At 46.0% G+C, this 72,089-nt stretch overlaps 2 protein-coding genes across 2 annotated transcripts; one reads left to right on the top strand and one right to left on the bottom strand.

The window, feature by feature from the left end:
* Positions 1 to 30,426: 30,426 nt before the first annotated feature.
* Positions 30,427 to 32,082, top strand: LOC123165331 (serine proteinase stubble). Its single transcript, XM_044582962.1, has 4 exons — positions 30,427 to 30,862; positions 31,082 to 31,157; positions 31,260 to 31,383; positions 31,462 to 32,082. Exons 1-4 carry the CDS (start codon positions 30,688 to 30,690, stop codon positions 32,080 to 32,082), a joined length of 996 nt encoding a protein of 331 aa, XP_044438897.1. The 5' UTR covers positions 30,427 to 30,687.
* A 62-nt stretch (positions 32,083 to 32,144) lies between these two features.
* LOC123165330 (la-related protein 6B) lies at positions 32,145 to 36,488 on the bottom strand. Its single transcript, XM_044582961.1, has 10 exons — positions 36,093 to 36,488; positions 34,867 to 34,948; positions 34,262 to 34,353; positions 33,846 to 33,917; positions 33,694 to 33,773; positions 33,538 to 33,625; positions 33,347 to 33,394; positions 33,197 to 33,265; positions 32,737 to 32,829; positions 32,145 to 32,654 (listed from the first exon to the last, which is right to left on the bottom strand). Exons 1-10 carry the CDS (start codon positions 36,384 to 36,386, stop codon positions 32,391 to 32,393), a joined length of 1,182 nt encoding a protein of 393 aa, XP_044438896.1. The 5' UTR covers positions 36,387 to 36,488; the 3' UTR covers positions 32,145 to 32,390.
* Between the last annotated feature and the right edge of the window lie 35,601 nt (positions 36,489 to 72,089).

The following is a 72,089-nucleotide window of genomic DNA, read 5'->3' as shown; positions in this document are numbered from 1 at the left end:
TAAGCAGCTTGTCTCAAATTGAAGAAAAAACTTACGAAGTAATATTTGTGCCATATCACGTGACCATGCTTAGTTTCAAGAATTTATGCTCACTTTTGGATTTTCTGAAATTTAAGATCCAGGATTCGAAACAATATCATAACCTGCATCATGCAATAAATTTTCAAGTCGTACATCTGTCCTGTTGTATTTCTTAAGAAAGGATTTGGTCAAACATTTTGCTTAGTTAGACTTCAGACAAGTTATATATGCAGAGTAAAAGGATAATCCCTCCGTACCAGTGCATTGCATGATATATTAACTCAAGTACTAGGCATGAACAAACAGGCTCAATTCTGTGCTCATCCTCGTGTAGTAGTAGTAGTAGTAGTAGTAGTAGTAGTAGTAGTAGTAGTAGTAGTAGTAGTAGTAGTAGTAGTAGTAGTAGTACTAGGCAATGCAGTTGACGGGTGACCTTGACGAGCGGCGACCGAGGGAATTGAACCGTGCTCGGCACGGTAGGTAACGTTGTCTAGTTACTAAAGCATCCCTCCGTTGTTCATCGGTAGTCATTATGGACCGGGGACATGAGGGGAATTTCCTAGGGCTGGAATTCTGGCCGCCAGATATTTCGACTTGAAACGTTGAGGCTCGACTGGTTGGGGTTGCCTAATGTGTGTACCACGCACGCCACGGAAGGACACGAGCCCGGTTTTTTTAGGATCAACACGAGCCAAGGTCTGGCTGGTACGCCGTTGGGTCCTACCATTCGAGAATACGAAAGGAACCTTTTAAATTGCCGAACGAATCTATGTGTATTACAATACCCGTATTTTCCTTGCAAATACTAATCTCAACGTGGTAATTGATTTATGACGAGTTGTTGAATTAGAGTGAGTTTGTGATATAGTGATCTCAACATGGATTTCACATTTCATGGTATCCCTAGTAAGTTTTCCAATGCAAATTCAAATTTAAAAGATGAACAATATGGAGGTGAGAAAACTTTGTATGTATCAAGCATATGACCACACACACACACACAGAGACACACACGCACGAACACAACAACAATCCAATAAGTATAGTGCATCTATTTTTCCAAACCATGCATGTATGACACGAATTCAAAAATACTCCTTCTATTCCTAAATATTAGTCTTTTAGAGAGTTCAACAAGTGACTACATACGGAGCAAAATGAGTGAATCTAGACTCTAAAATATGTCTATATACATCCGTATGTGCCAGTCCATTTGAAGCCTCTAAAAAGACTAATATTTAGGAACGAAGGGAGTAAAATGTAAGACATCCATGGTCCTCAGTTCAATATTTAAAATGAACATGAAACTGAAACATGAATATTAAGTCTAGTACTACAGTACATGCAAATGTTGTGTTTAGGCGGAGCTATGATTGTCGGGGGTCAACCCCTCGACCTTAGATAAAATTGTGGAGCTCTGTTTAGGGTTGTTTAGATTATATTTGTCCCCACCCTCCCAACCACCGATTGGTTGTGCACCCCCACCCCTCCTCCCCGGGAGAATATCATGTGCCCCCATACCTTAGATGCTATATGCCGATACGAGTTGCTTGGAGCTTGTAGATCTGAGATATAGCAGCTCACATGATGTGTCTTAATATTTTTGCAGGAAACCTTGATGAGTTTGAGAATTGCACACAATTTGTACAAAAACTACTTAGATGCCCTTTGATCCCATATCCAACGACCTCGAAGCTCGTATCACCGTAGCATCTAAGATGAAGGAGGACATCATATTCTCCTGTATGTAAGAATATCATGTGCTACCACACCTTAGATGCTTTGGTGATACAAGCTCTTCGGAGGCGTTGGATTTGTGACCCAACACCTCCTCGGTGGTTCGAATGGTTTTTTGCAGAAAAGCCCCAAAAGAGTTCGGCCACTGCTTACAAGCACAAAGACTGCTCAGATGCCATTGGATCTCAGATCAAACGACCTCCAAGCTCGTATCACCGTAGCATCCAAGCTGCGATAGCACCTTATGTTTTCTCGCACGGGAGAGTATGAGGTGCTCCCGCACCGTAGATTCTATGGTGATACGAGTTCACTGAGATCTAACGGCCCACAGTAGGAGGTTTGAATGTTTTTGCAATATACGACTGATAGAGTTTGGGAAATGCGCAAGGAACCAAAGTACAAGTACTACGCATGTGCCATCTGATCACTGATCATACGACCTAGATGCTCATATCACCGTAGCGGGTAATTAAGCTACGGGGAGCACCTAATATGAGCACCGGGGAGCCGTTGGATCGAAGATGCAGCGGCACACACGAGGCCTGAATGTTTTATTTGCAAAAAAACCTTTGGAGAGTTTGGAAATTGCGCATAATTACAAAGACTACTCCCAAGCCATTGGATCTCACTTCCAACGGTGTAAAAACTCGTATCACCATAGTATCTAAGCTGCGGGGTGGATGTGATATTCTATGCCGCTGTCATTTTTGTTCGTAAACTTGCAAAATACGTGTAACTCGTGTCGTTACTTGTCTAACCGCGCAAAGTGTTTGTTCAAAAAAACCATCCTACACTGAAATATCGGAACAACACACGGGGTCCCACTTGTCATTAATCAAATTTGGACCTAAAACTAACAAATCTGAAAGACGAGATTTGAACTAGCAACCTGGACTACAAAGGGTAAGTCGATAGCCTGAAAAAACGAACGGTTGTTGGCTTTGTCCCATAACTTGATTTTGTACAATACTTGCGTTGAGTAGAGTAGAGGGAGTGCCTCGTCAACACGTGCATGACCGTTGTCTCACTTACTGGTGGGTCCCAGGTCTGCGATCTCAATCTCTCTTCTCTCCATCGTCTAACCTTTGCACGGGCACACACGAATAGCGGCGCTAGCTTGCCATGGTGTTATTACAACTAAAAAAAGATTGGAAAATAGAAGAATCGCCTAGAACAAGAGACGTTGTGGCTGGTCGAGACGGAGCTAACCACATCTATCCTCCGTGCCACGTTTGCATGATGAAGCTGTGTGGCCAGTAGGGTGTTTTCGACCGACTGGCTGGGTCCCAAGGTCGAACCATAGGTACTACGTCTGATACAGTATATTTTTACACGCACATTTTTCCTCCGTGCCGAGACGTGGCACACCCTACCGCGCGGTTTCGGGGTCCTCCCGGGTGGTGCACGCATATATTCTTCCTGACGTGGGACGCCCTACCGCGCGTTTTCTGGGTCCTCCTCGGTCGTAGCGCCGAAGCAAGTAAATGAGTCGTCAAATCACAAAAGACCACCTTTGCCGCCGAGTACATCAGTGAAGCACGGTGGCTAGCTAGTTGGGCTAGTTCGACCGATTAGCTAGGCCGCCGCCACATTTGTTTTTTCACCCCTTTTTTATCTACTTGCCGGCAGGTAAATTTAAATATCCACCGCGGCGTTGCTCTGGTGTTTGGGTGTGGCAGGATTTTTAATTTTTTGATTGACGGGAGCAGGCGCGGCAGGATTTTTAATTTTTTGATTGACAGGAGCAGGCGCGGCAGCAATTAGTCACGATGACTCCGCCTGTAAAAACCCACTGCTCCCTGATGTGAGAAGTCGTCGACTGGTGTTTTACCGTGGTGAAAACCAAAAGATTCCCCGCTCCCTCCGCCTTCCCGTAGATTGCATTGCCTTTCAGCCGTTTCGCCCCTTTGCTTCCTCTCCCCATTGCTTCTACCTGGTGCCATGGCGGCGCAGCAGATCACGGAGTCCGAGGTGAGGCGCCTGACACAGGAGCTCCATGCCAAGGATGCGGAGCTCAGGGCCAAGGACGTGGAGCTCCGTGAGCTCAAGGAGGAGAGGAGTGCCATGCTCCTCCGTTATGTGCGGGAGTTCACGGAGCTTCAAAAGCGGCAGGCGTCCACCACAAAGATGCTCGAGGCGTCGGCGGCGTTGCTGCAGAAAGCGGGAGATACGATAGGCCGTCAGGGGAGCCGGCTGGAGCGCGAGCGGGCCGATCGTGACGAGGTCCAGGATCGCCTCAGCCACTTGGTGAACCAAGTTGCCACGCACGTGTTGCGGCTGCGCGATGCCTACCGTCGTGCCAGCGCGACGATGCCGGCCGTCGGGCTAAACCCGTTCGACCACCCGGTCGACTTCAACGAGCTGCGGCTTCCTGACCTGGTCTCCTTCTTCACCTATATCTCCGAGGAGCTGAGCCGTCTCCGCGCGATGGTGGGGGCTGAGCTGGACAAGGAGGGGTTGCGGGCTGCCGTCGCCGTTGCCGGGCGAATCCTTTCAGGGCTCCGTCACCGGAATCCATTCGTGCCATTGGACGCCGTCTTTGACGAGCTGGCTCCCGTCGACCGGGAGCGGGCTCTGCGGGCGGTTGCACCCTGCATCACCAACGTCGTGCGCCTCGAGAAGCAGAGGGACTTCGGTGGTGTTTAGGCGCCCTCTGCATGGGCATGTCCATGTCTCGGCGCAACATGACCGTTGGATCAAACTCAGACGGTGCAGATCAGTCACTGTAGCACAAAGCGTGTGGGTGTGTTTGGTTGCATTCTCATCTCAATATAGTTGTTTCCTCTTCGTGTATTTTTGTCAACCTACTAGTGTGGACTCATGCACCCTTCATGCACTCTGCCAAACACCCAAAAGTGGGTCGAGAAGGGAACTTTTGCTCCCATCCCGTGCACCCTTCATACACCCTGCCTAACACTATTCGTGCTTCATATGGTTCATGTTTCGTGGAGTACTGTAGCACCGTACTCTCCGTGCGCTGTGGACCTAGTTCTGTTAACATTGATCTCACCGTTCATTCTCGACCGGACAGTCGAAAAAGCGGTACTATGTTACATATAGGAGTAGTTGACATGCGCACAACATCATTTGTTATCGTCATATCTTACTACACTAGCAACAAGATTGTGTAGTACTGACGTATGAACCACTGCACATGCCTAGTAGTAGGAGCACTGTGTATGTTCAAGTGGCTGCCGTGTTTCGCACTCCTCCGTCGTAAGAGTGGAAACGCTTGCTGTAATCATTTTTTTCTTCAGAAAAACAGTGGACACGCTCTACCGTGCGGATCCTCCTCCAGCCATGCACTAAATTACTCACTTTCGCCGACGTGTGGGACAGCCAGCACCTGGGTCCACCAGCCATGCACTAAATTACTCCGTAGTAGAGTGACGGTAGACTACCCCGATCGAACCGCCGCAGTAATGCCCAATGAGCCGTCAAATCACAAAACCCCCTCCTTTCCAGCAGTAAGTTGGACGGACGAAGCAACCATCATTTCACTCTTCTCTCTCAGCTTCCTCTCTTGAAGAAAACCCCCACTCGCTTCGCTTCTCCCTCATCTCGTTCCTCCTTTCACTCTTCTCTCTCAGCTTCCTCTCTTGGATGGACGCCGGAGCACCGGCCGACGTGATGTCTATGGCTCTGGCCAAAACCGTCGAGGCTCATGGTACGAAGAAGCGCAAGCACCCCGCCGAGACTACCGCAGACAAGCTCAAAGCCATCGCCCTGTCCAAGCCCCCCTCTCCGGGATCCCTCATTAAGCAAGTCCAGGTAATGTCTCTTGTTGACGATCTTTTTCTCGATCTTGATCGTGTTTTTTCATCTAACACGCAGTACTAGTACTGGTAGTACAACTTTCTGGGTGATCTTGCATGTGATTTTAGTGTGCCAAATGACGGTTCTAAATTCCTCTTTTGACCAAAACATGCGAGAGGTTGACACTGATTTCTTATAGATTACTTTCAACTACTCCCTCTGTCCCAAATTTCTTGTCTTAGATTTGTCTAGATACGGATGTATCTAATACTAAAATGTGACTTGATACATCCGTATCTAGACAAATCTAAGACAAGAATTTTGGGACGGAGGGAGTACTTTATGAACATCAATGCTACCTTTTAAGAGGGTATATTTGCCTCAGTAACTTGTGTTATGGATATTGCATGTAATCCCTCTGCTCTCATGCCTTTGAAGACATGTTCTAGTGTCTTTGTTCACTCATTTCTGTGCGTATATGTAGTCATATATGGAGTATAATATCGAAAATCATCTTATATTTCTGAACGGAGGTAGTAATAAAATATGGTTTCTGTTTGAATTAGAACCAGGTCCGCGGTGGAGATGAAGTTCTCAAAGTCATGCCGTGTGAACTGGAAGACCTGATGATGAGTTCTACTGCTGAACTATCCAGCTGCTGTGTCCTTGTCGCCACGTGTCCTGAACTAGTGTTTTCCTGTAGCATTGTTGTCAGGCGTGTTCTCGAGGCTGTACTTGACCACAACAATTTCCTGGTTGTGCCTTCGATTACGAAGGGTGTGGTTCTTGTAAAGCTTCCCAACAAATCTGATGCGGCCTGTCTTCATCATCATGTTTATGAGTGGAAAGACCACTCTGTTAGGTTCTCCAAGGTTGACAAGATGGTGATGGTGCATGTAGACATCTCACACGAAGTCCATGGCCTAGTCAGTTATGCGGGGTTCATCCCGTAGGTCGGTGGCAAGAAATAGTCTGCAGAGTTTAGTTAGTGCAACTTTGCTTGTCTGTAGTAAGTACTATTGTTCAGTACTTGATTTGTGTTTGTGAACCCTGTATTGTTTATTAGTACTGCCGCTTTTGGTGTGTGAACGGTCTATGTTAATGTCTGTCCACTCAATTCAGTCTGTATATTTTGAAGTATCCAGATCATATTTTTTGTGAGGACGGTTTATCAATTATGGTTACACTCCAATATCTGTATGCATTGCAGGGTTTATCGCACCCACCAGGATTTCCAGTCCCATGGATGTTCGGTCCATACGATTTGTCACGACCTTTGGACTGTCCTGCTTGTGGGAGTAGGCGGGGCCCCTGCATGCCACGCGTAGTTGGACGATCAATCTTCTGTTTAGTACTTCAACATAGTGATTTCCTGGTAAGGATTCACTCGTGTCACATCAAGTAAATCTTATTGATTTACTGTCTAAATCTTATTGATTTAATGTCATGTTTTCTTTCTTTTCCTGCAATTTTACGATGCAGGTTTTGCCATGTGACATTCATCACAGAATAAACCGTTTGGTTTGCTCTACGATGGCTATTTTTGCAGGTTTCACTTCTTATGTCGTGTCAGTAACGAAGGCACTGTCCATCACTTATATTACTGGAAAAAATTGGATCAGTCTGTTGTCTGAGTACAAGCTGAATCCCTATGATGAACTGCAGTTTGGTTTAACAAAAACGCCACAATTAGTCCTTCTCGCGTTTAAAAGAAATGAAGAAAAAAACTGGATCACGGTCACGGATCCTAGTCAAGTTAGAAAGCTGATCATAGCAGACCAGACACGATCGCCGCTGTCTCGCACAGATCGAGCACCGGCAGTTGCTCTAGCACTGACAGCGGCAGCAGCTCAGTCTGATCCAGCTGAGGATTGGGCACCGACCGCGTCAGCGGATCAGTCTGATCTACCGGAGGATCGGGCATCGACACCGGCACCAGCTCTACAAGGAGCACCATCTCCGGCAGCAGCAGCGGCTTCGGCACCTGCACCAACACTTGCACTTGCATCTGCTCCGGCCCGTGCAGTTGCACCGGCAACAGACTGGGCTGCAGTTCGCACTTCATATACCAAAGTCCTTACAAAAACCGACATGTCCACCTTCTTGGTAAGCATTGGCCGCCCAAGTGCTTCGTTCTTTTTTCTTTCCATGTTGTTTCACATGATTCACTGTGTTGATCTAACTGTTTGGGTATGTCTTCTTGTTTGCAAACAGAGAATTCCTAGAGCAACGAGGGAGTCGTTCAACAATCCGGGCGACCGCGGCCAAGTTTCTCTTACCATGCGCAGCCTTGGTGTGAATGAACCTGCTCAATATACCGTAAGTACAAAGGATGGTCGCATGATGATTGATGCTAAAGGATGGTCAAGGTTCAAATCTAAATCATATCTTGCGGTAGGGGATGATGTCAAAATCGAACTTTCTCGGCAAGGAGAGCTGGTCCAAATCAACTTTGAAATTCTTCAGTAGCAGCACGCAACTGCCGAACTGATCTATCCTCCGAGAGATTTTGATGTAATAATCTGGCATGGTGAAACAAGTGTCCTGTGTGTATAAGTAGTACGACAGTATTATTTATCACATGGTATATCGTTGATAGAATTGCAACTCTGATTGCTGGTTAGGAACTGTCGTTCGATTTCATTCCAACAGCTGCCGTGCTTTATTCAATTTTGTGTATTCGCCTTGCGACAGCATCTAAAACCAGCGCCGTACCGATCGCTTGCAATATGAAAAGCGCTGAGGTAGAACACATGGGCCCCCAAACATGCAGGGTCGGCCTGCGGCCCAAAGTCCAGAACCGTGAGCCTATCTGAGTATTATATTCTCAGCTGAACCCCCATAAAAAAAGCTGAACCCCCATAATGCCCGTGCGTTGCAGAGGGAGTATATTTCTCGGCAAGGTGAGCCTGTGATATAAAAGATTTGTATATTTCTTTACAGAGGGAGTATCTCTCTGTCAAAAAATATATTTATGTGTAACTAGTTACTCCTGTCTTTCTACTTCCTTTCGCTGATATGTGGGGCAACCGGCAACGGGGTCCACGTGCCATATGCACAAATTAGAGTGCACAACTTCACGGTAGACACACCCCGGTCGTAGCGCCGCAGTAATGCCCAATGAGCCGTCAAATCACAACCCCCCCCTTTCCAGCTTTAGCAGTAAGCTGGACGGACGAAGCGGCAATATTTCACTGGGCCTGAATCCCCTTCTCCCTCGTCTGCTTGTTCAGAGAAAACCCCCTCTCGGCGATTGCATAGGGTTTTCTCATGGAGAACCAGGTACGAATTCTTCATCCATCCCCGATAAATCCAAGTCCCTTGGTCGCAGGTAATCCTAGGATGGCAGCCGCCGCCGTTCATGCATTTTTCTTCCTACTGAATCTAGTGTGTTTCATTTGCAGTGCCCAAAGTGCGAGTACCCTACAGGTTTCTGCGCCCTCGGCGAGACGCCACACTTGTTCCTTCTCATCCTAACACAGCATTTTGAAACGCGCACAGTATGTTCCTAGAATCCTCTTTTCTATCCGGGAGGGTGGGGTTTTTTTGAACATGTTGTGTTCTCATATTATTTTTCCTGCAGTGTATTATTTGCTCTGCCAGAACACATGTACTCAAGATGCTCGGCCTTGCCATAACTGAATACACTAGTTTAATGGTCACAGTGAAGACAAGCCATGGATATAAGTTCCGAGTTGGGTTCATGAACCAAGAAGATCGCTGCTTTTTTATGGCCGAACTTGGATAAACTTTCTCAAGTGTTACGGACTGAAAGTTGGCGCACGAATGTTGATGGAAATAGCAGAACCTGGTCTCATCTTCACTGCGATCTTCCACCCCGACGTCGTTCCAATTGTTCATCCATGTTAGTTTTGTATCTGGTTCTTGCTTGTTGCCTCGATTACTTCTTAATCCACCTATTCTGTCTAACTAATCACAATTTAACTTTAGAAGTAGCAACGAATCTCTCACGAAGATGCTACTTCTAACTAATATTTTCTTATAATTGGTGGCACGTGTAGGTTTTTTCAGAGTTAAGCAGTCTGCTCGTTTGTTACTCTGTAATAACTCGGCTGTTACTAATGGCACTGAAGTTGACTGGATCGACATCCACAAGTTCCTACACTTTATTGATCGTCTTGAGGTCCTTGTGGGGCGTTTCAATGGTGGAAGGCCACGTGGGATATGTGTGCCACTGCTGCACTCGTTGAACAGGTCCAACTGTGTCGAGAAACTTATGGTACGAGCTGTTTTCTGTTATATATGTTGTTCATAAACTATTGCTTATACACAGTTTTACAGTTGTGATCTTCTTGAAACAGGAACTGCCGAGTTCTATTGTTCCTATACAGATGCCTGACCATGGTCGGGTCAGACTTGCGCTTGGTCACAACATGATGTTTATGTCGACCTACTCAATTCCCCTTGGAGGTGAAAAGATACTTATTCATGGGTGGTCTCAAATAATGAAGGCCCGTCCATCTTGGAGAATAGGACAGAAGATTATGTTCATGCTTTTCCATGGCTCTAAAGCGAATATCCTGTTTATTGACCACGTTGCGAGATGAAGCCGCTTTCAGAAGGTTGTGGATGCGCGGGGTGGCGCCTGGGCCTTGTCCTGGGGCTTGGCGGCCTCACCCTTGGTTAACTGTAGGCAAAGTAGCACTGTTCGAGGCGTGCTTTGTACGGTTGAACCTGTATAAGTACTCATACTGCTTTCAGCTTTGGTTGTTAAGTGCCCCTACTGGTTTCAGTTAAGGTTGTTAAGTACTCCTGCTGCTTTTACAGTCTGTCGTGTTTCTTCAGTCCTGTCTTCCTCCAGCCGCCAAAACCAAACCAGCGCCGGCGGGGCCGCCTGCTTCCGCCTCCCACGGCTGGCTGCGCCTCAGCGCACGCATCGCCGCCCCACCGTCTCCTAAATCGTTAACGCCGACGTCCTCCGCGCGCTTTGGTGCGCTCGCCGCGGCGCCGCCCTCTCGCGTTGTCAACATGGTCAACAAACAACAGGAATCGGCAGAAGTACGTGGAGAGGATGACAGTAGGGGCCCACCACGTCAGCGTATGGAAAAATAAAATGCTTCCTCCTAGTGTTTTCCTGACATCTGGGACCCACGACATTGTGAGCGTATATAGTCAATAGACAAGAGAACAGCACAAGATCGGCTGACACCTGGGACGTAGCTACTCGAGCAGTATTTTTTTGTTTGGTATTGTTGAGACGGAGCAGGGTTTGAACTGGGCTGTGGCCCGTCTAGCCCAGGCTTATATTTTATGTTCACCATGTGACCAGCCCAGCTATTTTTTCTTTGTGAAAATGAGCCCAGTTTATTTTTTCTGAAGAATACCCAATCCAGTCCTACTTATTTTTCTACGCCCTGATGGGCTGCAACTCTTTCAAGACGCCTGCAAATCTTGAAAGTAATATGAAATGGGTTGTAAATATAAAAACAGATGACAAATTGGCAATTACTTTATAATTTCTGAATTTTTTCACATTTTCAGATTCCTATTTCACTGGGCATTAACCTAATTTAAATATATCTTCAAAGTACTTTAAATCTGGCTCGACATTTCGGTATTAAAAATAGTTTGGAACCCACAGAAATATGCGAAATTGGCCCTGGCCAACCAAAAAAACGACTGCAATAAATTGCATAAGAAGTTGCCATGAGCTATATATAAATTATTAAAAAAAGAGGGAGTGGTCTGACTTGTGGGCCTGTTTAGTTGACGCGTATGCAAGATTTTTTTAGTTATTATATACGTCAACAAACGATTCTAGCAGACGTAACCGTTGAATGTCAATCCAACGGCCGTCGTGTTTCTTCAATCTCTGATCTTCTTGCTCCAGCCGCCAAAGCAGCGCCGGCGGGACTGCCTACTCCCGCCTCCCGTGGCCGGCTGTGCTGCCGCGCAGGCCTCAGCGCCCCCTACTACTCCCACCGCTGGCCAGGGCATCCCTCTACTCACCCACACCCCCTGTTATTCTGCGGCGACGGCAGCCTCACACCGCAGCCGAACCGGTGAACCCTCGTACTCCTCTCCGCGCGGGCTTCCACTGCCGCGTCTTCCCCGGCTCCGCGTCGTCCCCTTCCTAGGCCTCGCTGTCGTCCATCGCCGTGGTGCTCTCGGCGCGGCGTGGTCAATGTGGTCAACGACCGACTTCCATCGGAAGAGTACTGTACGTGGAGAGGCTGACAGCTGGGTCCACGGCAGCCACAAGGAAGTGCCTCCTTATTACGCGGAAAATAATTATTCCTCCACCTGACAGCAGGGACCCACCAGACGGGCCACCAGTATTTCGCGAAAAAAAACGTTTCCCCCTGACTGCTGGGACCCACAGGACGGGACACCGTATTTCGCGAAAAAAAGTTCCCCCTGCTGTCAGCTCGGACCCACCGGAAGTGCCTCCTTATTACGCACAAAAAAATGAATACCCCCTGCTAGCTGGGACCCACCTTGGTGGGAGGCTGACTTGTGGGCCTTCTAAGTTGACTGGGACGGAGGCCTTTGTCAACTTTAGTCAATATATGAATGATTCTAGCTCCAGTGACCGTACGATGTCCATCCAACGGCCGTAGTGCTTCTTCAACCTCTGGTCTTCTTGCTCCAGCCGCCCAAAGCAGCGCCGGTCGTGCCGCCTGCTCCTGCCGCCCGTGGCCGACTGTGATGCCGCGGAGGCCTCACCGCCCCCTACTACTCCCACCGCTAGCCAGGCCATCCCTCTACGCACCCACACCCCCTGTAATTCTGTGGCGACGGCAGCCTCACACCGCAGCCGAACGAGTGAACCCTCATACCCCTCTACGCGTGGGCATCCACTGCCGCGTCTTCCCCGGCTCTGCGTCGTCCCCTTCCTAGGCCTCGCCGTCGTCCACCGCCCTAGTGCTCTCAGCGCGGCGTGGTCAACATGGTCAAGGAATGGCTTCCATCGGACGTGGACTGTACGTGGAAAGGCTGACAGCTGGGTCCACGGCCGCAGCAAGGAAGTGCCTCCTTATTACGCGCAAAATAATTATTCCTCCACCTGACAGCGGGGACCCACCGGACGGGCCACCGTATTTTGCGGAAAAAAACGTTTCCCCCTGACTGCTGGGACCCACCAGCTACATCTTCGCACGCAAGGAAGTGCGTCCGAAAAAAAATGATTCGCCCCCCTGACTACTGGGACCCACCAGCTACTTCTTCGCAGGCAAGGAAGTGCGTCCGAAAAAAACGATTCGCCCCCTGACTGCTGGGACCCACCAGCTACATCTTCGCACGCAAGGAAGTGCGTCGAGGCAAAAAAACAAAACGATTCCCCCCTGACTGCTGGGACCCAGCAGCTACACCTTCGCACGCAAGGAAGTGCGTCCGGGCAAAAAAACGATTCGCCCCCCTGACTGCTGGGACCCACCAGCTACATCTTCACAGGCAAGGAAGTGCCTGACAGTCGGGACCCACCTGGTTGAAGCGTACGTAGCGTTGTCATTCTGGTCGCGAATGTGTACATACATATATACTGGTCAATGTAGAGGCGCGCACGTATTGTAGTAGAGGCGCGTACGTGTCGTAGTAGAGGCGCGCACGTAGCATGTACACGTACGTACAACGGCCAGGGTGCAAGAAAGAAAATACGGCCACGTACGTACATACGGGCAGGGTCTCGAACGCCTACTCGCGCATACGTACGCCCAGGGCTCGTGTACATGGCTGGGTCGGAACGGAGAAACAGCGTCGTCGTCGTGTTCATGGGGAGGCAGCGGAATGCGTCGTGTTCATGGGGAGGCAACGGAATGCGTCGTGTTCATCGGGAGGCAACGGAACGTGTGGGAGCCAACCGGCTGGGTCGGAACGGAATGCGTGGTCGTGTTCATCGGGAGGGCTTGGACGGAACAGGCGATGGAAATGAGGCCTGGCATACCGCAAAACGGAGGAAACGGCCTTGTGTTCAACCGGCCACGTTCGAAACGGGATCCTGTTCATCGGGAGGGGTCGGGCGTACCGCAAAACGGAGGAAACGGACCTCCTACGGTCGAAACGGGGGTCCTGTTGATCGGGAGGGGTGTGGCGTACCGCAGAACGGATGAAACGGACCTCCTACGGTCGAAATGGGGGTCCTGTTGATCGGGAGGGGTGTGGCGTACCGCAAAACGGACGAAACAGACCTCCTACGGTCGAAACGGGGGTCCTGTTCATCGGGAGGGGTGTCGCGTACCGCAAAACGGGACTCCACGGGATACTGTTCATCTCCACCATCGACCTCCTCCAGCCTCCACGGGCTCCTGTTCATCCAGCCTCCACCGCGCGCTACTCCACCGGCTACTGTTCAACCACCCCTCCACGGGCACCCCTCCACCGTCTACTGTTCATCCAGCCCTCCACACCACGGGGTCCTGTTCAACCACCCCTCCACGGGCACCCCTCCACCGTCTACTGTTCATCCAGCCCTCCACACCACGGGGTCCTGTTCATCCAGAGGCAACGCCACCGCTCACTGTTCATCCAACCCCCCCCCCCCTGCAACGCTCACTGTTCATCCAATCGATCGGCTTCAGTTAGCAGCAGTAGCGAAGGAATCGCTCGATCGGGTTCAATTAACAGCCATCGATCGATCGCTCGGGTTCAGTAACGCGTAGCCTGCAGTGCAATCGCTCGGGTTCAGTTAGAGCCCAACGCCTCGCCAACGCCTCGCACACACGCGCGTACGTGTACGAGAGAAATGCGCATCGCTCGGCCCCCGACCTCCCACCGTAACCAGGAACTCCCCAAAATTTTCATCCCCCTCGCTTCTACCATTGTTTTTACCGTCATGGACGGCCCAAAGAATGTCATGCAGCTGCGTCTCCGGCCCGCCCAGGACGAAAAGCCCATTTTCTGTCATGATTTTTTGTCATAGAAGTAGGAGGCCACCACATCTATGATGATACCGGGTTTTGTCACAATTATCGTCATAGAAGTGTCATATGTATGACAGAAAAAGAATCGTTCGGCCCAAAATGTCATGGATGTGTCTTTTTTTGTAGTGCTTGTTGCATATGTCGCAACAGGCCACAAAATAGGCAATGTCTTTCTTCATCCCATCCCACCAGAATATTTGTCGAAGGTCTTCATACATTTTAGTACCTCTAGGGTGAATAGAATACGAAGATTTGTGTGCTTCCGACAGGATTTTCTTCCTTAAATCCGCTTGACTGGGTACACAAATCCTTCCACGGAATCGGAGGGTACCATGTTGATCCTTAGAAAAGTCTGAAGTTTGTCCTGCTAACATACTCTTGGCACGTTCTGCAGGAAGGTGTCACCTGTCTGGGCCTTGCGGATCTCTTCCTCGAGTGTAGGTACAACTTCCATAATATTAGCAAGACCAACATCAACTATGACCAGGTTGAGCTGAGCAATCTCCTCTTGAAGTTCAGGAGGCAAGGATTCCATTATGGTATTCAGGCTAACAGGTTTTTGGCTGAGAGCATCAGCAACCACGTTGGCCTTACTTGGGTGGTAATTTATTCCAAGATCATAGTCCTTGACTAAGTCAAGCCCTCTTCATTGACGGAGGTTTAAATCTGACTGAGTAAATATATACTTGATACTTTTGTGGTCGGTAAAAATTTGGCACCTCTTCCCAATGAGGTAGTGTCTCCAAATTTTTAGAGCATGAACCACCGCGGCCAATTCCAGATCATGCGTAGGATAATTTCCCTCGTGGGGTCGTAGCTATCGCGATGCATATGCTACCACCTTGCCATCTTGCATAAGTGTGCATCCAAGACCCTGTCTGGAGGCGTCGCAGTACACATCAAAACTGCGGTAGATGTCTGGAAGAGTCAACACAGGTGTTGTCGTCAGCCGGGTTTTTAGCTCATTGAAACTTTTCTCACAGTCCTCAGTCCATTCAAACTTCTTATCTTTCTTGAGCAGCTCCGTCATGGGTTTAGCAATCTTGGAAAACCCTTCAATGAAACGACGGTAGTAGCCGGCTAATCCAAGAAAACTCCGGATTTGTGATACGGCTGTGGGTGCCAACCAATCGAGCACATCCTTTACTTTTCTCGGGTCCACGGCTATACCTTCTGTGGACAGCACATGTCCAAGAAATCCAACTCGCTTGAGCCAAAACTCGCATTTACTGAATTTGGCGTATAGTTGATGGTCACGGAGTCGCTGCAACACAGCTTGAGGTGTTCTTTGTGCTCTTCTTCACTTTTTGAGTATATAAGTATGTCATCGATGAAGACCACCACGAATTTATCGAGGAAGTCCATGAATACTTTATTCATCATATGCATGAAGAAGGCAAGGGCATTGGTGAGACCAAAGGACATAACTGTATATTCATAAAGACCGTACCGAGTAGTGAATGCGGTCTTAGGAATATCTTCCTTTTTAATCTTGAGTTGATGATATCTTGTCCTTAAATCAATTTTGGAGAATACCTTGGCCCCACTGAGCTGATCAAACAAGTCATCAATCCTGGGCAGTGGATATTTATTTTTGATGGTGACATCATTCAGCTGGCGGTAATCCACACAAATGCGGAGGCTGCCATCCTTCTTATCCACGAAGATAGCAGGTGATCCCTATGGTGAAGAGCTGGGATGGATATATCCTTTTTGGAGCATTTCATCAAGCTGTTTCTTTAGCTCCACTAATTCTGATGAAGGCATCCGGTAATACTTCTTGTATAACGATGCGGTTTTGGGCACAAGATCTATTGCAAACTCAAGCTCTCGATCGGGCGGCATGCCTGGCAGTTCTTCTGGAAATACATCAGGAAACTCACTGAGCATAGGAATTAATTCCAACTCACCAGCCATAGCGGTGAAGACCATTTCTTTCTCGGGTATGCTCCAGCGAGCATAGAATTTGGTAGTCTGCCCCTCTTGACTGGTCAAAGTGACTTCTCGGGTCACACAATTTATGCATACTTGATATTGGGTCAACCAATTCATTCCCAAAATAATGTCCAGCTTTACAGACTCAATGATTATCAAGGAAGTTGGAAAACGGGCTCCGTTGATATTAATTTCCAGATTACGGCAGACCAGATTGCTCCTGATCAAAGATCCTGGGGATTGTACCAGCATATTCTTGCCCAAAAGCGAACAAGGAAATTTGTTTTGGGCAACAAAACTCCGCGAAATAAAAGAGTGGGAAGCCCCAGAGTCAAATAAAATTACGGCAGGTATGTTATTAACAAAAAACATACCAATGATGACTTCGGGGTTCTCTTGGGCTTTGTCTGCGGAGAGATGATGAACGTGCCCAGTGATGTTTTGCTGGGTAGGGTGTGACTCCATAAAGTTGACTTGTGGCCTGAATAGAGCATTTGCCTTGCCATTCTTGGGACACTGTCTGGCATAATGTTCGGTTTGCCCACAACTGAAGCAAGAATCGTTGCGTTGGCACTCTTCTCGCACCGGGTTGGTCACGACATTCTTGACTTGTGTGGTGGTTTTGTTAACATTCTGCTGCAAATTGGGCTTGTACTCCACCTGAGTATGCTGCCAGGTACGAGCCTTTTGCACTGGCTGCACTTCCTTCCTTGGCTCGAACTTGCGCTTGTGATCGTTGTTAGCAGGCCTATTGTCCGATACGAGCTTGTGCTCCCTTTCAGCAATGAAAGCCTTGTTTACCAGAGTTTGGAAATCTGGGAAATCAAACATACTGAGGGTACATCGGAGTTGCGGGTTTAATCCCCCAAGAAACCTGTCAATCTTTCTTTCTTCGGTGGCCATATCATAAAGGGAGTAACGGGCCAAATGATTGAACTTTTGCAAATATTCACCCACAGACTGACTTCCTTGGAGGAGCACGAGAAATTCACGCTGCTTAACCTTCATAACTCCAGTAGGAATATGATATTTTCGGAACTGATCCTTGAATTTTACCCAGGTGATTTCTTCATCAGCAGGCCACATGGCTTTTGCATTTTCCCACCATATGGCGGCGGCGCCTTCAAGATAATGAGTTGAAAATGGAACTTTATCATCTTCTTCAGTACGAGCAATCTCAAGCTTCCTCTCAATGGTTCGCAACCAATCGTCTGCATCCAAGGGATCAATAACCTGACTGAAACTGGGAGGCTTGGTTCTCTGAAAATCTGACAGCTTGGAGTGATGACCGTTCTGATTTCCATTCTATCCAACCACAGCTTGCACACTCCTTAATATTTCAATCAGATCATTATTCCTCCTTTCCTCAAACATACGCAGAATTTGCTCGGTGGAGGGCGGATTTGGCGGTGGAGGCGGTGGTGGAACGTACGGCTCGGGGGAGTGTCCTGCCTGTCGTGCGAAACGACGAACAAGAGCATCCTCATGAGCGTCGCTACTGATGCCTCCCCGCGTCATCCTATTATGGATTTTTCCCAAGACAACGCAACCGAGATGAGAAACATCCAAAATAAATTGGGGAAAAGCCAGCAACAAAGCCCGAGAGAAAGCGAAATAACGAAGAAAATACGACGAATAAAATAGAGTTCCAACATAATTATACATAGACTCATACATGAAGATAAATGACATGCCAAGTTCAACTACTCTCATACATGAAACGGAGCATCATGACTCGTACGACTACATCCGTACATCATCCTGACGACTGCGGATACTCAAACGCTCTACTGCTCTGCTGGTGCTGCGGGGTCCTCTCCTGAAGCGGACTCGGGTCATGAACTGACGACGTTAACTGAAACCTCCGGGTTAAACGTAACACGACGATGCTGCCTCGAGGGCTCTCCCTCCGGGGCAGGTGCAGGGTGAAGCATCGGGGCTACGGGAGTAGTGAGAAGTGAAACCCACACAGCAGGAGCACTGAGAGGATTCACGATCGAGGTGCCCGAGCTACTTGGAGGAGTAACCCGTGAAATAGGTGAACTAGAACTGGATGGAATATAAGGGGTAAATCCCGTAGAGGATGGAGTAGTGAAAGACCTAGTAGTAGCTAAAGCAGTACGAGCAAGAGTCAGCTCTCGAGCCAGCTCGTGGATCATAAGGTAGCTAGCGGTGATATAACGAGAAAGGTGGCTAGCAACACTATCAGACTCCGGATCAATGATAGGAAAACGGACACGACCATTGTCGTGCAGAGAGGGGTAGTAGTGGAAACCTGGGTGGTTCTGCATCCGGACCTCGTTATAACGAAACTCGACAAGGACCTCGAATGCAGCAAACTGGACGGCCTAGGAAGCGGTAGAAGCAAAACCGCTCCGAGAGGTACGAGTGTAAGTGCTGGAATCGGAACTGGTGCACAGAGTAACCACTGCGTGATACTCATACACTGAGTCTGCTAGACGCTCCCGGTACACACGATAGACTGGGTCATCACCGAGGGGGTACAGCCGACGCCACACGCTACGAAGGAGATGCGGCGACGTGTACGGCATCAGCTGCAACTGGCATGGATACGGCACCGGAGCCATCTACCCTCACAATCATTAGTAGGTTAGCATAAAAATAAAACAAGTGCATACAATGCAACAACCAGCTACAAATGCTACCGGCACTCAACTTAAACTCGTAACTAACATCCAATTAACACGTCGTAGTCTAGCGTGGCCTACAGTCAGCGCGGCTCTGATACCAAGCGTTGTGGCACCCCGGCTCAGAGCAACCGGTTTACCATGCATTGCCAGCCCAGAGACCATGTCTTCTGGCAACACACAACATCTTGGTACAGAAAACAACCGCTTTATTGATGCTAACGGATCATAGTTCATATTACAACAGGTGGCAAGGCCAAGCGGCACACACGGTGCGGCTGAACAATATGTACATTATTTAGTGAACATAAAGGGGCCTCGATCATAACAACTACGCGGCAGCAGAACGACGTCGTAGCGGAACTCCATAGCACAGGGACACCGATGTGGACATGATCTAGACTCGGACAGCACTCCTTTCCAGCGAGACTTTCCTGAAAGCTGGCATGACACGCCAGGTCAGTACATTGAATGTACTTGCAAGCTCACAACAAACATAAACATAATGACAAGCAATATCATGATATTTAACCAATTGCTTTACTAATGCAACATCATATCATACATGCAGTGATCATGATCTTGTGATATAAGTCCCTCGGACTTGCTTACCAAACGGTGATCTCTCTCGGATCACAAACGGACCAACCTCGTGGTCTTTGATCGGGTTACCTCGTAACCAAACGGTGATCTTACCGAGATCACAAACGGACCAACAACTTGGTCTCCATCAACGCAATGTTTTCCCAAACATCATCTTCTCAACGGTGCAAAGTTCATATCTTAGTGTGCGAAATTAATTAAACGTTGACCCATGGTGTGACCTACTTTCGAGCGTGTCCGTAACCGTGGACTCGGCTATCGATAGATTTAATACACTCTGCAGAGGTAGCGCACTGTACCCACACCACGAAACCCATGGCCTCGCACTCCCATTCGGGTGGACCAACGGTGTTCCGACGAAACCCCTCCATTGCCATGACACTCTCCCGGCCACTCCGACTCACTCCCCACTGGGCTAGTCCTGGGTGGCCCCGTGTCTACCAAAGACACCAACGGCCACCGTCGTGGCAAAACATAAACGGTCCCAAACGGGGACAAGGTACCATAACAACAACAACGGGTACACAAGGTTATGTCTGCTTAACGGGCCAGGGTACCGCACGCCCATAACCTTCCCTCGTTGGAGGCACCGACCAGAGGCATGACAGCGGACCGAATAAAGGCCTTCCCATAAAGGCAAATGTGGTTGCACTGGGAAAACTCAATTCAGTGGCACCATGACCCGATCAACGATATCTTCAAGTTGAGTTATTATCAGGTTCAACTTATGGTGAAAGTAACCGGTGTCATGATATGCCATGAAAATGCATCACAAACATATGCATCATATATCAACAGAAATAACTGGGTCAACCATATCAACACTAAGCATAGACATCAACAGCTCATAACACCTCTCTGGTTATGAGTTATCATCACTTTAAACAGAATCTTTACTAGCAAATTTATCATTTATCTCATTTAAGAAAATAACTCAAAAATAATTACTTATATCCATAGACATATTACTTCTTCATAACAAATATTACTTCTAGTTACTTAACCAACTAAATTAGCTTCAAACTTCTGTAAACTAAGCATATCAACTCAAACAAGCAACCGACAGAATATAAATATTATTCTAGTGATTTAATGCATGGATTAAACCATTAATTCAAGTTGAAAAATCACAAATATTGTAATGGCACCATGAAAATGTTGTTGTGGCTTGCCTTAGTGCAGATGAGGTTCACAATCCTCCTGGTGATCCTTAAGACAAGCTTCACTTTCTGAAAACAATTATAAACACAAAAAGAAAACATCAAGAACCCTTCTGAAATTCACCAAAAAATCTAGACAGCAGAGAAAAAAATCTCATTTCTGCTGAGCTGCTAGATTTCTTCATAAAGAACACAATGCAAAAGGAATCAATTCATTTGGACTTATGGTTAAAAAGTTTTGGCTGTTTGAAGCTCTCTGGATAAAATTGAATTTTGAATTTAAATAAACAGAACTGGGGGGGTGACGTCGAAGGCGTAAACCTTGCGGGTGCCACCACTCGTACCGCTTCGGGCGCTGACAGAGTGGCTGACTAGCGAGCCCCGCTAGTCAGGTGAGAGGGAGGGGGAGAGGGAAACAGAGGGCGGCGAGGCTCTGCCGGAGCACACGCCGGCGAGGAGGGCTCCTTGGTTAGAACTGGAGGGAGGGATCGAAAGGGGAGACGGAGGCGCACCTGCCCGTACCCGTAGGTTAGCTAGGGTTGGTCGGATGGCGTCAGAAATGGCCTCTCCAGCGGCGAAAGAAAGCAGAGGTCGCCAGAGTTGGAGACGACAGCGACTAGAGGCAGCACCAAGGGCTCCAACCAGGCAGAACGGCACCACCGAGGAACGACGGAGGCCCTGGAAGGGTGGCCCGAGCCTGGGAGGGGCTGGAGCTGCGGAGACGACCCGAGGGGATGTGTGAGGAGTGGATGATGCTCGAGGAGGCTAGGGAGAGCTCTATTTATAGCCGAGCGATGAGAGGGGCTCGGGCTCCGCCGGAGGACACCTGGACACGGCGCCCGGCGACGAACGGCGTCAATGAGCGAGGGGGAAGGCGACGCAGCTCACGCGGGCACTATGGGCGAGCGGAGACGAGCACAGGAGCGAGGGGGTGGCGACGAACACAGTGCGCAGCGCACTGTTGGGTTGGCCGGACCGCGCCCGTGCTCGCTGCAGCGAGCTTCGGCGTCGGCGAGCGCCAGAAGAGAGTTATGAGGGTCGGGACGATGATCGGGGCGAAGTTTGGCAAGGTTTGGCAGGCGGGGGAGCGATCACGCGAGCAACAGAGGCGCAGGCGCGACGCAGAGCGCGTCGGCCGTATGCCAGCACGCCTGGACGAACGCGGTTACCGCGTGAACTCTGACCTCAGGCCGAGCTAAGCCTAAACTTCATGTCTGGCGTGTAGTCCGTGGTAGATTGAGAGGTTACCACACTTTGGTTTGAGCTCAGGCGCAGTAACATGGATTTCAACTTCCTGGTAAGTTTCTGGGCAGTAACTTTGAGAGCTTACTGTGGTCAAAATACTGAGAGTTGGGAGCTGGGCTTTGGAGGTTCGCAATCATCTACTAAGGTGATGATGCACAAGAAAATTCAGCCACAATCGAGCAAGTAAAATGGTAGTTGCTGTAGAAACTACCATTTCTGTCCAGAACAGAAAATATTTTCTGTAGCAAAAATATTCCAAAAAGTGATGAAATAATTTTGCTCAGGAAGGTGCCCTAGGGTTCAAAGAATATTTGGGAATTTTCTCGGATTTTTGTGGGCAAGAAAAATTGGGGTTGCTTTGGAACACAAGGGGCTAGTTAGGGTTTTAGAGACAAAATGAATATTTTTCATTAGAGAAAAATATTCATAATATTATTTTGAGATGGATCAGAGAAGAAATGATGGCTTAGGGAGAGAAATAAGTCTCTTGGGTGAAAGTCAAGGGGGTACCCAAGTGTTTAAGTCCATCTGAAGTGATTCAAAAATTTCAAATTCAAATCCAAACCAACTGAAAATCAGGCAAAGAGAAGAGGGAAAAAACCAGGCTGTCACATAGACTATATATACTCTTCTTCCCCCTACGTTTTAGGGTTAGCATTGTCTTAGCTCATTTTGGAGATTAGAGCATTGCTCATCCACTTGTACCCCTACTCCATTGGAGACCGAGGCCTCCTAGGAGAAGATCCCCCAAGTGGATTCAAGACCCCATCAAGGGAAGACCCCCTTGTGGATTCAAGCCCCCATCTCCTCACGGATTGGGAAGAACTACCGACCATTTGTATCGTCCCTTGTTGTGTTTGGATCGTGTGTCTCATTGTGTACTCGGGTCTAGCACATGTGTGATAGTTTCTTGTTGATTTAAGTGTTTCCTCTGGTTTCCCCTCGTGTGTTCATCGTGTTCTTCGCGGAATCCGCTCCAATCATGAAAGATCGTCCCCTAGGGTTCCACCCTACATCACATTTTATACAAAGTGTCACTTGTGATTCGCGACGCAAACTAAATGGCCTGGATAGAGGATACAATGGTATTGTAGTACAATAAATCCACACCCCAACAACATTTGTTGTCGACACCAGAGATCGTCATGGAATCAATGAACTCAAAGACATGCGACACCTAGCCAATAGGTTTGATGCAAAGGAGCTGATTTTCATCAGAAACGGAACATAAGTGAGTTGTTGTATTGGAGCCGACTCCAACAATAAAGATGAGAAGTCGGAACATGATGCTTGTACTGAGGAACAAGTGCTGGATTGTCTATGGAGAAAGTGGCTAGAGGGAAGAGCATGATGCAACCTAACTAAGATAAGATGCATGGCAAGAAAGGAAGTAAACTCATCTATGGAGAAAGAACATCGTGCCAACGGATGCTAACAAAGAATACTGGCAAAGAGGCAAAACCCACGGATCACCAGTAGCGAGGGCAAGCAGTATCGGCAAATGAAGCTACAGATCCGGCAGACGTGACACCCAGGGAGAAGTGCAGGTGGACGCCACACCCGGAGTGGCATGCGGTGGCTAAAAAGTTTTATGTGGATGTCGACTAGGGATTGACTCGATAGTGTATGTGGAGGCACCGCTGGGAATTGGGAAGGCACACGATGGAACAACTCTCTTGGGTGTCACACGTGTGGTGGACGCTGCTGCCGAGGTGGCAGGTGGCGGCGGTGGACACCATTGCCGGAGTGGCACGTATCAGAGCCAAGAGGTCTTGAGTTCAAGACCCGGCTGACGCAATTAAATTGTAGCCCACTTATGGTCCACGTTTAGACCTGAAAGAGCCACACATGAGGGGAAGTGTTGATGTATAAATGTATTGCCTAGTCTATTCCATCAGATCGGTTTTTTGGTTGCATTGGCTAGAGCATGCACTTCTATATGATATCAGAGCCAAGAGGTTTTGAGTTCAAGACCCTGCCAACGCAATATTAAAAAAAAGATTCTGCGGCCTACATAAAATCCCACGTCTAAGGACTAAATAAGCCTAGTCGTGAGGAGGAATATTGAAATATATTGCCTGACCCTCTCCATCATTTCGGACTTTTAAATGAGTCTCCTCAACGTCGGCCTCTCTTCCTAATCTAGTTCGCTCTGATCCAGTATTTCCAAAGGTGGCTCCAAGCGCGTGATTAAACTTTGTAATTCCAATGGTGCCCCCTTGTTCTCACGGTGGTTCCATGGTTCCAACTATTCAGGCCCATGCGGCTGTTGTATAATCCAAACATGCATGCCTACGTATGTGGTGGCTTGGATGCCATTGGTGTTTTTTTTTAGATACATGCCATTGGTGTTGGTCGTGTCCTACAGTCCTAGTATGGTAGTTTTTCTTTTTCTTTTGAGAAGTATGATAGGAGCAGCAGGGAGTGCGGGATGGTGGCGCTGTCTGGCGTCGTAGTGGTGTCGACGGTAGTTGGGTTTGACAAGGTCGACACATCAATACCTGCTCTGAAAATGGATTTGTGGAAGACAATGGCGCCGGCCTCAACAGCGTGAGCGTGCGGTGACCACCGAGAGTGCGCCGGACCGGTGTGTGTCCCAGACCTGACAATGCGGCTTGGTTGGGGCCTCCGGCTTTACGTGTTGGGCTTTGATGTGAGGACTGGGTATGTGACTCAGACTATTTGCACCCTGCACCAATTTAATAGGAGTAGCGACAAATATTGCCGAGATGGTGGCTGTATTATTTTATAATACTGCACCCATCGTCCTGATGCATAGACCGCTTTGTTAGTAAGGCAAGTTATGTGTTAGTTTGGGAAAGTTAATTAGGCTTGCCATGTGATGGGTACGTGTACTAGCCCATGTAGGTGTAGGCGTTCAGGTTTGGGTCGGCTTGCTACGCTTAGGCTGCTCCTACAGTCCTAGTATGGTAGGCTTTTTTTTAAAGAAGCATGGCAGGAGCAGCGGGGTCTTGGTGATGGACGTGTGATGATGAACGAGTGCATAATGGTGGCGCTGTCTGCCGTCGTGATGACGTCAACGGCAATTAGACCTGGCAAGGTCGATGCATCAGTACCTGCTCTGAAGATAGATCTGTGGAAGACGATGGCGGTGGCTTCATTAGCGTGAGCGTGCGGTGACCATTAAGAGTGTGCCTGACCGATGTGTGTCCAGACTTGGCAATGCGGCTTGTTTGGGTCTCCGGTTTTAGGTGTTGGGCTTTGATGTAAGGTGTGATTATGCGGCTCAGACTATTTGCACTCCTTCATCAAGTTAATAGGAATAGCAACAAATGTTACTGTGATGGTAGCTTCAAACTTATTGATGTTTTACTTTGTAAGATTTTGATGAATAACTAACAAAATGGTTCTATGTATCGTCCTGAAGCAAAGGCCGGGGTCATCCTCTTTTAAAAAAAGTACGTGTTGAGTTATAGCAAGTCTTTTGTTAGCAAGGCAAGTTAAGTATTAGTTTGGGAAAGTTAATTAGCCTTGCCATGTGATAGGTACGTGTACTAGTCCGTGTGGTCTAGGCGTTGGGGTTTAGGTGTAGGCTGCTCCTATATATACACATGTAAACGTGAGAGTCTAAACACCAAGAAAATTGAGGAATAAAGAGAGGGAAAAGAGGGCCTTGTCTACGAGTCTTTGAGACCGCGTGTGATCGTGATTTTTACGTGATCGATCCTCGGGCAAACCCAAAAGATGATTCAGACGTGTGCTGTTCCAACTGGGATGATTCAGGCCGGCGTCGACACTCATCAAGAAGGACAAAGAGGCCGCCCCGACAGTCAGGAGACCAGTGCTCACGGTGTGGCTGGTGACAGCGACTTCGTCCATCACCCGCTCAACTACACATGGGGCATACACAACACGAACCTCTTCTTCATGGCACTGGGTTTGCTGGTGCTGGTGATGGTGCGGTCCACGAAGCCTTCTGCTGACGCCGACGCAATCTGGAAGACATCGTTGAGCCTCGTCCACGGCTTCACCGTCCTCACACTCTGCCTCCCACGGACGCTGGGGAGCACCGTCGCTCTGGTGCTGGCCATCTCCTACGGGCCTCTGGTCGCCTCCGCCGTCCACAGCCATAGCGGCCCGTCGCCGGCCGGGCGGCGATCCACCTCACGACGGCATGGGCGGCGGCCTGCTTCGGGTACTCCGTCGCCACGTACAGGCTGAGCGTTGGGAGCCTGCAGGTTGACAGGCCCGCTCACCCAGAATGGCACTCCCGTCGGAGCATAGAGGGCGAGACAATTATGGACGTGTATTGCTGTCTCATGGTTATGATCCCCACCTTGTTCCTCGCTGTCCCGGTGACATGGATCGTTCAAAACATGGCATGGGTGAAGGAAAACGACTTTGTGATGGCTCTGACGTTTTTAACAATGATCACCACGGTGTTGCTTTACCTCTGGTCTATACCTCTGGTCAGCAGGGTAGCCATTGTATCTGTGGATGCCATGTTTCGTCTTATGGTTGTTTTCATGGCATCGTTCGCTCCCAGCTTTGTTCTCGCCCTCTTCGGTCGTCTTCTGTTGCTGTATTACTTCTCGATATCGATGATGATGATGGCAGTTATGTTTGGGTATGTCTTTGCTGCGAATCAGAACAGGTAAGATTCGAGTTTACTGTGTCATGGAAACAATGCTTTTCCTGAATTTTCTGTAGTACTTATACATGTACCACATGCAATATGTTCTGTTGTACTGTGGTAACATTTAAGATTCAGTAAACAGTTAACAATTGTGTGTTTTGCAAACTTCGCTTTTCCTGAATTTTCTGTAGTATACGTGTACCACATGCAGGGAAAATGCAGAGTATTTGATATACTTTTCTGCAATGATTCATTGGCATGTATATGTTTCTACCGTGGTAACGTTTAAGGTTCTAGAAACAGTTGACATTGCGGGATCCCCGTATGAAAGCATTGCTAGTTTAACAGGAACATCTTTGGTTTCCTCAAAAAAAAAAAAGAAGAGGAAGGTCTTTGATTACTGTCCGTCTTGGCATATTGCTGGAACACAAAGTTTTGAAGCTGTCTATAATTTTGTTCATCTTGCATTTTTTATTGAGAGAAATAGTATACTACTCCCTCCGTCCCAAAATAAGTGACTCAACTTTATACTAAGTTTAGTATAAAATTAGTATAAAGTTGAGTCACTTATTTTGGGACTGAGGAAGTACTATTTATCTAATGGTGGGTGTACTGGTGTAGGAAATTTTCTGCGAGCTTGGTTTTGCTTGAAGTTAAGGACGACAATGGAGAAGCAAGAAGTCGTCCAACAAGGTCCTGAAACAGTGTTCACGCACAAGAGGAAGTGAAGCTCAAATATCTCTGGGTTGGGTGTCCTTGCTTTTCTGAGAACTAGCTAGATTCCCAAGTAGTACTAAACTAGACATATTTTGGCACTAGCTGCTTGACTCCTATTGATGCTGAGCAAATATGTAATTGTTACCAATCATTTAGTTCTTTGAGTCTATCCGGATTGTTGAGCCTGGCATAGCATTGACATGAATGCTGCTAATTGAAGATTGAAATTGCGCTTCTTGGGATCATGTACTTCGTTAGAAACGTAGTAGAACAAAAAAAAAATCTGAGCCTACGAATCATCTCAGGATCACTATGAAGATGCAAGTGAGATTATATCTAGATTAGATTGCTCACTAACAAAATGTAACGGGGAGGAGAGTTGATGAAGCGTGTTGATGCAGATTCCGGCGGCTAGGATTAAACCTTACAAACGCGAGAATTTCTCCTTTGAATTAGTTCGCCGATCTAGTATCTACGGTATCCACACATACCGAAGTAATGGTTCAGTAGAGCTTTGCTGTCCGAAACAAAGAACCACCAAGAAAACTAGAGAGGAGTAGCCTAGCAGCGTTCCGATTTAGAACAGATCTAGACCGAGGAGAAACGGGGCGCGGGTAAGTAGAGATGGGCAGCCGTGGGGCTTGCGGTGCCTTTGGCGCGCCTCCGCCCCACCATGTCGTCCTTGTACTCTACGTGAGCCTGACGATGTCTCACTGAGCCGCCCCCGTGCTGCTTGTGCGCCCAGCGAGATGCAGAGGAGGGACATGCCGTCGTGTGGGCTTTGCCCGTCGGCGCCCTCCGGCGGCTGCGAGGGGGGTCGTAGGAGTGGGGGTGGTGTTTGGCGATGGATAGGGTTTTCTCCCGGGCCGCTATGGACAGTGACACGGAAGTCATGATAGATTGAGACCGTTAGGCGCCGGTTAGAAAACTACATTGAAAATTTGCTGGAACATTGAAAAGTGAAACCAACCAAACTGAGCTTAGTGTTGACCCTATACAAAAAAACAAAGCGTAAAACTTCTATGACTATCCCTTACCATTCATGTTTGATATACCCTAACCAAACTCCCGACCCCCTCATGCCACCACCCCAGGGCGGCGTCAAGGGGATCAGATCCCAGCGCCGCCAGCCCCACAATCCACAACGAAAGAGCTTGCCCGCTGCCGCCGGCATTGGCCGGTGGCAGTGGCGCCCGGTGCAAGGCGCTAAGGTAGGAGGAGGCGGCGGTAACCCCTCGAGGCGGCTGGGGCACCTCAGGTTGGGGGCTTCGTCGTGCCACGGCAGGGAGGCTCCCTGGCCGTGCGGCGGCAGCCGATGACCCCATGGCTGGTAGTGCTGGCGATGGTGGGCATGGCGGCGGCCGTGCATCTGGATCCCACCCAGACCCGTCGTCGATTCTTCACATGGATGGTCGGCGGCATGATGAGGGCTCCGGTGAAGGGATGGAGGATCTCCACCGGAGTACCGGCGGCGGCATACGTCTTTATGGCAAATCTCCGCGCGGTTCCAGCCAGCCGCGAGATCGGGACGACGCGGCTTCCGATGAAAACCGCGCCTGACTGCGGTCTTGGAGGATGATGGCGGTGTCTCTGACGTCGTTTCCTTCTCGAGGCATCGTCGTTGCAGGTCACGTCAACTCGATCGGGATGTTCCGGGGGAAACTCCAGATCTGGATCTATCGGATCGGACGATGGCGGTGCCTTCAGTGTCGTTCTCCCTCCTGGGGGCATCATTTTGGAGCAAGTGCTGGCTAGAGGGGACAAGAGAAGGAGCGGTGTTACATCTACCGCAAGGTCAACGGCGGATCCCGGTGGCATGGCGTTGCGGAGTTTCGGCGACGAGTGTATGTGGATGGATACGTGTAGGGTGGTGGCATTGTCTGACGCCGTGGTGGCGTCGACGGCAGGCCTGGCAAGGTCAGTGCGTTAGTACCTGCTCTGGAGATGGATCGGTGGAAGACGGAGGCGACGGCCTCTGAGAGTGCGCCGGACCGGTGTGTGACCCAGTCCCGGCATTGTAGCTTGGTTGGGGCATCTGGCTTTAGATGTTAGGCTTTGGTGTGATGAAAGTTTGGTATTCAGTTCGGACATTCGACACCCCTTCATCAAGTGGATAGGAGAAGCGACATGTATTGCGAAGATGGTGGCTTTAGCCTTACTGGTGTATTCCTTTGTAAGGTCTTTGTGAATAATTAATAAAATGGTTGCATGCATCGTTCAGATGTAGAGGCCGGGGGTATATCCTTCTTTTCTAAAAAAATACCCTAACCAAACTTAAAACTCATGAATATCATGAAAAGTACACACATATGAGAATAGAACCATGAAACTAGAAATTAGGGATGGCAATGGGTAGGGTATGGGCGGGTACAACCTCCTTCTACCCAAACCCATACCCATAGAAATTTTCTATACCCACCCACTTCAATACCCATGGGTATAAACTGACACCCATGCCCATACCCATCGGGTATCCTATACCCAATGGGTGTTCATTGGGTACAATATATAGCATTCAAATTCTTAAGAGGTAGAGAAATGAGTTCAAAATTCAAGTGATCATGGTAGAGTAGTATAGCACGTATGTGGCCTCCTCCAGTGGGTGGCCTCTTGGAGGCATCAGGGGAGTATGAGCAGCGGTTGGTGGAAGACCGACGTAGTGGAAGGCGGTAGTGGGAATTGGGCATCGCTGGATCGAGTGTTCGACAAGAGTCTGATAGTGAAGGGTCGATATTTCATCTTTTTGAGGAGCCACATAGGACATATAAGGAGTGGCGAGCAGGTGATCATGAGCTTACGAGCTATGACTTGTTTAAGGAATACGAGATTTAGGGTTGGACCATATGAGTTGGATGTTAACCCCACATGTTATAGGAGTTATTTTCATTTATTAATTTTTTCTGGGTATCCATTGGGTTACCCATGGGCACAGTTTCTTACCCATGCCCTACCCATATATTTTACGGGTATGGGTACCCATTACCCGTGGGTAGAAAATCTCTTCAAGTCTTGCCCATACCCAATGTTTTCGGGTAGGGTACCCCTACTAGAAATGACGAGCACAGGGGAGGACAAGAAAAAGGATTGCAACACTAGAGCACAACCGAAGAAACAAACGATGCCATGCTTATGCCCGTGGAATCAATCAATCATCCCCTCCGTTTGGTTGCATCGACCCATCCCTTTCACCAACTAGTTTAACAATATTAACATACCCTGTCTCCAAATAATTCCAGCTGTCGCTTTAGAATCGCCGGCAGATTTGGAAGTCTTGCGGCCAGTATTCATGATGCAACCCTACAATGTCAAAATCCCCATACCTGATACCTCTCATCTTTCCGGTCCTCGCAACAACAAGCAAGCATAGCTTTGTTCCTTGAAGAAGATAGATGAACCGCATGAGGAGAATTGCGGGGATGGGCAAGAGCAAGAAGGCCCCGTCCGCAGTTCAGAAGGACAAGGACGAGAGCATAGTTTTCTTCCGGGAGCTGTACAAGCATGAGGAAGATACGGATGTGAACCTCCTGGAGCCGATCTACTCCGTGGAGTTCGACGCCATCCAAGGTGACATCTCTCTCTCTCTCTCTCTCGTCCTTGCAGTTAGTGTTGTTTCGTTGGAACAAGCAAAAATCCTATACGTACGTTATACGTGCACCGAACCAATATTTCCATTCTCATGGGTCATGGCCATTTCACCTGGTCACCAGGAACGATTTTCATTGAAAACCATATGCTACTTTGATTTATGAGTAAAGCTCACTGCATCGTCTGTGTGCTAACTAGGTGGTCACATGTCCAAGCCTGCCCCGGGGAAGAGAGATCTCCTCGTGCCGATCAACGAGAAGCACGACTATGACTGGTAGGTTCTTTTTTTTCTTTTTTTGAAACAAGTGGTAGGTTCATTTGGCACTAGCACTGCTAGAATTGGTTCTTACATTAGAGGGAGTACGTGTGGTTTCAGGCCCAAGACCCCTCCAGCTGCACCAATGTTTCCTTCCCTCAAGATGGAAGCCAGCTCCTCCGAAACGGTGGTTTCCCCTAAAAAAAAGGAGCTACCCATCCCGATTAAGCCTTCAGCTCCAAAGGTATACTAATCGCTAAACCTTATCCTCGGCAAACTGAGTTTGAAGTTGAACAAATTTTCGAAATCTTGGCTAGGGCAGTTCATTTGCAAGACAGAGGCGACCAAAACATCAGCCAAGCCTCCGGCAGGTTCTTCGTCAAGCAACTATGCCAAGAGCCAGCCTTGCACGATCGACAGGAGATCAGCTCCAGCTCTGCCCAGCAGGAAGCAGAACCCAGTTGCCAAAGCCAATACTGGCACAAGCAGCAGCTCAGGCAAGGCACACTCGCACTTGTACTACGCAAATGCAAGCCAGGACAGCAGCAGCAGCAGCAGTGCAAGTACAGCTAACACGGTGGAGACGCCAGGGGAAGCCCCTTACACGGCGCCCAAGAATCTGCTCACGACTGGGTCTATTTTCGCACGGCGCAGGGTTTCGGCGACGGCAGTGGCGAGAGCTCCACCATTGGGCGTGGACGCCAAAGTCGAGAGCGCGAAGGCAAGGAGGCCTCCATCTGCTGCGGCAAGAGCTCCCAAGGAGCTGCAGGTAGATGGCAGGAATAATGCTATACCGGCCAAGGGCAAGGCTGTGGCCGGCACCGGCAGCGAGCCTGTCTGCAACAGCGGTGGCCGCGCTGGCACCAGCAAAACCGCGCCAGCGAAGGGAATGCAAAGAACAGATGGCAAGAGCGAGCGGAGACCGAGGTTTGCAGACCAGTGAAGAAGAACGAGCCTATCACTTGACATGTAGTATATGTTTGCAAAACCGACGATTCGAACAACTATAAAAATTTGCTCCTCCCACTGAAGACTTCTTTCTGTTGATTTGTCGACTCAAGTATGAATTTGTACTTTCAACTAGGAAATTCAGAGACCAAAAGACAGGTCCATGGACCAGCAGTAATGCAGTATACTGACGCATGTATCAGGGTATTACTATCCTTCCTCTTCATGGGATCACATCAAAATGGGTCATCATATAAGCGCCGTTCTGCCAACCCCTCCCGAGAACAGGGCAACAGGGTACCACTAAGCATCAGACAGCACTGCCGGGCTGACCTGGGGCTTCCCTCGCCCCATGGCAAATCCTTTTGTGCCGTCCGGCATACGCGGACCAGGAGGCGGCTTGGACACCACCGGATGCTCAGCACTGTGATTCGATGGAGGAGTGCCGATTGGGTGCCCGCCGTCCCGGCTCTGGCCATGGTACTGGCCCCGGCCCCGGCCTCTTCCACCGCGTCCTCGGCCTCTCCCTTGCCTCATTCCAGCTTTGTCATAGAAACCATCCTCACCCTACATAAGAAACAACCCATTAGACAATCCATTCTTAATCAAGTTTCTAACGCATGAGCATGCTGTAGTACATGATAGATACCTGGGCAGCATCTTCTGCTTCATACTCTTCAGGATCATCTTCATCCGCAGCCTCCTCATCTCCACCTTTTCTTCCTTGACCAATCCCATGTTTCTAGTGGCCAGTAACAAAATTAAATGTGAAAAAGAAAAGCATCTTCTACGATGAAGCATGTGGTATAACGGTGATATTAAACAAGTCTTGTGGGAACAGTCTGTCCTTTAAACGTAATCTTCACTAAGCAGACTTACACTCGTCAGTCAAATATAATAGCTACACCAAGAATGATGCAAGTGGATAACCGATATTCCAGATGTTAATGACAAATAGATCTAGCCAGAATAGTAAGACAAATAAGAAACACATGACAGTTTTGTGTGCATTATGGTCACAATCAATCTATGATTACTTCAAATTTTGCATAAAACATGGAATGACCAATAAAAAAAGACATTGAATTGGTCAGGATTCATTAAGGTACCAGGCAACCAAGCAGCGAACGAACTCTAGGCCCATCCCTCCAGTTTCTGCCGCCGCTAAACTCAGCAACCTGTAAACAGAAAAGATTCTTCTTTTATATGCTAGAAGACAAGCGCCAAAGGACGACTGGATAGCAGTCAAGATGACATACCGCCTTTTCAGCATCTTCAACAGTTCCATACTCCACAAAAGCATGCAGCTGCAAGCACAGCAAAATAGAAACGACATTGGAACAAACAGGTGTGAAAATATCTTACAACTGATACATTGCTTCGGAAGAAGCTATGCTATGACTCACCAACGTTGAGAATTCATATAGAGGTAGATAGATCATACACATACCTTATTAGCAAAAAGCATCTCAATCCTTGATGATTTGCCGGCAGAAATATCGATCCCTTGTGGATAGCATGTACGTATTGATTTCACACTGCAATATAGATAATATCAGTCTTCAACATTGCACCCATAATTAATCATGGTAACAGAGATCCATACCTCCCAACAGTGGAGAAAATCCTCATAAGATTCTGATAGCGATGATCCTCAGGTAATTTTTCAGCAACAATAATTCGAGACTGAGTACAGAAATAAGTAAGTTTCAGAAGCATGACATAGCAAATAGAAGACTCCACGGATTACATGCTAACCTGAACTTCTTCAGCATCCACATCAGAGAAGGGCACTCGTCGCGTAACCATCTTCCCGTCATCTGAAACTACCTATAAATGATAAAGGAAAGTAAAGAACCACACAGACTATAATTTCTTGCGTTTGGATCAGGGGAAAGTTGAACAAGAGAGTGCGGATGCATGATATCACAGGATAGCTCTTTCAGAGTTTCAGTAGGATGGTACAGGTTCCTAGAAACTTCTTTTTTTGCTTTATCACTGCATGGATGTGCTGAGGCAGTCATCTCCCAGATCTAACTAGCACATATCTTGATTAAGCAGCAATATAAAGTATATGCAAGCCAATTACTTGGGCTGTGTCAATACGGAAAGAATATGCATATCCAAAAAAAAGAGTAAACAGGTAAATATGACGATTTGGTTGAGATACTTACCAGCTCTGTTGATGTACGTAATGCACCAGGCAACAAGGATCTATCAATTAATTCTCGAATCTTCCTGAAGGATGCAACCACTGTCATCGGCACTGTAAGACAAAAGAAAATAGTGAAAACAGTTTCGATTTTTTTTTGTAAACTACTCGCTGATATTGGAGAAGTATCAACTGTTATCCGGCAAAATAAAACCCAAATGGAAAAAGCACGCAAAGAATGGCATGCAGCTCCCCGTAATGAATTAATGATGCGTAGCATCAACAATGCAAGCACATTTCATACTTCAAAGTTTCAAAGCAACATTTTTTCCATTTTCGAATGTGTCAATACTCTGCGGCCTAACATATAGTAGAAGATTACCTGCCAGAGGTAGTACCACAAACTGAGCACAACTTATTACTTAACTTATTAGTATAACAGAAAATATCCAAGAAGAAAATTATGGCTGTATCAGCACTTTGTAAGATTTTTATCATCATATATGTGCCTACTTCTATTGCTAAATTTTAATTGATTTTGGCCAGCAAATGTCAGATGAAAGAAACATAAATGAGAGTAAACAGCATGATCGAGTGCTTTTTTCAAATTTAACAGGTTAAACTCACCAAATCCATCTGGATCTTTAGTAATATACTTCATCAGATGGTCAGTTGTAGCTAGATTGACATCACTGAAGTAAAATTCCACCTGTCATGTTTCCAAAAACATTACAGTATCCAATGGATACACAGTTATAAAGATGCATATCAAGCAACTGATGAAAGTTTAATTATATTAATAAATAACTAAAAAGGAAATAGTAAAAAGGTAAAGCTAGTACAGAGAGTCAATTACAACTATCTGAGTAAATGTATGGAATAAAAACAGAAAGGGTGCAGATTATAATAACGAAAAACAAAAGAATATTTTTTCTTGTTTATGACCTCTGTGTATTATATTATGATGATCATTTTATTTGCTCCCACATAAAAAGTAGGGAACACCACAAAATTGACAGGAGTTACATGCTTTCCCTATTCAACCATATTACCCTCAAAAGGTGAAACATTCTGCCTATGACGCATGCAATACAACGGTTGCAATACTGCAGAAAGATAACATTGTATAAATTTGTCGTATTTTCTCTACGACTCTACCCAATCAGTAACTGATAAACTGAATGGAGGATCACATATCTGCCAAATGTTGATGACTTGACGTAGACGCAAATCTTATTTATCTCTCTTATATCCATGCCGCTCCACTCCTGTCACTTAACCCTAACCCCAAAATACCACATAACAAGGCAGTTCGTGCCATTTTTATCCAGAATATCTAGTATCTTCCCAGAAAAAAAGTTGCAGATCTACGAGCTGCCACTTACAAAAATACCATTGCTCCACCTCTCTCAGGTCCATCGTTTAGTACTTATTAATGCATACTACACCAGAGTACAATCTCACTACCATACATCTGTAAAGCCAGATTGGTTATCCATGTTATAGTTCAGAAGCATAACACTGGGAGAACGCATCAGATAAATGATGAGAGGATCGGCTTAACCGTATACAAATATTCAAGAAAGCCATGGCCTGACGTCCCACGGTCATCTCTATTGTCAACATATTTGAACATCAAAACTAAATTTGCCAACGCATGATACTATGATCGATGTGTGATGAAGTTATGGAGCAGCAAGCGAACAATCAAATCAGAGGCCATCTCCACGTCTCAACAAAAACCCCATCTAAACCTCTTTCTTTTTTCCTTTTTTTGGCCAAAGGGAAGACTTTAGGTTTCGTAGCAACGCAGTGGACATCGCAGCAATCGACTGAAAAAAAGAAGAGTCTACCTGCTTGACGACCCGGCGAGCGAGCTCCTCGGGCAGGACGAGCTGAGCGTTATCCACCACCGCCGCGGCATCCCCCTCATCCTCTCCCTGGTGGTGGTGCTGGTGGCGGTACTGGTGCTGGTGCTGGTGATGCGGCTGGTGGTGGTGGTGGTGGTGATGGTGGGGCCCGCGGCGATGGGGATGGGCTTGGTGCGGGGCGGCGGATCGGGGGGTGAACTCCGGCGCGGCGGCGTTCAGGCGACCAGCCGCCGCCGAAGAGGGGGAAGAGGACTCCGGGACCTCGTCTTGAGCCATGGAGATTGGAGTGGGGAGGGGAGGGAGGAGGGTTTCGTCTCGCCTCAATTTGCCTCCGCTTCAGGTACAAGGAAGAGAGCAGGGAGGAGGAGGCCAACACTAATACAAAAGGCGGCCACACCTCCAAAACAAAGGAAAAAAAAAGGAAAAGTAGTAGCTTAGGGTGAGTTAGGGCACAAATACAAACATAAATCGTCTCAAAATATCTCGGATTTTCTTCAGGCTCTTCGCAAAATGATGCTGAAATTCAAGTAGTTACGATTGAGTTAATTGCAAGATAGTAAATTTGGGGCTAGGTTGACTAATTGGTACCGGTATTTGTTGAGTTTGGGGCAGGCCGTAACAGATCACACTGATTCTCGTTAGACCCCGTTTTTGACAGAAAACCTAGCACTTGCAGGGTTGACTTGGCAAATAAATATCCATGCCAACACATCTCATGCTAAAAGAGATGAACAGAGAACTATGAATGGGTCGGCGGCGTGGTGCTCATCGGCGTCGATCTGTCGAAGGATTGGGCGGCGAGGGTTGCGGGCGTCGGGTATCTACCTAGCGGATGGTGGTGAATCGGGAGGTGGTCTATACGTTCACCGACGATGACGAGAACCACAACGGCGATGCTAAGCTGAACCAGGCGGCAAGGAGAAGGGTGTTGACTTCTTGAAAATGCAACTAATCCCCGGATGGTTTTGGTAATTAATAACAACATATATGTCATTGAACTAATGCCTACTCAAAGATAGATTTCAGAAAAAGTTCAGTGTTGGCATGGCAAGGACATGTGGATGTGGACCCCTCAAAATGCTATAGAAACATATTGGCAAAAGCTCCAAGACTCTTCATTTTTGTTAAGTGATCCAAGATCACATTGAGTCCATAGGAAAGCCAATACTATTAAAAGGGGATGAGTTTTTTAGCATGACTTAGTTGCTCGAGTGCTTGAAGATATTGGTCCAAAACCCTCAACCACTTTCCCACATTCCATTTCGTCAAAACCCTAAATATCAAACTCGGTCCCACCGATACACCTACTTGTCGGTACTAAAACCGGCAGACCTCGGGGTAGGGGGTCCCGAGCTATGGATCTCGGATCTATGGGTAACATGAGACAAAGGGGACAGTATTTACCCAGGTTCGGGCCCTCACGAAGAGCTAATTGTTGGGAAACGTTGCATGGAAAACAAAAAAATTCTACGCACACGCAATGATCTATCCATGGAGATGCATAACAACGAGGGGGAGAAAATGTCTACGTACCCTCGTAGACCGTAAGCGAAAGCGTTTAACAACGTGGTTGATGTAGTCAAACTTCTTCGTGATCCAACCGATCAAGTACCAAACGTATGCACACGTTCAGCTCGGTGACGTCCTCCGCCTTCTTGATCCAGCAAGACGGCGAGGTAGTAGATGAGTTCCGACAGCACGACGGCGTGATGACGGTGATGGTGAAGTGATCTTCGTAGGGCTTCGCATAAGCACTACGAAAATATGACCGGGGATGTAAACGGTGGAGCGGACGCTGCACATGGCTAGGCAATTGTTTGTTGTGTGCTAGGCGCCCCCCCCCCCCTCCCACATATATATATAGGTGGGAGGGAGGGAGGAGCAGCCAAAGGAGGCACCCAAGTAGGAGGAATCCTACTTGGGGTCCCTCCCAAGCTGCGCCCCCCTTTCCTTATTTGGAGTGCGGGGAAAGGCAGAGGAGGGTGGCGCCCTCCCCCTTTCCTTTCTCCCATGAGAGGGAAATGCAGGAGGGGCTAGCCCTCCCCCTTTTCCTTCCCTAGGGCTGGCCAAACAAGGGAGGGGCTCACCAGCCCCCTGTGGGCTGGTCTGTCCCCTCCTTTGGCCCATAAGGCCCATAACTTGCCGGGGGGGTGCTCGGAACACCTTCCGGTGACCCGATTCCTTCCCGTACGTCCCGAAACACTTTCGATGTCCAAATACCACCGTCCTATATATCAATCTTTACCTCTCGACCATTTCGAGACTCCTCGTCATGTCCGTGATCTCATCCGAGACTCTGAACAACATTCGGTCACCAAACACATATAACTCATATACCACTATATCGTCAACGAACGTTAAGCGTGCGGACCCTACGGGTTCGAGAACTATGTATACATGGCCGAGACACCTCTCCGGTCAATAACCAATAGCAGAACTGGATGCCCATATTGGCTCCTACATATTCTACGAAGATCTTTATCGGTCGAACCGTTATGACAACATATGTAATTGCCTTTGTCCATCGGTATGTTACTTGCCCGAGATTCGATCATCCGTATCTTCATACCTAGTTCAATCTCGTCGTCGGCAAGTCTCTTTACTCGTTCCGTAATACATCACCTTGTGACTAACTCCTTAGTCATTTGCTTGCAAGCTTATGATGTGTATTACCGAGAGGGCCCAGAGATACCTCTCCGATACTCGGAGTGACAAATCCTAATCTCGATCTGTGCCAACTCAACAAACACCTTCGGAGATACCTGTAGAGCATCTTTATGATCACCCAATTACGTTGTGGCGTTTGATAGCACACGGGGTATTCCTCCGGTATCCGGGAGTTGCATAATCTCATAGTCGAAGGAATATGTATTTGACATGAAGAAAGCAATAGTAATAAACTGAATGATTATTATGCTAAGCTAACAGACGGGTCTTGTCCGTCACATCATTCTCCTAATGATGTGGTCCCGTTATCAAACGACAACACATGTCTATGGTTAGGAAAACTTAACCATCTTTGATCAACGAGCTAGTCTAGTAGAGGCTTACTAGGGACACAGTATTTGTTTATGTATTCACACATGTATTTAAGTTTCTAATCAATACAATTCTAGCATGAATAATAAACCTTTATCATGAATAAGGAAATATATAATAACAACTTTATTATTGCCTCTAGGGCATATTTCCTTCAGTCTCCCACTTGCACTAGAGTCAATAATCTAGTTCACATCACCATGTGATTAACACCCATAGTTCACATCGCCATGTGACCAACACCCAAAGAGTTTACTAGAGTCAATAATCTAGTTCACATCGCCATGTGATCAACACCCAAAGAGTACTAAGGTGTGACCATGTTTAGCTTGTGAGAGAAGTTTAGTCAACGGGTCTGCCACATTCAGATCCGTATGTATTTGCAAATTTCTATGTCTACAATGCTCTATATGGAGCTACTCTAGCTAATTGCTCCCACTTTCAATATGTATCCAGATTGAGACTTAGAGTCATCTGAATCGGTGTCAAAGCTTGCATCGATGTAACTCTTTACGACGAACTCTTTATCACCTCCATAACCGAGAAATATTTCCTTAGTCCTTTTAGGTAACCAAGGATAATTTTGACCGTTATCCAGCAATCCACTCCTGGATCACTATTGTGGCCCCTTGCCAAACTTATGGCAGGGCACACAACAAGTCGGGTACACATCTTGGCATACTTTATAGAACCTATGACTGAGGCATAGGGAATAACTTTCTCTATCTTCTGTCGTGGTCGAGCTTTGAGTCTTACTCAACTTCACACCCTGTAACACAGGCAATAACCCTTTTCTTCGACTGATCCATTTTGAACTTCTTCAAAAACTTTGTCAAGGTATGTGCTTTGTGAAAGTCCTATTAAGCGTCTTGATCTATCCATATAGATCTTGATGCCTAATAAATAAGAACCTTCACCGAGGTCTTTCATTGAAAAAACACTTATTCAAGTATCTTTTATGCTATCCAGAAATTCTATATCATTTCCAATCAACAATATGTCATCCACATATAATATCAGAAATGCTACAGAGCTCCCACTAACTTTCTTATAAATATAGGCTTCATCATAAGTCCGTATAAAACCATATGCTTTAATCACCTCATCAAAGCGTATATTCCAACTCCGAGATGCTTGCACCAGTCCATAGATGGATCGCTGGAGCTTGCACACTTTGTTAGCACCTTTAGGATCGACAAAACCTTCTGGTTGCATCATATACAACTCTTCTTTAAGAAATCCATTAAGGAATGCAGTTTTGACGTCCATTTGCCAAATTTCATAATCATAAAATGCGGCAATTGCTAACATGATTCAGACAGACTTAAGCATCGCTACGGGTGAGAAAGTCTCATCGTAGTCAACTCCTTGAACTTGTCGAAAGCCTTTCGTGACAAGTCGAGCTTTGTAGATAGTAACATTACCATCAGTGTCTGTCTTCCTCTTGAAAATCCATTTATTCTCAATGGCTTGCCGATCATTGGGCAAATCCACCAAAGTCCACACTTTGTTCTCATACATGGATCCTATCTCAGATTTCATGACCTCAAGCCATTTATCGGAATTTGGGTGGCTCATCATAGCTTCTTCATAGTTCATAGGTTCGCCATGGTCTAATAACATGACTTCCAGGACAGGATTACCATACCACTCTGGTGCGGAACGTGCTTTGTTCGACCTACGAAGTCCAGTAGTAACTTGATCCAAAGTTTCATGATCATCATCATTAGCTTATTCTTTAGTTGGTGTGGGCATCACGGGAACGAATTTCTCTGATGTGCTACTCTCCAATTCGAGAGAACGTACAATTATCTCATCAAGTTCTACTTTCCTCGTACTCACTTCTTTCGAGAGAAAAATCTTTCTCTAGAAAGGACCCATCCTTAGCAACAAAGATCTTGCCTTCGGATCTGTGGTAGAAGGTGTACCCAATAGTTTCTTTAGGGTATCATATGAAGACGCACTTCTCCGATTTAGGTTCGAGCTTATTAGGCTGAAGCCTTTTGACATAAGCATCGCATCCCCAAACTTTAAAAAACGACAACTTAGGTTTCTTGCAAAACCATAGTTCATACGGTGTCGTCTCAACGGATTTAGACGGTGCCCTATTTAACGTGAATGCGACTGTCTCTAATGCATAAACCCAAAATGATACTGGTAAATCGGTAAGAGACATCATAGATCGCACCATATAAAGTACGGTTACGACGTTCGGACACACCATAATGCTGTGGTGTTCCAGGTGGCGTGAGTTGTGAAACTATTCCACATTGTTTTAAATGAAGGCCAAACTCATAACTCAAATATTTGCCTCCACGATCAGATCGTAGGAACTTTATTTTCTTGTTATAATGTGAAAGTGCTAGTTATCGACTAGAGGGGGGTGAATAGGCGATTTTTACGGAAGTCTTCAAAAGACGAGGTCTTTGAAGATAGACAGTTGATATGAGCCTATATGATATGCAGCGGAAGATAAACTACACTAGACAAGCCATAGTCAAGTAAGCAGAATAGTGAAAGCACGAAGACTAACATCAGCTAGATAGTATGGGTCGGAATGGAAGACAATATGAAGCCAAACAGGTAATAATCTTCAACCAGTGAAGTCAATCAGATCAGGCAAGCAAACAATGACTTCACGAAGACAAACTGAAATGTAAGGGAAGTAGGGATAGAACCAGTTGCTTGGTGAAGACAAGGATTTGGTAGACCAGTTCCAGTTGCTATGACAACTGTACGTCTAGTTAGGGAGGCTGAGATTGAACTCAGAAGAACGTGTCTTCACCTTATTCCCCTTGAGCTAAGGACACCCAGTCCTCGCCCAATCACTCGGGTAAGTCTTCAAGGTAGACTTCCAAACCTTCACAGACTTCGTTCACCGGCGATCCACAATGGCTCTTGGATGCTCAGAACGCGACGCCTAACCGGCTGGAGGATGCACAGTCCTCAAGTGTAATAAGTCTTCAGGTCACGCAGACAGAAAGACTTCAGTGATGCCTAACACTCTTTGGCTTTGGGTGTTTTGGGCTTTGTCCTCGCAAGGATCTCTCTCTCAAAGGCTTCTGTAGGATCGAAAGTATGTCTAGAGGGGGGTGATTAGACTACTTGACCAAATAAAAAATCTAGCCTTTTCCTAGTTTTAAGTCTTGGCAGATTTTAGCAACTTAGAACAAGTTAAGCAATCAACCTACACATGCAAGTCTAAGAGTATAGCAGCGGAATGTAAAAGATTGCACATGAAGGTAAAGGGAGGAGTTTGGAGGGAGCAAACGCAATGTAGACACGGAGATTTTTGGCGTGGTTCCGATAGGTGGTGATATTGTATATCCACGTTGATGGAGACTTCAACCCACGAAGGGTAACGGTTGCGCGAGTCCACGGAGGGCTCCACCCACGAAGAGTCCACGAAGAAGCAACCTTGTCTACCCCACCATGGCCATCGCCCACGAAGGACTTGCCTCACTAGGGTAGATCTTCACGAAGTAGGCGATCTCCTTGCCCGTACAAACTCCTTGGTTCAACTCCACAATCTTGTCGGAGGCTCCCAAGTGACACCTAACCAATCTAGGAGACACCACTCTCCAAAAGGTAATAGATGGTGTGTTGATGATGAACTCCTTGCTCTTGTGCTTCAAATGATAGTCTCCCCAACACTCAACTCTCTCACACAGATTTGGATTTGGTGGAAAGATGATTTGAGTGGAAAGCAACTTGGGGAAGGCTAGATATCAAGATTCTTGTGATTGGAATGGAATATCTTGGTCTCAACACATGAGTAGGTGGTTCTCTCTCAGAAAATGTATGCTGGAAGTGTAGGCATGTTCTGATGGCTCTCTCCACGAATGAGGAGTGGGTGGAGGGGTATTTATAGCCTCCACACAAAATCTAACCGTTACACACAATTTACCAAACTCGGTGGGACCGAATCATGAAACTCGGTCAGACCGATTTAGTTCAAAATGTGAACATTAGGATTTTCGATGGGACCGACATGTCAACTCGGTAGGACCGATTTCATTAGGGTTAGGGCATAACGTAATCTTGGTGAGACCGATCACATAAACTCGGTAGGACCGATTTCTTTAATAGGCAAACAGAGAGTTGGTCAGGCAAACTCGGTGGGACCGAATCGCTCATTTCAGTGGGACCGAAACGTTACGAAAGGGAAACAGAGAGTTTGCATTGCGAACTCGGTGGGACCGATCGCTCATCTCGGTTAGACTGAAACGTTACGAAGGGAAACAGAGAGATTGCAATCCCATCTCGGTGAGACCGACATCCATATCGGTGAGACCGAAGTGACTAGGGTTTCTGGCAGTGGCTATGTCAAATGAACTCGGTAACGCCGGATAGATCAAATCGGTAGGGTTGAGTTTGACTTTTGGTTTGGGACATATGTGGATATGAGAAAGTGGTTGAGGGATTTTGGAGCATATCACTAAGCATTTTGAGCAAGCAAGCCATTAAGCAACACCTCATCCCCTTTTAATAGTATTGGCTTTTCCTATGGACTCAATGTGATCTTGGATCACTAAAATGAAAATGTAGAGTCTTGAGCTTGAGCCAATGTGTGTCCTTAGCATTTTGAGGGGTCCACATTCCTAATCCATGCCATGCCAATCATTGAAGTTTCTGAAATGATCATCTTGAAATAGCATTAGTTCAATGAGCTATATGTTGTTAGGAATTACCAAAACCACCCAGGGATAGTTGCACTTTCAATCTCCCCCTTTTTGGTAATTAATGACAACATATAGATCAAAGCTTCAACAAATGATAATAAGATTGAAATACATCGTCGCTTTGAGAAGTATGTGATAAGTAAGAGCTCCCCCTAAATTTGTGCATTATTTAAAATTTGCTTTTGAATGCAAATGCACAATCGATTAGGATGATGGGTTACTCTTCCATGTCACATACATCTTGGTGGAGCGCTCAAAATGATAGAAAGGTAAAAACATGCACTCATCACCAAGCAAAGTGAATGATCATATATGAGATATAAAAAATAGTATCATCCAAGCAAGCATTATTGTAGGATATGATCAAACACATGATCATACAAGTATCTCACACACAGACATAGAGTATTTAGCAAACACACAAAAGTATCAACCAAATAGCAAGAGAGACAAAAGAAGCAAAAACACTCTCTCTCTCGAAGCCTATGATGTATACATTTCTCCCCCTTTGGCAACAAGTTACCAAAAAGTTTGAAAATGCATAGTGTTATGCGTCTCTCTAGGCTTGATCTTCGAGAGGTGGTGTTGAGAGGACTCCAAGGACGAAAACATCTGTAGAAGTTGTTGGAGCTGGTGGAGTGGCAACTGGAGGTGGCACTGAAGCTGTAGCTGCTAGTGCTGATGTAGTAGCTCTAGTGTCAGCCATGGGCACTGCAGCAGACCTCTGACCTCTGGGCACTCTCTGAAAGGCATCTGTGGTAGCCTGCCCTTTCCTCTCCTCAGATTCTTCCTGGAGCTGCTCAACAGCTGTCTGCATCTCAGTCACTTTCAGATCAAGATCATAGAACTTTGTTTCAATGATCCTCTCTAAGCTCTCTTGGTTTTGAGTCAGGGTGGCCAAGCCCTTCTCAATCCTCAAAGTTGCTTGAATCAAATATCCAAGTTGATCATGTTTGCTCTTTAGAAACACTTGAGATGCCTCTTCAACACTTGGGCATCTTTGCAGCCTTTTCAGCCTTTGCCTTCTCTCTCTTTTCTTGTGCTTTTTGCACAGATGTGGGATCGTCATCATTCATCACAACAGTGTTGTCCTCAAAGTCTGGTCTCAAGGGTAGATGCTCCTTGTCCAAGAGATAAGTGTATGTGCCCATCTTGGAGTTGATGAGCACCTGAATATGTGGAGCATACCCACAAGATCTCTTATGATCTGCAGCTGTCCTCTTGATTGTTTCCACAATCAGGCTCATAACTTTGAATTTCTGAGGCACATCAAATATCTGCAGCAAGTTGATTGAATGACCTCTGATCATCTTGTGATCTCCAGATTTGGGCAACAATGTATGCCTCAATATAGTGTTGATAGTAGATAATCTAGACAACAAGTAATATACAGACCCAAGCCTATGAGTTTCCAATGCCTTGTCTGGAATCTCCTTGTACATGTTGGCCATAGAGTTGTGGTCTTTCTTCTTCTTGGCATAGACATCCAAATCATCTTCATGCTCTTTAGGGGCATTGATCAATTTAGCCCACTCATCTATAGTTGATTGGTACCTTGTACCTTCAGACATCCAAACTATTCTTCCATCAGGATAGAAGTGTGCAGTGGAGTAGAATTGCATGATGAGTTCATCATTCCACTTGGTCAGCTTCTGACCCACAAACTTGTCCACTCCACATGCTCTGAAGCTCTCATGTACACCTGGAAAATGGTCTTCATTCTCATCAATGTATTTCCAGTCAGCCCACTTCATATCACAGACTATGGGCTTCTTGAAGCAATATGGTTTCATAGAAATCTTGCTGCTCTTTGGTATGGAACCTGTAGTCCACAACAGTCTTTCTCCTCACAGCATAAAGGGTCACTTTGTCTCCAAAGTCTGAGACCTGCATCCTTCCTGATGTTCATATCTTCTGCCATAGGATGACTGTCATCATGATCTGAAATTTTTGGTTTGAGCTTCCTAAGCACTTGGGCTTCAGCATCTTCTTCTTCATCCATCTCAGGCACTGGGGCCTTGTTCTTCTCAGCAACAAAAATGTTCCTTGTGCTCCTCTCTCAACAACAGTTGCAGCCGAAGATGAGTACTCAGAATCTTCAATGGAAGGAGTTGGACGCCATCTAGCAGTTTGTGGTGGCCTGGAATCAAACTTGAATTGTTTGGTGAAGCCATCTTCACGAAGATCGTCTTTAGAACAGAGCAGTGTGAGGTTCTTCCAGGACCGCCGACAGGCTTCATGCGCAATGAATGAATTCTTGGTGGTCGATTGCAAATGCGATTGACATCAACAAGAAGATTTTGCGTCTGATGCTTCAGCCAGTCGTGATGCCTATCATGCTTTTGTTGAAGTGATACAAGAAGCTCTCGGTCGTTGAGGACACGAGGACACTTCTGAGGCCTTTCAGCAATAGTACTGGCGGTGGCATCAGTGTTGGCACGATCCGACAGATGTAAATGACCAGCAAGAGGACCATCAGGAGTAGGAGGATTTGACACATGAACACCTTCAATGGGCTGAGTGAAGCTTTGGTGTTCAACATTGTATTCATGGAGTGGCTTCTTGGCAGGCTCAGGGTAGATGGCTTCATATGACATATCAACATCTGACAAGAATACAACATGATTGCGTGCTGCAAGTTGATATTTGACAATTGAGTGAAGCTTTATCAAGCGCATGACCCATGGTGCATAGAATTTGAGTCCAAACAAATCAATCCCAGAAGATGCAAGCTGACGAATGAAGAAATCTTGAGTGTTGAATCTGATGCCGCTGATGATATAGAAGACCTATGTCTTCATGGCGCCTTCGAGCTTGGCATCAAGAGAATTGCCTTTGATAGTCCACAGAGTACGCCTCAGAATGTGATAGACTGTGCGAGACAGATACTCGAGGTCCTTGACAAAGAATTCTTTGGGATATTCAGCGTCATGGGGCAAAGGCTTCATCATACCGAGCATCTGGCTCATATTGGGCTCTGGCTTCTAAAAGATGCTCTGCAGTTCATTCTGATGAAGCTGACAACCTGGTTCAAACAACTCATCAGGAGTGGGCAGGGAAGTAATCTCGATGATGTCCTGAGCTTTGGCTTCATGATGGACGTCACCTATCATCCATGCAAGGACCCAAGTCTTCGGATCCCTATTGTAGCCTCTGATGTGAAGTGTGGCATATAACTGCAGCAGAAGCTCTTCATTCCAATGCTCTTTATTAGTCACAAACTGGAGCAGCCCAACATCTCTGAAGCGGTCAAGAGCCTCTTCAAGGCATGGCAGCCCATCAATGGCATCGCAATCAAGACGCTTATGAGGAAAAATCCTGTCTTGATTGTACAATATGCAAGAATAATAGCTTCGTTGCTGATGGCTCCAGAACCTATCTGAGGTGATCTTTGGCTTCTTGTAAGGGTTCTTGTCGCTGTCAAAGAAAGTATTGTGCTCTCTGAAGCTTAACACATTGAAAGAGCCTTGTGTAGTTGTAGCACTGGGAAGCCTTGGCAATCTGGGCTTCGGCTTATGTGTTTGAGGCCTTTGCTCCACATGACAGTCATATTGTGGACCTGGAGTAGTGGGTGAAACCAGAATGGGCCATCTTACAGTAACTATCTTACCACCACGATTGTAAGCACGTTCCATAGTGTGAGGCACTGGTGGAGGAACGACTACTTTAGTGGTGGTTGGCTACACATTATCTTCAGTGGCAGCATTGGCTTCAGGCTCCACATTGTCTTCAGCCATGACAACGTCATTGGCTTCAGTAGTGTTGGTGGTGGCAGCCTCATCAGCTTCAACTTCCATAGCTTCATTAATAGGGGGGTCTGGCACAATCACGTCTTCTTGAACAACTGGATCACTAGCAGGGGGAATGACTTCATGTTCTTCTTGTCTTTCTTCATCGACTGATGCAGCCGGAATATCTTCAGTCGCTTTGTCTTCAGATTCATGAGCAAACTTGGAAGGGATGGCTTCAGGGAACACTTGACGTGCTACTGAGCTGGTGTGTTGCACATCCTCTTCAGGAATGCTCGACATGGAGACCTGTGGCCTAGGGCCTCTGCGAAGCCTTCGAAAAGACACTACAAAAAAAAGACACATCCGTGACATTTTGGGTCGAACAAAAAAAAATTCTGTCATACTTATGGCACTTCTATGACGATAATTGTGACAAAACCCGTTATCATCATAGATGTGGTGGGCTCCTACTTCTATGACAAAAAATCATGACAGAAAATGGGCTTTTCGTCCTGGGCGGGCCGGAGACGTAGCTGCATGACATTCTTTGGGCCGTCCAGGACGGAAAAAACCGTGGTAGAAGCAAGGGCGCGGAAAATATCGGGGAGTTCCCGGTACGGTGGGTGGTCGGGGGCCGAGCGATGCGCGTTGACGCGCGTGTGTGCGAGGCGTTGCGCTCTAACTGAACCCGAGCAAGGCGTTCACCTACTGAACCCGAGCGATTGCACTGCAGGCTACGCGTTACTGAACCCGAGTGATCGATCGATGGCTGTTAACTAAACCCGATCGAGCGATTCCTTCGTTCGCTACTGCTGCTAACTGAAGCCGATCGAACCTGCTGCCTCCTTCCCTTGATGAACAATGAGCATTGTTGGGGGGTTGGATGAACAGTTCCTGGTGGGGGGGGGTGGATGAACAGGACCCCGTGTTGCCGCTGGATGAACAGGACCCCGATCGATCGAGCCGGTTGGGCGTGGATGAACAGGACCCCGTGGAGGGCTGGATGAACAGGACCCCGTGGAAGGCTGGTTGAACAGTAGCCGGTGGAGGGCTGGTTGAACAGTAGCCGGTGGAGGGCTGGATGAACAGTAGCCCGTGGAGGGGTGGTTGAACAGGACCCCCGTGGAGAGGGCTGGTTGAACAGTAGTCGGTGGAGGAGCACGATGGAGGCTGGATGAACAGGAGCCCGTGGATGAACAGTCGCAGGTGGACGCTGGAGGAGGTTGACAGTGGATGAACAGTAGCCCGTGGAGGATGGAGGAGGTCGACGGTGGAGATGAATAGTATCCCGTGAAGTCCTGTTTTGCGGTACGCCACACCCCTCCCGATGAACAGGACCCCCCCTTTCGACCGTAGCGCTCCAACACAAGTCTGTTTCCTCCGTTTTGCGGTACGCCACACCCCTCCCGATCAACAGGACCCCGTTTCGACCGTAGGAGGTCCGTTTCCTCTGTTTTGCGATATGCCAGACCCCTCCCGATGAACAGGATCCTGTTTCCACCGTGGCCGGTCGAACACAAGGCCGTTTCCTCCGTTCTGTGGTACGCCAGACCTCATTTCCATTGGTTGTTCCGTCCAAGCTGGTTGGCTCCCGATGAACACGATGACGCATTCCGTTCCAACCCAGCCGGTTGGCTCCCCATGAACACGACGACGACGTAGTTTCTCCGTTCCGACCCAGCCATGTACACGAGCCCTGGCCGTACATATGCGCGAGTAGGCGTTCGAGACCCCGCCGGTATGTACGTACGTGGCCGTATTTACTTTCTTGCACCCTGGCCGCTGTACGTACGTGTACATGCTACGTGCGCGCCTCTACCACAACACGTGTGCGCCTCTACATCGACCAGTATGTATGTACACGTTCATGACCAGAATGACAACGCTACGTACGCTTCGACCGGGTGGGTCCCGACTGTCAGGCACTTCCTTGCGTGCGAAGATGTAGCTGGTGGGTCCCAGCAGTCAGGGGGTGAATCATTTTTTTGCCCGTAATATGGACGCACTTCCTTGCGTGCGAAGATGTAGCTGGTGGGTCCCAGCAGTCAGGGGGAAACGTTTTTTTCACAAAATACGGTGGCCCGTCCGGTGGGTCCCCGATGTCAGGTGGAGGAATCATTATTTTCCGCGTAATAAGGAGGCACTTCCTTGCTGCGGCCGTGGACCCAGCTGTCAGCCTCTCCACGTACAGTACTCTTCCGATGGAAGTCGTTCCTTGACCACGTTGACCACGCCGCGCCGAGAGCACCAGGGCGGTGGACGACGGCGAGGCCTAAGAAGGGGACGACGCGGAGCCGGGGAAGACGCGGCAGTGGATGCCCATGCGGAGAGGAGTACGAGGGTTCACTGGTTTGGCTACGGTGTGAGGCTGCCGTCGCCGCAGGGCCTGGCCAGCGGTGGGAGTAGTAGGGGGCGGTGATGCTTCCGCGGCAGCACAGCCGGCCACGGGAGGCAGGAGCAGGCGGTCTTGCCGGTGCTGGTTTGGGCGGCTGGTGCAAGAAGAGCAGCGATTGAAGAAGCAACATGACCGTTCAATTCAAATCCAACGGTCACTGCTGCTAGAATCGTTTGTTGACTAAGTTGACAAGCCCTGCGTACGCGTCAACTTAGTAGGCCCACAGGTCAGCCTCCCAACCGGTGCGCTGCAGATGTCAGTGGGAGGAATCATTTTTTCGTGTAATAAGGAGGCAGTTGATTGCGTGCGGCCAAGCCAGCGGAGGGAGTAGGGTGGGCCGGTGAAGCCTGCGCGGCATCACAGCGGGCCACAAGAGGTGGGAGCAGGCAGTCCCGCCGGCGCTAGTTTAGGCGGTTGGAGCAGGAAGATCAGAGATTGAAGAAGCATGTCGGCCGTTGGATGGACATCCAACAGTCACTGCTGCTAGAATCGTGTGTTGACTGACAAAGCCTTGCGTAAACAAGTCAGCCTCGAAATCTATGGCGTGTACAGCCCATTTGCTATTATTTTTTATAATTTTTACTCATTTTCTAATTCATATGGAATTTATTGCAGCCCATTTTCCATTTTTAGAATTGCTGCCCATTTTCTGGTCAGTACCAGGGTTAAAAAATGGGATATTTAAATTAGTGCCCCTGGTTCCTTAGTTGTGCTCACTTTTCCCCACGCTCCAAACTTTTGCTCACTTTTCCCCTCTTCCTTAGCTGAAACTCTCACAAATGCTCATAGCGGGCGTTTGCCGTCTTGACCGTCCATTGACCGTTAATTGCTGACGAGTGGGGCCGAGTCTTCGTCTGACTGTTGCTTGCTGACGGGTGGGACCGCAAGGAGACACGTATTGGGCAGCTTGTCTGAATCTGAAACAAATCTAGATAGGCCGCACTGCACCGCGCCGCCCCTCCCCCTCCGCTGGCGTCGTGCCGCGTCCACCACAATTGTTTCCTCCACCCTATGCCCCTATTCATTTCGTCGGCGACGCCGCGTCTCCGCCAGATATAGCCCACCTCCCCGCCTGGGATTACATAGCGATGTTGAGTGAGGATGGCCGGAATGCAGTCGAACGTGGAGAGGATTGGGTGGAATCTGCGGCAGATAATTCATGGATTAAACCTGGGTAAGCATTGTTTCCTCTCGAATTGACGTTCTAAGTCGTATTGTAGGCCGTATTTGACTTCTGTTTGCTTGAATCGTTTGAATTTGTGCTCGATTTTACCCGGCTAACTGAAGCCTTTGTTTCCTTCAACAAAATAGGATTGATCCCGCGCTGGCTTTCCGGCTGGCGATTAGAATGGAAACTAGTGTGCTGCGTGGTACTAAACCGCATTAGATTTCATCATTTCTCTATCCCAAAGTGGTAGAAACCAGCATATCTTTCAAAGATTTGCGAGCTGAGCTCCGAAACACCTATCCCTGGAGTGATGCCGATGCTGTTGAACTGAATTACTTCAGCAGTGACGAGCAAAGATTTCTCCCACTAACTTGCGACGATCATATGCCGTTGCTTTTTGCTGGGATTGCTGGCTGCCGATTTGGTAAACTCCAAATCGATGTGCTTCAGCCACGCGCGGAACGGGCGAAGGGGAAGGGAGTTCAGACATCATCTGTCTGTGCTAATAGCCAGCACCCCGACACTCCTTGTAGGTCGACACCAAGTAAAGCAAGTGGTTCATGGAGCCAGAACATGCCTGCTGCCAATTCTGGTTCCGATTCAGCTGCTGCTTCTCGTGTACCTTCTGCAGTTGGTGTAGAAGAAGATGCAGAACCTGACGAGGCAGTGCCTACAAATGATGATGAAGACGAGATGATGTTTCTTGAACTGGTCGATGTAGCCAGTCAGCAAGCAGTGGATGACGAATATATGGAGGAGCCCATCAGCCAAGCTAGGTTTGATGACACTGACGATGAAGAGAAGGTGGAGAACATGGAGAGCTTAATCGAGGATGAATACGATGGTGATGACATGCCAACAATTGAGTGGAACAGGGAAAAACCTGAGCTTAGTGTAGGTACCATTTTCCAATCAATGGTGGACTGTCGGAATGCAGTGACAACATGGTGCATTATATCTGAAAACACCTATAAGATTAAAAGGAGTGAGCCAGCAAGGTTCACAGTATTTTGTCCATATCCTAGGTGTAGGTGGAAGTTGCATGCATCTCGTATGATCAAGAGCAAATATATTCAGGTAATCCAAGTTCAGTTAGTAATTTAGTTTCAGATCGTTGAGTAAGGTTTCTCAACTGTTTTTTACCCTTTTATTTTGTTTCAGATAAAGAAAAACCCACACAAGCACACATGTCCACCTGGAGGGGGAGGGGGGAAGGCCAAAACCAAGCTAGCAAAAACTAGGTGGGTGGCAGATGCTATATTGGATTGGCTGAGAGAAGAACCTGGACTTGGTCCAACAGCACTCCATGGGAAGCTTTTTGAGAAGTACAAGATAGAAATTCCTTACATGAGAATTTTCAATGCTAGGGAAAGGGCTCTTGACAGAATTAATGGTCAATGGAATGACAGTTTTCAGCTGCTTTACACTTTCAAAGCTGAAGTGGAGATGGCAAGTCCAGGGAGTGTTGTAGAGATTGACAAGCATACAGTTCCATTCAAAATAAATGGGAAGTCATTTCAGAAGGAGTGCTTCAAAAGGGCTTTTGTTTGTTTCAAGGCTTGCTGGCAGGGGTTTCTAGATGGTTGCAGGCCCTATTTGGCTGTAGATGCTACACATTTGACTGGAAGATGGAGAGGACAGCTAGTAGCAGCTTCTGCAGTTGATGGACACAACTGGCTATTAGTTGCATTTGGTGTGGTGGAGGCAGAGTCTGAGGAAAGTTGGGTCTGGTTTCTGCAGCAGTTGCGCAACATTATAGGCACACCCCCAGGTTTAGCTATACACACAGATGCTTGCAAGGGTTTAGAGAGTGCAGTGGAAATTGTATTCCCTGGAGTGGAGCATAGGGAATGTATGCGACACCTAGCGCATAATTTCAAAAAGAAGTTCAAAGGTAAAGTTTATGATGAGAACTTATGGCCAGCATCATACACATGCAGCAAAAGGAAGCATGAACACCATTTGAGAGTGTTGTATGCTCAAAATCCTCTTGTGAAGGAGTACATGGATGCACATCATGGTAAGGTGTGGTCAAGAAGCCAATTCAACGAAATCTGCAAAGTAGATTATGTGACCAGTAACCTTGCAGAATGCTTCAATTCAAAGTTCAAGTCAGTGAAAGGGCTCTTGTTGTGGCAAGCATTTGACAAGATGAGGCAAATGATCATGATAAAGATGGCTGTTCGCAAAAGAATTGCAGAAACACAATATATTGGTCATCAAATGCTCCCATCACTGATTAAGGCATTGCACTTGAAGGCAAGAGGACTGAAGATGAAATGTATTCGATCTGGTACATATGAGGGAGAGGTTACATATACTGACACTAAAATAGGGTATGGAGGTATCCTGTGAACCTAAGTACTAGAGAATGTACTTGTAGGCAATGGCAGATCCGTGGGAAGCCATGCATACATGCCCTACATCTGATGACCATTATCGGGGGTGCAGATGGTGAAGTTGATCAATATTGCTCTGAGTATTTCTCTGTTGCCAAATTTATGTCTACTTATTCTTAAAATGTGCCTGCACTATTGGGGAAAGATCAATGGAACATAGTAGATCCAGGGTTCAAACTCCACGCTCCTGTCATTACTAGACCACCAGGAAGACCAAGGAACCAGAGGATTAGAGCAGGTGAGGAGGGTCGTCTACCAAAGAAGCGTGCTTGCAAAAAATGTGGAGTTCTGGGGCATATTGCTAGGCTTTGTACCAATGCAGTGGATGCATCATTTGGAGAGGAGGAAAGATGGACAGCAGCCAATGCTGAGGAGAATGCAGCAGCAATGGAGACTGAAGATGCAGTGGAGAATGCAGCAGCAATTGAAGCAGTGGAGAATGCAGCAGCAAATGAAGCATCTTGGTATGTGTTTGCACCCTTTGTAGAATGCAGCTACCCTTTTGTTTGCATTTGTTGTCTTTTTTGCCTATGGCTTATAATTTTATTTACCAGCTCTAGGGAGAAAAGGCCAAGAGATGAAGAAGCAGAAGATTTTGAAACCATGGCCTTTGATGGTTTTGAAGCTATAAGAGAGGAAGAGGAGGGGGTAATTTTTCCAACTGTGCCTTTAAAGATTATTGAACCCATAGATGACCGTCAAATGGTCGTCAAGTGCTCGGCGAGTGGAACTACTCCATCAACACCTCCACGGGGAAAAACCCAAGTAAAGCCCAAGATCAAAAGGAACAAGAGTCTGAAAGAAAAGAGCATCTCAACTAGGGAAACCAGGAGCAAGACGGTGAAGCCAGCTGCAAACACAAGGAGCAAGTCGAAAATTTGAATTAAGTTGTTGGGAAATGTTTGTGTTGTCAATTTGAGGGCGAGTCGATCGCTTAAAACTTGGTAGATTTGTATTAAGATTTTGGCATCTTAAAACTTGGTATATTTGAGCTACTGTGAAAACTTATCAGTTGTAATAAGGGATCCCTTGTAATAATGTTGCTTCTACTTTGGTTTCTTATTTGTGTCAGAATTCAAATTTCCATCAAAATTTGAATTTAAATCAATATTTTAATTTGGGCCAAAATTTGGATTCGAGCCAAAGTTGAAGTTGAACATTGGAGGTTCATTGCTCTGTGTGGTGTATTTGATCGAGCATTTGAAGCCCAATATTCGTAGGTGAACGGTCCGAATGAGAAATGTGCTAGAAACAAGCTCGAAAGCTAGGGTAAACAGCCCTATTTGAAATCAAGTTTTTTTTACCTTGGCTAAATGAGGCATATATATTTTTATGAACACTTCCATATATATATGGTAAAAACGAAGTCTCACTATTTATTGATTAATATTCATATTACTACTTTTTTTTTGAAAAAATATGCTTTTAATTCAAAACCGTGAAATAACACGTTTTAGATATGAAAATGAAAAAGTAAGTTCAGATCCTTCTTATTCACTCGAAAATGAAGCTATGGAGATTTTTTCTGATTTTTTTGAATTTTTTGATTTTTTTTCAAACCCTAAACCCTCTCTCCCTATTATACGAACTCTGAACATGTTCATAGGTGATAGCTCATTTGTGTGAAGCCTTTTTTCATGAAAATGACCTACACCAAGTTTATATTTTTTTCTCATAACCTTGTCACATATGACGGCTATGTGCACAAGAATTACAACATTTTGAGTTTTTTTGAATTTTTTAAAAACATTTGAACTTGATTTTGACAGATCACTTCAAAAAATGTTTTTTCAAAAAAATGCCCCTATACCGAGTTTATATATTTTTATGGTAACTAGGTCTCATAAACGGACGAACTACGTTTGTTTTATATTTTTGTGATTTTTTCTAATTTAGTCATGGCCATTTGAAATCTGGTCAAACCCTAATAACCCCGTTGACTCGCTCATAACCCCGCAGAAATGCTCCAAACCCTAGCGTCGAACGTCCGTCGTCGGATCCTACCAAGCGCCAAACACCACCCGTCAGATGTGGGCAGGCATGCGCGATCCGCGTGATGCATCCTGATTGGCTACTGCACTGTCCTTCTCGGGTTTTTACGATCTGCCCCACTTTACATATGAAATTGTATTTTTCGCACATGACCACCACATGTCAGTGTTAAGAGTTGGTTCAAATATTCAAACTACAAAATACAATGTGGCAAATCGTCAATATAGCTTCCCCTTCTCCTCTTCTCCATCTGACAGACAAAGGCATCGAGCAGATAGGGCAATTCCTCTGTTTCTTTCCCCATCTTCTCGTTCTTCTTCCTCTTGAGCAATTCCTCTGTTTCTTTCCCCATCTTCTTGTTCTTCTTCCTCTCGAGCAATTCCTCTGTTTCTTCCTCTCGGGCGATATGTCGACCTCCTCGTCAGCCCCCCATTCCACGTGGCCGGTGTATGGTCCAGTGCCGATGACTCGATGCACTGACTGCCCACGGACTACGCCACTGAAGCGGTTGACTTCGAAGGAGGAGAAGAATGGGAACTTTGGGCGCGAGTTCGTCAAATGCGAGAGCAAGCCGGAGGGGCAGGTTAGATCTGAGTTTCCCTCGCATCCTTTATCTCTAATTTCTCAAAAAATCTATCACATTTCATTTTCAGATCGTGAAGAAATGCCACCATTTCGAGTGGATGGATGATTACATCCAGAGGCTTCAAGGGTTGGGCTTGCTGGATTCGAGGGGGAATGCAATCCGCGAGTTCAATCTGCCCCATGACAGTGCCGCTCCGGCAGCAGCAGCGCGTCCGGAATACCCGACGGTGGTAGATGTCGAACTGAAGACGGAATTGAAGAAGATGAACAAGAACTTCAAGCAACTGATTGAGTTGAAGAAGCAATCCAATCTGATAGCTTTAGGAATACTTGCTCTAGGAATTTTTTACTTGATGGCCATCTCTCGTTAGAGATGTTTGTCTACTGTTGTTGCCACTGTTTAGCAATCCAAGTATGTTTATCTCAAATGCAACTCTGTTTAGTGCAACTGTCGATCTCTGAATGTATGCAGTTTGTTAAGTTTCGACACTTTCAGTTTCGGCAGAAGACAAGTACCAGTTCAGTGATAGGATTATTTTGTTAGCAAATAACCTTGAGTGTTGGATCATACCCTAGCTCGTCAGATGACAGTAAGCAGTACTTGAGCAGCACAAGGGATATACATCAAGTTCATCTCTTCTCTCTCGCACTTGCCAAACTTTTGTCCTCGAGTTCGTCAGTTCTGCTAGAAACCTAGTTCACGGGCCCAAAGAGAATCAAGCTGCAATAGGCCCACAAAGGATAAATGAGGCCCAGAAACAAGCGATGTTTCTTTTTTTTGTTTAGGAACGATTGCTTTGTCCTTTTTTTCTGATTGCTTTTTTCATTAATTTGATTGCCCAATCTCTTCTATCTCATTGAGGATTTTTTTGGTTTCCTTTATGGGTCCCTTCATTTTTTAGAATCAAAGTATTTGCAAACCGCAGTATTATTATGCCTAGAGAACCAATACTTCATGATTGGAAAAAGAGGTCCAACCCTCTTTTTTATATACTTCAAACATAGTGTAGTTTTCTACATATTAAAGTATATAAAACTACACTTTTGACTAAAGCCAAACATCTCAAAGTATTTGATACTTCAATATTTCTGAAAACCAAAGTATTCTTGGAATACCTAAAAAATACAGAGCTCTCAAACCAAAGCCGTGTACAAATGTACAATATGTTCTTATTTTTAGAAGGCATCTATGAACACATCATTTTTAGTTAGTTTGGTTAATTTTCCCCACGCCAATTAGCCGTGTCTAAACTTGGGACAAACAAAATATAGGAAATACAAACATAACAAAGCATTAATATAACACACATAAATTAACTTAGATAGTAGGGTTGCTAGGGCAACAAACATAACAAAACATTAATATAACACACATAAATAGATAGGGTTGCTAGGGCAACATAAGTTCCCAAGTTCTTACATAGCTAGGTCGGGCAACACGCACACCAAACTCACACTCACACTACATAGTAGATAGGGATAGGGTAGCTAGGGCAACACGCACACCGCCGGCTTCACCGTCTTCTTCGCCGTCGGCTTCAGTACTCCTCCTCCTCAAGGCCGTTGTCGCCGACGTAGTACGGGAGGCTGTGCATGCGGTTGCGAGCGGGGAAGACGCTCTCGAAGTCCGTGAAGATGTTATGGGTGGTGAATGCGATGAACTCGCACCCACACCAATACACCTTGCCGAGCAGGTAGTAGGCATCGAACCTGTTGGTGAAGTGGACGACGAGCCCTACCACTGGAGCGTTGGCGTGGGGACGCTGCTCCACGAGGTTGAACATGGGCGGCGAGCCCGGCGGGAGGTGGTGGAAGCCCGCACGGAGGAACCCCCGTGCAAGCTCAGTGCTACCCCTCCAGCGTGAGATCGCCCACACGCGGAGCGATGCCTCGACGACGACGTTGGCGGGGTACCGCTGTTCCGGCACGGTGGGCGGCGCTTGGAACGTCGGCCCGTTGTACTGCATCTTGAAACGCTTCGCTGAGTGGAACGGCTTTGGCTTTTGGGGGAAGAAGAGAAGTGGGAGGCGCAGATGGATCTGTAGAAGAAGAGGCAATGAAGGGCAGTTTAAATAGCCAGGAGAGACGAAGTGGGTACACGCGCAAACGGCGTAGATCATGACTCAGTGCGTGCGTGAACCGATGCGATCATAAATGTGTGAACGTGAATCCATGCGAACGTGCTTTGCGTGCTCTGCGTTGGCGGCTGCCTGCCTCCCCCTTCTGCGTGCTCTGCGTTGGCGGCTGCCTGCCTCCCCCTTCTGCGTGCTCTGCGTTGGCGGCTGCCTGCCTCCCCCTTCTGCGTGCTCTGCGTTGGCGGCTGCCTGCCTCCCACAACTGAATCAAGCGGCACTTGTGCGGCGTGAACCGATGCCTCGACATAGACGCGAGCGTGCGTGCAGCCTGCCCCTTCTGCCACCGGCACGTATGCCTGCGACGCGTGAAACGACGCTGCGGAGCGACTAAATCCACCGGCAACCGGGCGGCAAGGATCGATGCGTGCGTCTCGGCGTGCATGCATGCGTTTAGGTCTAGGTCACTAGATGCGTGCGTGGCGGTGTTCGCATGCATAGCAGGCTAAATCGATGCCAAAGCCGGGCATGCATAGCAGGCTGCATCCATCGATAGAAGGCTTTTTTAATTTATTCCCAACAAACTAACGGGCCCGTCCTATGAACACAAACACGGCCCAACCAGCGAAGCCACAACCACAGTCAACAGAGTCCAACGTGGCCCCACAAGTCAGTTAACGGCCAAGACGGCAAACGTCTGTTATGAACATTTGTGAGAGTTTCAGCTAAGGGAGTGGGGAAAAGTGAGCAAAAGTTTGAAGCGTGGGGAAAACTGAGCACAACTAAGGAATTGGGGGCACAGATGGAATAAGCCCTTAAAAATTGAACTAGATATGTGCGAAATTTTGAAAATTCGCAAATTTTTGCTGGGGAACAAAATATTCTTAATCAAAAAATTAGTAGCCATACTAAAACAAATTTAAAATTAAATTAGTACTATGTCATGTTAAATCCAATGAAATATAAAATATCAATGAAGAACAAAAACATAAAAAGAAACTAATTTCCCATTTGCTAATTTTTTTTTGGAATTTTCAACCCCTTTGATATTACTTTTAACAAACACTGACCATACTCTTTGGCCAGGCCGGAATGCATCCCTCCTCGTCTTGAAAGATTTGCAGCCCAGTAAGTCGGAGAAAACAAATAGGCCTAGCTTGGGTATTCTTCAAAAAGAAATACTGGGCTACCTATTTTTCCAAAGAAAAACCTGCTGGGCTGGTCATGTTGTTAGACGGGCCGCAGAGACCGCACAACCCAGTTTATAGCCTGCTCCTCCGAATTACTACTCAAAAAAAGTTGTGTGATACGTCTCCAACGTATCTATAATTTTTGATTGCTCCATGCTATTTTATCTACTGTTTTGGACAATATTGGGCTTTATTATCCACTTTTATATTATTTTTGGGACTAACCTATTAACCGGAGGCCCAGCCCAGAATTGCTATTTTTTCCCTATTTCAGAGTTTCACAGAAAAAGAATATCAAACGGAGTCCAAACGGAATGAAACCTTCGGGAGCGTGATTTTTGGAACGAACATGATCCAGGAGACTTGGACCCTACGTAAGAGAAGCTTCCAGGAGGCCACGAGGTAGGGGGGTGCGCCCACCCCCCAGGGCGCGCCCTCCACCCTCGCGGGCCCCACGTTGCTCCACCGACGTACTTCTTCCTCCTATATATACCTACGTACCCTCAAACGATCAGATACGGAGCCAAAAACATAATTCCACCGCTGCAACCTTCTGTACCCACGAGATCTCATCTTGGGGCCTGTTCCGGAGCTCCGCCGGAGGGGGCATCCATCATGGAGGGCTTCTACATCAACACCATAGCCCCTCCGATGAAGTGTGAGTAGTTTACCTCAGACCTTCGGGTCCATAGTTAGTAGCTAGATGGCTTCTTCTCTCTTTTTGGATCTCAATACAATGTTCTCCCCCTCTCTCGTGGAGATCTATTCGATGTAATCTTCTTTTTGCGGTGTGTTTGTTGAGACCGATGAATTGTGGGTTTATGATCAAGATTATCTATGAATAATATTTGAATCTTCTCTGAATTATTTGATGTATGATTGGTTATCTTTGCAAGTCTCTTCGAATTATCAGTTTGGTTTGGCCTACTAGATTGATCTTTCTTGCAATGGGAGAAGTGCTTAGCTTTGGGTTCAATCTTGTGGTGTCCTTTCCAAGTGACAGTAGGGGCAGCAAGGCACGTATTGTATTGTTGCCATCGAGGATAACAAGATGGTTTTTTATCATATTGCATGAATTTATCCTCTACATCATGTCATCTTGCTTAAGGCGTTACTCTGTTTTCATGAACTTAATACTCTAGATGCATGCTGGATAGCGGTTGATGAGTGGAGTAATAGTAGTAGATGCAGGCAGGAGTCGGTCTACTTGTCTCGGACGTGATGCCTATATACATGATCATACCTAGATATTCTCATAACTATGCTCAATTCTGTCAATTGCTCAACAGTAATTCGTTCACCCACCGTAAAATACTTATGCTCATGAGAGAAGCCACTAGTGAAACCTATGGACCCCGGGTCTATCTTCATCATATTAATCTTCCAACACTTTGTTATTGCCTTTGCTTTTTACTTTGCTTTTATTTTACTTTGCATCTTTATCACAAAAATACCAAAAATATTATCCTATCATATCTATCAGATCTCACTCTCGTAAGTGACCGTGAAGGGATTGACAACCCCTTATCGCGTTGGTTGCGAGGATTTATTTGTATTGTGCAGGTGTGAGGGACTCGCGCGTAGCCTCCTACTGGATTGATACCTTGGTACTCAAAAACTGAGGGAAATACTTACGCTACTTTGCTGCATCACCCTTTCCTCTTCAAGGGAAAACCAACGCAGTGCTCAAAAGGTAGCAAGAAGGATTTCTGGTGCCGTTCCCGGGGAGTCTACGCAAAAGTCAACATACCAAGTACCTATCACAATCCCTTATCTCCCGCATTACATTATTTGCCATTTGCCTCTCGTTTTCCTCTCCCCCACTTCACCCTTGTCGTTTTATTCGCCCTCTCTTTTTCGTTCGCCTCTTTTTCGCTTGCTTTTTGTTTGCTCGTGTGTTGGATTGCTTGCTTGTCATGATGGCTCAAGATAATACCAAATTGTGTGACTTTACCAATACCAACAATAATGATTTCCTTAGCACTCCATTGCTCCTCTTACCAATACTGAATCTTGTGAAATCAATGCTTCTTTGTTGAATCTTGTTATGAAAGATCAGTTCGCCGACCTTCCTAGTGAAGGTGCCGCTACTCATCTAAATAGCTCCGTTGATTTGTGTGATATGCAAAAGAAGAAAGATGTTGATAATGATATTGTTAAATTGAAGCTATTTCCTTTTTCACTTAGAGATCATGCTAAAGCTTGGTTTTAGTCTTTGCCTAAAATAGCATTGATTCTTGGAACAAGTGCAAAGATGCTTTTATCTCTAAGTATTTTCCTCCCGCTAAGATCATCTCTCTTAGAAATGATATTATGAATTTTAAGCAACTTGATCATGAACATGTTGCACAAGCTTGGGAGAGGATGAAATTAATGATACATAATTGCCCTACTCATGGTTTGAATTTGTGGATGATTATACAAATTTTTTATGCCGGATTGAATTTTGCTTCTGGAAATCTTTTAGATTCGGCCGCGGGAGGCACTTTTTTGGAAATCACTTTAGGAGAAGCTAATAAACTCCTAGATAATATTATGGTTAATTATTCTCATTGGCACACTGAAAGATCTACTAATAAAAAAGTGCATGCGATAGAAGAAATTAATGTTTTGAGAGGAAAGATGGATGAACTTATGAAATTATTTGCTAGTAAGAGTGTTTCTTCTGATCCTAATGATATGCCTTTGTCTACTTTGATTGAGAATAATAATGAATCTATGGATGTGAATTTTGTTGGCAGGAATAATTTTGGTAACAACGCGTATAGAGGAAACTTTAATCCTAGGCCTTATCCTAGCAATTCCTCTAATAATTATGGTAATTCCTACAACAACTCTTATGGAAATTTTAATAAGATGCCCTCTGAATTTGAGACTAGTGTTAAAGAGTTTATGAATTTGCAAAAGAATTTCAATGCTTTGCTTGAAGAGAAATTTCTTAAAGTTGATGAATTGGCTAGGAACGTTGATAGAATTTCTCTTGATGTTGATTCTTTAAAGCTTAGATCTATTCCTCATAAGCATGATATCAATGAGTCTCCCAAAGCCATGAGAATTTCCATTGATGAGTGCAAAGAAAGAACCGCTAGGATGCGTGCTAAGAAAGATTGCTTTATGAAAGCGTGTTCTTCAAATTTCTATGAAAATAAAGATGAAGATCTAAAAGTTATTGATGTGTCCCCTATTAAATCTTTGTTTTGAAATATGAATCTTGATAATGATGGGACTGAATATGATCCACCTTTACCTAGAAGGCGTTCCAAGAATTCGGAGTTTTTAGATCTTGATGCTAAATTTGATAAAAGTGGGATTGAAGAAATCAAAACCCTAGATGTTGCTAAACCCACTATTTTGGATTTCAAGGAATTTAATTATGAAAATTGCTCTTTGATTGATTGTATTTCCTTGTTGCAATCCGCACTAAATTCTCCTCATGCTTATAGTCAAAATAAAGCATTTACTAAACATATCGCTGATGCCTTGATGCAATCTTATGAAGAAAAGCTTGAGCTGGAAGTTTCTATCCCTAGAAAACTTTATGATGAGTGGGAACCAACTATTAAAATTAAGATTAAGAATCATGAGTTCTATGCTTTATGTGATTTGGGTGCTAGTGTTTCCGCTATTCCCAAAACTTTGTGCGATTTGCTAGATTTCCGTGATTTTGACGATTGCTCTCTAAACTTGCACCTTGCGGATTCCACTATTAAGAAACCTATGGGAAGAATTAATGATGTTCTTATTGTTACAAATAGGAATTATGTGCCTGTAGATTTTATCGTTCTTGATATATATTGCAATCCTTCATGTCCTATTATTCTTGGTAGACCTTTCCTTAGAACGATTGGTGCAATTATTGATATGAAGGAAGGGAATATTAGATTCCAATTTCCATTAAAGAAAGGCATGGAACACTTCCCTAGGAATAAAATAAAATTTCCATATGAATCTATCATGAGAGCCACTTATGGATTGCCTACCAAAGATGGCAATACCTATATCTATCCTTGCTTTTATGCCTAGCTAGGGGCGTTAAACGATAGTGCTTGTTGGGAGGCAACCCAATTTTATTTTTATTTTATTTTGCTTTTGCTTATGTTTAGGAATAAATCTTTGATCTAGCTTCTGGTTAGATGTGTTTTTATGTTTTAATTAGTGTTTGTGCCAAGTTAAACCTATAGGATCTTCTTGGATGATAGTTATTTGATCTTGCAGAAATTTCCAGAAACTTTCTGTTCACGAAAATAATTGTTAAAAATCACCAGAACGTGATAAAATACTGATTACAATTGCTGCTGATCAATAAACAAATTGCCTAGGTCTTCCTATTTTGGCTGATTTTTTGGAGTTCCAGAAGTTTGCGTTAGTTACAGATTACTACAGACTGTTCTGTTTTTGACAGATTCTGTTTTTCGTGTGTTGTTTGCTTATTTTGATGAATCTATGGCTAGTAAAATAGTTTATAAACCATAGAGAAGTTGGAATACAGTAGGTTTAACACCAATATAAATAAAGAATGAGTTCATTACAGTACCTTGAAGTGGCCTTTTGTTTTCTTTCGCTAACGGAGCTCACGAGATTTCTGTTGAGTTTTGTGTTGTGAAGTTTTCAAGTTTTGGGTGAAAGATTTTGATGGATTATGGAACAAGGAGTGGCAAGAGCCTAAGCTTGGGGATTCCCATGGCACCCCCAAGATAATCTAAGGATACCAAAAAGCCAAAGCTTGGGGATGCCCCGGAAGGCATCCCCTCTTTCGTCTACTTCCATCGGTAACTTTACTTGGAGCTATATTTTTATTCACCACATGATATGTGTTTTGCTTGGAGCGTCTTGTATGATTTGAGTCTTTGCTTTTTAGTTTACCACAATCATCCTTGCTGTAAACACCTTTCGAGAGAGCCATACATGATTTGGAATTTGTTAGAATACTCTATGTGCTTCACTTATATCTTTTGAGTTATATAGTTTTGCTCTAGTACTTCACTTATATCTTTTAGAGCACGGTGGTGGATTTGTTTTATAGAAACTATTGATCTCTCATGCTTCACTTAGATTATTTTGAGAGTCTTAAATAGCATGGTAATTTGCTTAAATAATCCTAATATGCTAGGTATTCAAGATTTGTAAAAACTTTCTTATGAGTGTGTTGAATACTAAGAGAAGTTTGATACTTGATGATTGTTTTGAGACATGGAGGTAGTGATATTAAAGTTGTGCTAGTTGAGTAGTTGTGAATTTGAGAAATGCTTGTGTTGAAGTTTGCAAGTCCCATAGCATGCACGTATGGTAAACATTATGTAACAAATTTGAAACATGAGGTGTTCTTTGATTGTCCTCCTTATGAGTGGCGGTCGGGGACGAGCGATGGTCTTTTCCTACCAATCTATTCCCCTAGGAGCATGCGCGTAGTGCTTGGTTTTTGATGACTTGTAGATTTTTGCAATAAGTATGTGAGTTCTTTATGACTAATGTTGAGTCCATGGATTATACGCACTCTCACCCTTCCATCATTGCTAGCCTCTTCGGTACCGTGCATTGCCCTTTCTCACATTGAGAGTTGGTGCAAACTTCGCCGGTGCATCCAAACCCCGTGATATGATACGCTCTTTCACACATAAACATCCTTATATCTTCCTCAAAACAGCCACCATACCTACCTATTATGGCATTTCCATAGCCATTCCGAGATATATTGACATGCAACTTTCCACCATTCCGTTTATCATGACACATTCATCATTGTCATATTTCTTAGCATGATCATATAGTTGACATAGTATTTGTGGCAAAGCCACCGTTCATAATTCTTTCATACATGTCACTCTTGATTCATTGCATATCCCGGTACACCGCCGGAGGCATTCATATAGAGTCATACTTTGTTCTAGTATCGAGTTGTAATCATTGAGTTGTAAATAAATAGAAGTGTGATGATCATCATTTAATAGAGCATTGTCCCAATAAAAAAAAGAGAAAGGCCAAAAAGGCCCAAAAAAAAGAAATAAAAAGGGGCAATGCTACTATCTTTTTTTTCCACACTTGTGCTTCAAAGTAGCACCATAATCTTCATGATAGAGAGTCTCTTGTTTTGTCACTTTCATATACTAGTGGGAATTTTTCATTATAGAACTTGGCTTGTATATTCCAACAATGGGCCTCCTCAAGTGCCCTAGGTCTTCGTGAGCAAGCAAGTTGATGCACACCCACTTAGTTTCTTTTGTTGAGCTTTCATACATTTATAGCTCTAGTGCATCCGTTGCATGGCAATCCCTACTCCTTGCATTAACATCAATCGATGGGCATCTCCATAGCTCATTGATTAGCCTTGTTGATGTGAGACTTTCTCCTTTTTTGTCTTCTCCATATAACCCCCATCATCATACTCTATTCCACCCATAGTGCTATATCCATGGCTCATGCTCATGTATTGCGTGAAGGTTTATAAAGTTTGAGATTACTAAAGTATGAAACAATTGCTTGGCTTGTCATCGGGGTTGTGCATGATGAGAGCATTCTTGTGTGACGAAAATGGAGCATGACTAAACTATATGATTTTGTAGGGATGAACTTTCTTTGGCCATGATATTTTGAGAAGACATAATTGCTTAGTTAGTATGCTTGAAGTATTATTATTTTTATGTCAATATGAACTTTTATCTTGAATCTTTCGGATCTGAATATTCATACCACAATTAAGAAGAATTATATTGAAATTATGCCAAGTAGCACTCCGCATCAAAAATTCTGTTTTTATCATTTATCTACTCGAGGACGAGCAGGAATTAAGCTTGGGGATGCTTGATATGTCTCCAACGTATCTATAATTTTTGATTGCTCCATGCTATTTTATCTACTGTTTTGGACAATATTGGGCTTTATTATCCACTTTTATACTATTTTTGGGACTAACCTATTAACCGGAGGCCCAGCCCAGAATTGCTATTTTTTCCCTATTTCAGAGTTTCACAGAAAAAGAATATCAAACGGAGTCCAAACGGAATGAAACCTTCGGGAGCGTGATTTTTGGAACGAACATGATCCAGGAGACTTGGACCCTACGTAAGAGAAGCTTCCAGGAGGCCACGAGGTAGGGGGGTGCGCCCACCCCCCAGGGCGCGCCCTCCACCCTCGCGGGCCCCACGTTGCTCCACCGACGTACTTCTTCCTCCTATATATACCTACGTACCCTCAAACGATCAGATACGGAGCCAAAAACATAATTCCACCGCTGCAACCTTCTGTACCCACGAGATCTCATCTTGGGGCCTGTTCCGGAGCTCCGCCGGAGGGGGCATCCATCATGGAGGGCTTCTACATCAACACCATAGCCCCTCCGATGAAGTGTGAGTAGTTTACCTCAGACCTTCGGGTCCATAGTTAGTAGCTAGATGGCTTCTTCTCTCTTTTTGGATCTCAATACAATGTTCTCCCCCTCTCTCATGGAGATCTATTCGATGTAATCTTCTTTTTGCGGTGTGTTTGTTGAGACCGATGAATTGTGGGTTTATGATCAAGATTATCTATGAATAATATTTGAATCTTCTCTGAATTATTTGATGTATGATTGGTTATCTTTGCAAGTCTCTTCGAATTATCAGTTTGGTTTGGCCTACTAGATTGATCTTTCTTGCAATGGGAGAAGTGCTTAGCTTTGGGTTCAATCTTGTGGTGTCCTTTCCAAGTGACAGTAGGGGCAGCAAGGCACGTATTGTATTGTTGCCATCGAGGATAACAAGATGGTTTTTTTATCATATTGCATGAATTTATCCTTCTACATCATGTCATCTTGCTTAAGGCGTTACTCTGTTTTCATGAACTTAATACTCTAGATGCATGCTGGATAGCGGTTGATGAGTGGAGTAATAGTAGTAGATGCAGGCAGGAGTCGGTCTACTTGTCTCGGACGTGATGCCTATATACATGATCATACCTAGATATTCTCATAACTATGCTCAATTCTGTCAATTGCTCAACAGTAATTCGTTCACCCACCGTAAAATACTTATGCTCATGAGAGAAGCCACTAGTGAAACCTATGGCCCCCGGGTCTATCTTCATCATATTAATCTTCCAACACTTTGTTATTGCCTTTGCTTTTTACTTTGCTTTTATTTTACTTTGCATCTTTATCACAAAAATACCAAAAATATTATCCTATCATATCTATCAGATCTCACTCTCGTAAGTGACCATGAAGGGATTGACAACCCCTTATGGCGTTGGTTGCGAGGATTTATTTGTATTGTGCAGGTGCGAGGGACTCGCGCGTAGCCTCCTACTGGATTGATACCTTGGTACTCAAAAACTGAGGGAAATACTTACGCTACTTTGCTGCATCACCCTTTCCTCTTCAAGGGAAAACCAACGCAGTGCTCAAGAGGTAGCATTGTGCAATTCTGTCGTTAATTGACTATACATTGGAAATGATGTGGGTCCCAGATATCAGCAGGGTGGATTAGAGTAAAAACGAGGGGTGCATCTGAGTAGTAAAAGAGGCGTTTGCTTGTGTTCGGGAGTGGACCTGGTGGGTCCGTACTATCATACTCACAACTACAGTCCTCTTCCGATTCACTATGTTGACAGGGCCGGACGGCGGCGCCGTGGCGAGTGCACCAAGGCGGGGGATAAAGTGTTGTCGCGAATGTGCTGGGCTGGGTTGGACATTCTTATTGAAAAATAAAAATGGACCGGGACTAGTTACGATGTTGACTACAATTTGCATGGGTCCGCTGGTTGCAGGAAGAAAATGGTGGAAGAAAGAAGACTGGTCGCTATCTTTGCCTAAGAATAATATCGACTGAATGTAGTGACACTATCATAGGAAACAATATCCTCCTGTTAAATCGTGAATTTAAAGAACTGGTGCATGAGCATTTAGCTTTATTTATTTATTTATTTACTTATTTATGTTTAGGGGAACATGAGCATGTACTTGGGCCGGATTCATGTGAGAGCCTCCCTTCTAGTTAATTATGGGCTCCTCTATTGGGCCTTCATCAGTGGGCTGCATGTTATCAACAAGTGGAAAATGTGTTCCGTACCAAAAATAGTATGCGCTACGTATGGTACGGGGCACTAAAGGATCGGACCGTGCAACGACTTCCAAAACATTGTGTTTGTCATTCTAACAACACATTTATTCAACCAACAGACGAAATATACTACTGATTGTACATTGAAAACAACAGCAGCAACAACCAGGGCTGGGGGTGCAACAGAAGCAGTAAGCAGGCCAGAAGAGTAAAGACGCGGCTCTCTCTTCCAAACCAAACATCAGCCATCATTACAAAAGGGCTACCAAAAAAGAACAAGTGTATGCATCAAACTAAATAAAGATCCTACTACACCAAGTGTACACATCTAACTAACTGCCTCAGTTAGACGTTACTATTTATTAAGCTGTAGAGATTAGCTGACGGCTTGAACCAGATGGGTGCTTGACGGGGGAAACTCCAGCCAGCAGGTTGAAGTCTGATACTTGCGACCCTCTCTCCTACATTGGGCTGCAGAGCGTGGTGGCACATATCAGGGTATGGTGCATGCAGAGACGCATGGTACGCTGTGTACACACAATTTTGCCTGATGAACGAAACCGTGCTGCCATCATGATCCTTGCCGTCGGTTATCTCCTGGTTAATCGGATAATTTAGTCCGAGAAACAGAGAGCGTGTACCAAGGCTACTTACCAGCCTCCAGTCAAAAATTCCTGAAGGCCCAGAGAAGCTGGGATCCTGCTCAAAGACCTTGCAGTGACTGTGATTGTATTCCGTGAAACAACACGTCCGGTATGTGTTAACGATCATCAATCGTTCGCCGTCGTTTGATCGAGCCAGGAACCACCTGCAACTGCCATGCCGCTTTTCTTTGAAAGGTTCTGGGATTAGGAAGGGTAGGGACACCAGGCAGCCTATAACATCATATCAAGGTGGAGTCAAATAAAAAAGGGCTCTTAATGTAGTCAATCTTAAGAACAACATGTTATGAGCATGAATATTTTTTCAGTAAATGTTGACAGTAATATAAGCAAGCCATCATGATATCATAGGAAAGTAACATACTGCTGTAACAACCATTTGTAGCGATGACTGGAGTAGGCCAGCAATACAAACAGCCATAGAAGGAGGCGACAACATAAATGAAGCCCTTGTGTTCAATGGCATCAGAGAACCATGGAGGATGTATGATCTTGCGATGGGCGTGCAGATTTATCCACTTACCGCAGTGACCTGTCATATAGGCGAGACCGCGGTTGAAGAACGCAATTAGCCTGAAGTCTTTATAATTCATAGATCTTGTGGGCACTTGGCAGATTACAACCTTGAGCAAATCAAACTTGCTATCATGTTGGCTACTGTAAGATTCCGAGTATTCTGGTCCGCGGTGCCAAAGCAGTGCAGTGTTAATCGAAGGAAGGGGGATCAATCGCCGGGTGTAGACCTCCATGAGCATCCAGCTGCCGCTACCATCGACGAGCACCATCCAAGACGTGTTCATGCCGACCCAGTACATACCGTTAATGTAGTTGAGCGTGACGGGGATGGGATCGCAGTCAAGGGGGTTGATGCTCGCCACCCTACGATCGTTATGCTGCGTGACATGCCATTTCTATAGATCAGGCGGCATCAGCAAGCAAGGAGCTGGCTTAAAAAGCTCCGGCCTGAGGGCTTTGAGTAAACGATATAACCCCGACGAGCATGCGGCGAGGGGCATGGTACTGAGATTGTCCACACACGAAATAATGAGCTTGATTACCTCTATGGGGAGCGAATTCCAGCCACTCTTTCGGCGAACGCTGCTCGGTTCTGCCATTGTTAGTGCTTGGGTTTCGAACGAGGGGGGAGGCGCCTTAGCGGGGATGGAAGATTGGACGAGATTATGTGCGGACAAAGATGGAGAAGCGAATATGTGCTGCGGGAAGTGGATAGGTGATGATGACTACAGCACGCCGCTTGACTTACGAGACACATACCAGCAGCGTAGGGTCATATCGATGCCAGACAACTTGCTTGAGTGATCACAGTACTGGTACTCCCTACAGTACCTACTACTATGCCCTAACTTTCTTGAGTAGAGTAGTAGTGGAGCAGGACTGGAGGAGTAGTATATTCTAATCTAAAATAGTTACAAAGTTCAATGCCCGAGCGTGGAACGACTACGAACCGCCATCGGTGCTAACTCCAATCCCCAACAAACGTTCGCTGGGAGACATGGCAGTTGCAAACGCCCGCGACGCAGTTACAGTACATGTGTAAGGGTGGCGGTTTTGTCAAATACTATGGCTTAAAAACAGGCCACCGTCGGATGGAAATCTGACGGTTACGTGGATTTGCCAGGATTGAGCTCGTGGGGAACAATCGCCAGATATCATTACTAAAAAAGGTTAAAACACCCGGGGCTATAACTTGCACCGGCTGACCACTAACAATGATACTAACATAGTTGTAAAATGGTCAAAGACCATGTCTACGTGGTGTTTGGAATTATATGCAGAAAAATTAGCAAGATGCCCGTGCATTGCACGGAACATCAAGATGCATTTTTTTACAAAACACCTGTTGTGATTGACCCATGCAGGAGTAATACCATGTGTAAAAACTAATGATATCTTGAGAATTTTATCGGAAAATGGTATGTCGACCATTTCATCAAAATAATGATATCTCGAGAAAGATGATAGATAAGGTGAGGAGGAGTGGGGCGTGGTGGTGACTGGTGGTCGGACTGGGCGGAGGCATGGGGATGGACGGCGCCGACAGCGGCCACCATGCCAGATTGTTCTAGAGACTTCCTTTTTTAATTGCTCAGCAATGAGGTTGTGGGAGATAAGGATGAACGAGGCAAGGCCTTATCTGTAAATGTGGAGAGAGGTGCGGGTATCTTTTGTAAAATTGTCATTGTTTGCTTTCTATCCGTCATTTATAGATCGGACAGTCTATATTATAAGATGGCAGGCACACCATCATCACCAACTCGGTTTTTTCTCTACTCCTACTCCTATAAAAGACTCAGTTGGTGATGATGGTGTGTCTGCCATCCACCATTTCTGACCATTAGATCTGCATCTAACGACTGTGATGTAAGTTGTGGCCTTTTGCAACAATTCCCACTTCTCTGCTCCAGTTTACACAAAACCCCTTAGTATCTTGAAACCAACCACATTCCTCCCTTACTTCATCAAAACATCCCAAAGAATATATTTTGAGTGAAACATAAGATATTTTTAGTGATATGTATATCAAAACTAAACTATTTTCTTTCAAATTTGTGATTATGTTTTATTCTACTTTGGATCCGTTGCAACGGACGGGCTCATTGTTATAATGGTTTATCTCTTGCATTGTCTGCAACGAACACCTAGTATACTGGTCCGGGCCGGATGCTCGCAGCGCGATGACCTGAGTTCGAATTCTGTCCTAAACTTTAGCTTTTTATGTATTTTTAATATATACTTCTTTCGCTACTGTACTGGCAGTGGAACGCATATAGTACTTAGAATACAAGATTAAGGATGGATTTTTTTCGTTTTAACTTTCTGTACGAATCTGGAGCCAGCCTGCAAGTCATGTACACTATACTGACAGTGGAACCCACAGAGTACTTAGAATACAAGATTAAGGATGGATTAACTTTTTATAGAGGGAGAATCATACACGCAATTAACTCAAATGGATTGGGCGTGACTCTATTATTCTCCAACGACAACCGGCAAATTTCATCCCGCGGGCC

The sequence above is a fragment of the Triticum aestivum genome, chromosome 7D (genome assembly GCF_018294505.1).
Source record: "Triticum aestivum cultivar Chinese Spring chromosome 7D, IWGSC CS RefSeq v2.1, whole genome shotgun sequence".
NCBI classification, from domain to species: domain Eukaryota; kingdom Viridiplantae; phylum Streptophyta; class Magnoliopsida; order Poales; family Poaceae; genus Triticum; species Triticum aestivum.
This window is presented reverse-complemented; position numbering and strand designations above follow the sequence as displayed.

What these genes read in the sequence shown, in the direction of transcription:
- LOC123165331 (XM_044582962.1), top strand. Translation starts at nt 30,688, where the DNA reads ATGAACCGCATGAGGAGAATTGCGGGGATGGGCAAGAGCAAGAAGGCC. An exon ending in GAGAAGCACGACTATGACTG is followed by an intron (nt 31,158 to 31,259) that starts GTAGGTTCTTTT and finishes GTGTGGTTTCAG; the next exon opens with GCCCAAGACCCCTCCAGCTG. An exon ending in TTAAGCCTTCAGCTCCAAAG is followed by an intron (nt 31,384 to 31,461) that starts GTATACTAATCG and finishes TGGCTAGGGCAG; the next exon opens with TTCATTTGCAAGACAGAGGC.
- LOC123165330 (XM_044582961.1), bottom strand. Translation starts at nt 36,386, where the DNA reads ATGGCTCAAGACGAGGTCCCGGAGTCCTCTTCCCCCTCTTCGGCGGCG. An exon ending in TTGAAGATGCTGAAAAGGCG is followed by an intron (nt 33,266 to 33,346) that starts GTATGTCATCTT and finishes TTCTGTTTACAG; the next exon opens with GTTGCTGAGTTTAGCGGCGG. An exon ending in GTTCGCTGCTTGGTTGCCTG is followed by an intron (nt 32,830 to 33,196) that starts GTACCTTAATGA and finishes ACTGGCCACTAG; the next exon opens with AAACATGGGATTGGTCAAGG.